General features: G+C 40.4%; 1 protein-coding gene across 1 annotated transcript; it reads right to left on the bottom strand.

Annotated features, from left to right (window-relative positions):
- Positions 1–23,702: 23,702 nt before the first annotated feature.
- Wdr36 (WD repeat domain 36) lies at positions 23,703–53,611 on the bottom strand. The gene is made up of 23 exons (XM_048331226.1): positions 53,421–53,611; positions 51,322–51,349; positions 50,030–50,130; positions 49,146–49,263; positions 47,221–47,353; positions 45,507–45,561; positions 44,013–44,145; positions 43,598–43,773; positions 42,713–42,833; positions 42,389–42,454; positions 41,613–41,699; positions 40,219–40,364; positions 38,059–38,173; positions 37,496–37,661; positions 36,748–36,856; positions 34,750–34,829; positions 33,231–33,338; positions 31,512–31,609; positions 30,721–30,866; positions 29,063–29,182; positions 28,837–28,918; positions 27,029–27,216; positions 23,703–25,615 (listed from the first exon to the last, which is right to left on the bottom strand). Exons 1-23 carry the CDS (start codon positions 53,583–53,585, stop codon positions 25,466–25,468), a joined length of 2,691 nt encoding a protein of 896 aa, XP_048187183.1. The 5' UTR covers positions 53,586–53,611; the 3' UTR covers positions 23,703–25,465.
- Between the last annotated feature and the right edge of the window lie 7,337 nt (positions 53,612–60,948).

The following is a 60,948-nucleotide window of genomic DNA, read 5'->3' as shown; positions in this document are numbered from 1 at the left end:
GAACACTGACACATTCATGCCCAGCAAAAGGACAGACGTGCTTTGGATGAACTATTTTGGGAAGATGATGAGGGAGTGCACGCTTAAAATCATAAATTCCCTTGGTCTCGCAAGTTTTCCTCTAGCAGTACGTGTTCAAGCAACGCATCCGCAAGTGCCCGCTGGTGTGCGTTCAGGGCCGTTTCTAAGTGTGTCATTTGTGTTTCTGTGAAGCTGGCTCGCGGACCTGCCTCTCAGGAGGAAACCTGTGCCAGGGAGGGGATACCAGACGGCTTTGGAAGAGCGACTTCTACCTGTACCCACGACGCAGAAGTTGTTTCTAGTCACATACTTTCGTAAGATCAGGGAGTGGACTATTATTATCCCCTTAGTGCTAAAAATTAAGAAACGTGTCAATGCATGAAGGGCGACAGGAAAATGAACACTCCGGGCTCTTGATAATAATGGAAGGTAGAAAGGCAAACGTCAGGTCATTTCACAGTTACTCCTAGTAATTCTATATGTTTACGGAGAGAATATATTCATGTATTCATAGGTTAACTCACAGACGAAACAAATACAGCCATGAAATAGTCATGAGTCTCCCCCCCCCCCCCCCCGGCTCTCTAGGCCTGGCTTGCCATGGACCAGCGGGGCCTCATGTGGCCACTCCGTTCATCTTACTCATGACTCAGGCTCAAGGTTTGAATAGATCTAGAGGAAAACAAGCAACATATTCTCCAGGTACAGTATTCACTGCTACGATGATTTCAGAAGCCTTGGCTTTAGGTATATATTGACCTACCTCCTGCCCTTTTCCCCCAGTGGAATTGAGAATTTTCCTTCCTGAAACTTCTGGTTGCTAGGCAACATTTCCTGCTTCCTCTCCACCGATCAGGGTTGCCACAGGGCTGGCTGTTCATCAGCGTTAGCTTTCTCCTCTTTTTCTAATTCACACACGCTCACACACACACGCTCACACACACACGCTCTCACACACACACATACGCTCACACAATTTTCCAGAGCTCTTGCTTGACATGAGGTTTCATGTATTTGCTGGGAACTCTTGAACCGAAATATGAAGAGCGACTTCTCTTTCCCTCTTCTAAGAAGATAATAACCTCGACACGGCTTCAGAAGCTCAGGAGAGGATTGTTTTGGAGGCTAGACTTTGAGGAGTGAGCCTAGGGTCTCAAGACCTTCAGGGGATGGCTCTCAGGTTCCAAAAGCCTATGGTAATTGATTCTGTAAGTACTTAGTCAGCTGCTGCCTGCTCTCTCTTTTGTGCTGGGTATGGAGACTGCAGCAGTAAGGAAAACAGTCACAACCATCCAGGCACATGCAGAAGACTGTGCTTCACCGACGTGTCCCTCGCGCCCCCTTCTTCAAATGCTTTCCTCTGACCTGAATGAGAAGGAGGCGGGCAATGTGTGCGTTAGCCTTTGCCCTCCTGAGGCAGATGCAAGACGTCTGCTCCTCTGTCCCACTGAGCTGGATGGGCAATCCATAAAGCTCAGACAAGCATCTCCACTCCGATATTTGGGGTGAGGTCCTCTCTCTTCTCTGGAGAAGCTGCGGTTCTCCTTACCTGTGTGTGCATATTGGATCCTCATAACTGTGGACTGAATAGCATGCTATCTGAGAGCCCTTGCTATAAGAAAAGCTGCTTGTATTTAAATCTTGGTTCCATGATTTCCTAGAGGTAGAAGAATGGTCAACTTCTGTAGATGAAGATAATGGGACCTAAGAAACAAATGGCAGTTGGAACAAACATTTTAAGATGTATGCATTACTTAGAATAGGACCTGAAATACAGTTTGCTCTTCTGAAAAAGCTGACAGCCTATTCCAATTGCCTGCAACTATCCTTGGAATTGACAGCAGAGGAGAGAGTCTTCCCTTGGAGGAAGCCAAGCTGGTCTTTCACCTGCTCTTAAGAGCACAAAATGCCATGCTTCACACTGTGTTTGGGTTACATTGAGTTCAGAGTACCCAACTAAGTCACCTGGAGCTACACAGACAGTGGAGACCAGAGCCCCAAGGGACTCATCCCCAGATAAATTCAGGACAAGCAGGGGCCCCCAACACCCAGGTGACTCCTCATGGTAAGCAGTGCTAGTAGTTACCATCCTCAACAATTAAAACCACAGGTGCACTCAAGGGTCTTCAATATTGAGAGGGACTTCTTGGAAATGAAGGGCAATATTTGATTTTTTTTCTTAATGTAATGAAATAAAGAGCAAAACAAGCACTTCCAAGAGCTCAACTATTGTCAAGAAATTTGTGTAGAAAGGTTTCTAAACTAAAAAACCAAGAAATCTTGAGGAAAGAGAAAAGCAACATGCTGGGGTGTCCCAATTAAAATACTGATGGAAAGTCAAGATGAAGTAAGGAATAATAAGCAAGAAATCATACAGACAAATTCTCTAGCTTCAGTGATCTGAGCGTGCAAATTGAACGTCCTCACTGAATGTTAGCGGGCATGACTTTTCAAAGAAAACACCGGTGTGTGTATCATGGTGAAATGTTTGAGTCTGAAAGAATAAACTAAAATAAGCTTCAAAACAGGAAAAAAAAATAATTGCAAAAGGGGGAAAAAAAAAGAAAGAAGAAAGAAACACTCCTCAGATTTCTAATCTGCACTCCTGGAAACCAGATAGCATTTAAATGACATCTATAAAACTACTTAAAGGGTCTTGCCACCCGATCAGTAAGAATTCACAGGCAATATCAGCATCTATCTTATCTGAGAATAGCCAAAGGATAAAAAAGGAGTGTTGCTAAAGGAAGAAGTGACTCAGAATGGAAAAGTGAGTAAAGAAGAATGAAAACGGTGGTGAGCGATGGCGTTTTCCATGCATACCTGCATCTGTATAAGGGTAGGTAGAGTCACTTGAAGTCATAAGGGCCTTAGAAATTCCTGGTGAGGAAAAGTAGGGAATTAGGGCATCCGTCTGCCTCGTGTCATGGGAGGGAGGGAGCCGCTGGAGATGAAATGTGCCTTGGCTGGGAAATAAATCCATTCGGATTATGTTCAACTGCACACCGGCTCACGTTTCTCGCGTGGGACGCCTCTGAAAGCAGGCAGTCCAGCAAGGGCACAAGACAGGTGCTGCAGCTCCTGGCGTGAGGGACCTGCCAAGGACAGGAAGAATGGGGAGGACAAAGGGCAAGGACCAAGGCCAGCGAGCACCAGCCCTTCTGCTCTAAGCCCACCCGGTGAGTGTCTGCCGGTGCAGGCAGGTGGTGGCTGGGCAGTTCATTCTGCATCATCTCCTGCCTCCAGCAGGAAAAGCAGCCCCTGGCCTGTTGAATGCAGGAGAAGAGAAGCAGGTAGGTAACCGTGGGGAAAATTCATAGCGCTTTCAAGGGGAATAAAATCCCCCAAGCGCAAAGATAAGCTTCAGCAAAGAGGAGTTTTCAAGTTAATAAGAAGAAAAAGAGAACAAAGAGTAGTTTTGAGCTGAGTGGGTGGATTTCGTCTACAGTCTCTACCCTTAGGGGAGGCTGAGGTTGAAGGTTGATCATTTGGGTCCAGCAATTCAAGTCCAGGAGTTTGAGAAGAGTTGGACAAAATGTGAAACCTTATCTAAAAATAACCAAACCAAAAAAAAAAAAAAAAAAAAAAACCAAAACCCAAGACTTTTTTTAATCACAGCAAGTGAAATAAAAAGAAAATAATAAAACAATAAACGATAAAAGTATTAGTGTGTGGGAAAGCATGGAAGTTCTTACTTTAAATATGAGATAAATTACCCCAATTTTGTCTAATAAGCAAAAGCCTGCTCTGCTATTTATAAGAAAGATATCTAGAAGTGACACTGAAATATACCTATCAAGTAGAAATATGCTTATCAATAAAATTAAAAGGATATCAGAAGCAAATAGGAAATATACATATTAAGCAAGGCACATTTTATTTATTGTCCATATACAATCCATCAATATTCAGACAAAAATACATCACTATACAGACAAAGCTATTATAAAATGATAAAATACATAACTTTCAATACTTGAATTCATCAAATAAAACAGTGGATTAAAAACGGTGTTTTAAAAATACTATTATAAAAATAGCTTGAAAAAAATAGACAGGGAGACTTTAATATGCCACACTTCAGTAATGAGTCCAATCTGGCAGACAAGAGTGGATGGACCTGAAGGAGTGGAACTGGCAAGGAAGCAGACAGTAATAGCATAGGGAAGTAATTACTGTGATAAGAGCGAATGCAGGGTATTCCTGGCCTATTTTCTTGTCCGGTAGATGGCTCGGTCACAAAGTGGGTTGACAATTGTTTCTGCCTTGCAAGAGGTCATGATCAGGGAAGAAAGTTTTCTTGTGGAATATACTCTAAGGTTGTGTTGGCTCATTTGAGGAAACGCCTTAACAAATGCCAAATGCCACAATAATCTATAAGAACCCAAAGTGACTTTACTAAATAATGTTTTAAAAAACAAAAAATATGTGATTTCATTTTTAGCTCATTGCTATCATTCATCAGTTTTTTTTAATGAAGCAGATGCCTGGGGAAAACACTCAGCTAATGAACAATTTCTCCTCATTATAAGAGTGTATAAAGCAGGTGTTGAAGTGTCCTTTGAAACGAGCTCAGCTCCAGGAGGAGGGGCTGCTAACCTGTGACTGTAATGTGAGTATCCGGCACTGATCCATGTCCCAAGACAGCTCCACAGTTCCCCGCCTGCTCTCTTCTTCCTCCAAACTGACCCATGCACTTTCTTATGTGAGCTTATCCCCATGTAGTTACTGTTGTCGTTCTCATTTAGGATTTGAGGATTTTGTAATTACTGAAGGCATAGCTCGCACGAAGAGACCTTGCATCTTACTCAAAGAGAGTGTGAATAGAAAAATGCATACGAAAAATGTGCACAAAACTACTCATGCAACATGGTACTGCTACTAGAGAGACACTATTTTTGTTTACAAATAGGATGCCTTAGTTTACAATGACAATATAATTGCATCTCTGATTTTCAGATTGTTCATTTCTTCATTCTTGATTGCTTCACTTCTTCAGCTTGGTGAATGGTGGGCATTAAAACCTATTAAACTGGAGTTGGGGATATGGCCTAGTGGCAAGAGTGCTGGCCTTGTATACATGAGGCCCTGGGTTCGATTCCCCAGCACCATATATGCAGAAAATGGCCAGAAGTGGCTCAAGTGGCAGAGTGCTAGCCTTGAGCAAAAAGAAGCCAGGGACAGTGCTCAGGCCCTGAATCCAAGGCCCAGGACTGGCAAAAAAAATCAATTAAAAAAGTAGAGTTGTGTACAAGTAATCCATCCAATGCCTAACGTATGAAACTGTAACCTCTCTGTACATCAGTTTGATAATAAAAATTTGAAAAAAAAAGTAGAGTTGATAATTTTTATATTGTTAGATTTTATATCATGTTAGATCTTGTTTATAACTGAAAAATAATTTTTATTTCCAAAAAAGCAAAATCATCTGTAATCCAGGCACATCAATAAAAGCATACTTAGCAATATGTTTAATAGTTGCTTATATAATTATATGTACATATATGTATATAAATTGCTACTTTCTTTTGCATTTGAAATTTCATTAAGAAGAATCATATCAAAAAGACAAAAATCTACATTTTAGTGTCTATTTTTTTTTCTTTTTTTTTTTTTTGCCAGTCCTGGGCCTTGGACTCAGGGGCCTGAGCACTGTCCCTGGCTTCTTTTTGCTCAAGGCTAGCACTCTGCCACCTGAGCCACAGCGCCACTTCTGGCCATTTTCTGTATATGTGGTGCTGGGGAATCGAACCCAGGGCCTCATGTATATGAGGCAGGCACTCTTGCCACTAGGCCATATCCCCAGCCCTTTTAGTGTCTATTTTAAGCTAGGTTTATAAGTGTATGAACGAATCTATCTATATATCGCACTATCTGTTTCTACAGGTAACTCGGCAGATTCTAATAATCGTGAGGATTTTAAACTAACTTCTGTAAGTTCTTCTTTTATTATTGCTTTTATTTTTAAACGTTTATGTATGACTGATTCTGCTATCACCTATTCAATATCTTCCTCAATGGGAAAATCCCATCGCTGTTCCAAACATAAAGATGCCTAGTGAAAAAAATATCCAGTCTCCATCCAGGCTTGCAGCTGGGATAAGTGTAAGCCCCTCCTATTACTTATTGATGAAATCAGAGGCTCATCACAGAGACAGTGAATTTCCAGCCCTCAACCTGATTTACTGGGTGGAGACAAGAGTCGCCTGCCCTTACATTCAGCCAGTCTTCAGGGAAAACCAACACTTGCACAAGCTTTCCAGGCAGGAAACATGAAGTATGATCTCAGCCTCATTGGTGTAGGAGAGATTCTCCAATAAACAGAAGCACACACACACACACACACACACACACACACACACACAGAGCCTAAGGGATTCCTTTTCAATTTTTAAAGACCACTTCCCAGTTTGTAAACAAAATCAAGTTTATGGGCTTTATTTATTTATAGTCACCAATTTGCAACTTTCAATCTCCTTCGCACTAGCGAAATGCTCTGGAGGTCTGACTAGCCCAATGCCACTGCCCTCTGGAAGATTCTAATTTAACGTGGAACTCAGATCGAATCACAAAAAGGAACACAAAATGTTATGTATAGTTATTGCTAAGATGTCTAGTATTGGACACCAGTGTCTTACGGCATTTTGGAAGATGGATGCGAATGAAGAATAGTAGAACTGGGAACACTTTTTGTTTTGATTTGGTTTGACTGTTTGTGCACCAAGCCGGGCACGCACTCTGGCTCCCTCATGTCTCTTGGCTCTTTTGCTCGAGGCTGGTGCTCTATCACTTGAGCTACAAGTCCACTTCAGGCTTTTTCAGTGGTTTAGTGGAGATAAGAATCTCACAGACTTTCTTGCCCAGACTGGCTTTAAACCTTGATGTTCAGATCTCAGCGTCCCGAGTATTTAGGATTACAGGCGTGAACCACTAGCACCAAACAGGAACTGGGGATGTTTATGGGCCAGAGGTCCCTTAATGCTGAAGTATGAAGAACTTCATGGAAAACACAAAGGGAAGCTGGAAGCGTTGCGTTACACTGAGAATGAGCCCAGGGTCTGTGCATGCAACTGTAGGGACTGCCAGGAGGAAGAAAACGAACATCTGGAACATTGGTACAATGTATATTGAGTGTGGAGGAGAAGGCAAGAGAAGATTCTGGGAACTAGGATTCCAGACAGGAAGCAATTAAAACTGTAAAGAGAAAACCACAGGGACACTGATCAAAAAGTCATGGCCCAGAAGAAAGAAGCGTCATAACAGGCAAGCCAGAACACTAAGAAGGAAACAGTGGCTCCTTTCCTCAGATAACGTTGCCATTCACTGCTTTCTGTATTCAACAAAGTTTTGAGAAGGACGTATTATATCCTAGGTCTCACCTAGGTCCTAGAGTTACAATCCTAATACATTCAATGGGAATATATATGCATATGATGTATGGATGGATGGATGGATGGATGCATGCATGTATGTGTGTGTATATTGAAGGAGGAGCTGTGGTTCAAGTGATAGAGTGCTAGCCTTGAATACAAACCTCAAGCTGCAGAATTGGTACACAAAGTTAAATGAATCAAAAATAAATAAATTTACTATAAATAGTGAATAGGGCAACTTTTCAAAAAATGTAATTGGGTTCTATAGACTACAGTGTGAGGAGTTTGAGCTATTTCTTCAACTTTTTGTTATTCTTTAGTTGTACAAACGAGTTTTGAATTCAACATGTCAGTGTGTGAGTATAAGGCATCTTTTCCCCCCCTTTATTGTCGACATGAAGTACAGAGGGGTTACAGTTTCGTATGTAAGACAATGAGTACATTTCTTGTTCAATTTGTTACCTCCTCCCTCATTTCCCCCCCATTCCCCACCCTCTTTCCTCCCCCCCCCGACCCGTGAGTTGTACAGTTGGTTACACCAAATGGTTTTGTAAGTATTGTTTTTGGAATTGTCTTTTTATCCTTTGTCTCTCATTTTTGATATTCCCTTTCCCTTCCCTAGTTCTAATACCAGTATATACAGAATCCAGAGTAGTCAGATGAGATACAGTGATAGCGGGGGTAAAATCACAGGAAGGGAATATGAGAGAAACAAACAAACCAACAAGGCACAGTACTTTGAGCCATTTAAATCTCCTTGTCTAAGCACTCTGGAAACAAGCTAAGGTCCTTGCAGTCAGTGCCCAAGCAGAGAACATTGCATGTCGCTTGGAGTGGAGGCATGGTTTCCATGGCACGTGAAGCAGAGACACTCTCGGAGGGCAGTCCTCTGCCCGTCTATCTAAATCTCTTCCTTATTCACTATCACTTGGAATTTTTTCTTCCAAAAAAGCTAGGAACAAGCTCCCTCTCTCTGTCTCTCTGTCTCTCTGCCTGTCTGTCTGTCTGTCGTCTATCTGTCTCTGTTTCTCTTTCATTGCCTACATTTTATCTGAGGATTCTAACCATCCCCTTTTTCTGTGGATGGAATTCTTCTTACATTTATCTGTACCTTCGGGCTTTATATTAACTCGAAGATCCATAACTTCATCAAGCTCACTTCGCATGGGAACAGAGTATGTGCTGCGAAAACTGGAATTTCACAGGAAGTTCAGGATCTCGATGTTATTATCCTGAGGTGGACTCAGAAACCCTGATTTTGATGGTCAAAGATGACTGTTTTGTCTTCCGACTTCTAGTGTTCAAAAGTCTTCAACAGGAACTCTCAGTGGAGAGAATAGCACAGAATAAAGCATCTTTCTAGGTCAATTCGCAAGAAAGAGTGGAGCTGTGGATTGGGAAGTTTACTGCGGTCGGTCGCAGCCACCAGCACTGGGAGGAGAGAAGGAGGAAGATGCAGCATGGCCGCTTTCTGGGGCACCTCGGGAGCCAGGAATCACACTAATTATAAGCAACATTTCAGGTTTTCCTAAGCAAGGCGGGAAGGCTATGTTTCCCACAGGCTATGTTTCCTATGACTTGTGGTCCTCCAGGTCTTTTGCAGTGTAGTGTTTTGGGGGTTATGAGTTTGTTTTTGTTTTGTTTGGGTGCTGGGGATCGAGTCCAGGGTCACACACACATTAGGCCAGTACTCTACCATTGAACGACACCCCCAGCACCTTCAAAGCACCTCTCTGCTCTTTTCCCTGACCTTGAGTCTGCGTAGACCTTGCCACCTGCAGCAGAAGTGATGCTGTCTGTGAGATAGTTGAGGCTGGACCTTAAGCAACTTCTGTTTTCTGACTTTCCTCTAAGAACAAGCTCCACTTCACCGTCTAGGCTGCATTTTCACCCAGCTGAAAAGTTAGCAAAGTTCAGCCTATGCAACGCTGTCTCCAAGCCCCGCCTCATCCCCAGACCACCCTACAGAATCATAATAAGACAGCCATTGCTTGACTGCACTGCATTTTGGCCTACTTTGCTCATCTGCAACAGGAAAGGATGGAGAAGCGAGCACTTCATTTGTTTGTGTGTTTGTTTGCTTGCATGTTTTGAATCCCCAGGACATGATCCAGCTAGTGTTGCACTATGCGAGGCCACGTCCCCTGTGGAGGACATGGGGACGTTTGAGAATGCATGCGTGGAGAGTGCTGGCGCCCGCCCTCTGATCGTCCGAAGACTGGCTGCCTCTTCAGTCACGCAGACCATCACCCCAGCTTTGGCTTTTTCGAGTTCCTTTAAAAAGTTTATTGCAGAGGTGATGTACGGTGGTGTGGGGTTAGTTATGTAAGCCAGGCGGTAAGTACATTTCTTTGTGAACACTGCCACCCCTTCCCTCATTTTCTCCCATATTTTCCCTCATGATCCCTTTCCTCCCAATTGTGTAGCTCATTTCGACAGGGTCTGGTGAGCATCGCTGCTGAATTCGTTCATCCTTGGTCCCACCGTTGCTGTGATTCCCCTTCACCTCCTCAAATCAGATAAACTCACACACAGGTCAGAAGGTACAGAAACAAAAAACAGTGACAAAAGGGGAAAAACAGAAGGGGGAAAAAAACCTGGAATAAAACACTTCTTTGTTCCATTTCTTGGGGTTCATTTCCATAAGCATCATTTCATCTAATCCTATGCACACAGCTATTGAGTGCCTGGGATCCTCTCCTTAGAATAACCTCCTTTGGTCTCACTGTGTGAACGTGTAGACTATTGTTTAGTTTAGCATGCCCAAATATCATTTTTTGTCTTTTACTATCCATTGGGTTTACTTGTAGATTTATAGGCACATTCTCATTATTACAAATGAGGGAAACCATGCGACCTGTGTTTTGGGGTCTGGCTTACTCACTTAATATAATTTTTCCAAGTCTTTACAGTTCTTTGCAAATGTGGCAATGCCATTCTTTCTGATGGAAGCATAGAATTCTAATATATATATATATATATACATATATATATATCTCATTTAAAGAAAGACTTCTCAGAAGAAGTAGTAAAACTTGTCAATAGACATGAAAAGAAGTTCAACATCTCTGGCCAATCAGATGCAAATCAAAACAACATTGAAATTCCATCTCACCACAGGTAGAATGGCCATTATCAAGAAAAATAACAAAAACATGCTGGTGGGGATGTAGCCAAGAGGGAATGCTACTCTACTATTGGTGGAAATAAAAATTTGTTCAACCACTCTGGCAAGCAGTATGGAGGCTCCTCAAAAGACTAAACATAGAGCTTCTCTCCTGGGCATTTACCCAAGTGGCAACAAATGAAGCCACACTAAAGCCACCAGCACAACAATGTTCATCGCAGCACTGTTTACCATAGCTAACATATGGAATCAACCCAGATGCCCCTCAGTGGAAAAATGGATCAAGAAAATGTGTGTGTGTGTGTGTGTGTGTGTGTGTGTGTGTGTATACATGAGCTTTCCCATCACTTCTAGACCTAAATCTCTGCAGCAAAAGAACACTGAAGTTTCTATTAGAGCCACTGCTTTTAAATCAGAACCTTTTCATTTCCTTGAGGACAATTTCCTGAGTACTAAAGCCAGTCCCCAGAAAAACACTTATGGAAAAGACAATTACTGGATCCAAAAGCATTAGGCTTCCTGTCCCAATGACAGCAGAGACTCTGGGCTTTTCATGAAGCAATCACTTCTGGAAAAGTCCCTGTAATTGGAATAAGAGGCAAGAAGAAAATGAAATACAGACTAATTCCTGTGGGTTCTACAGTTTGCTCTTCATCTAATTGTGTCACATGATCAGATGAAGTCAGACTTCTGTGTTCTGTTCTAGGATTTCCTTCCCATTGCCTTTTGTGTGCGTGTTCTCAAGCCCTGGGTTGAGGTCTATTTGATTAGTTCTCTGAAAGGAAGAAATGGGTCCATGACAGCAGGTGTGCAAGTTACTCTTGCGTCCATGGAGTACACACAGTAGGAGGCCAGCTGATCTGCATTTGGGAATGTTGGCCCTTTGAAATGAGCTATTTCAACATGGAGTAAGGGAGCCTTAGACCAAAGGTAGGTGCTCTGAGTCTAGGCTGCACCCTGGAATCACGTGGGAAACTAGTAAAAGGTTTGGTTTTTAGGCCACAACCCAGTCTTTGGGGGAGAAATCTTTGGGTAAGAGTGAGGCCACTGCCTCATACCAGTAGTGCTAGGACTACACTTGTAGTCCTAGCTACTCCAGAGGCTGAGATCTGAGAATCACAGTTTGGAGCCTGCATTGGCAGCAAAGTCCATGAGACTCTTACCTCCAATTAACCACCAAAAAGCCAAAATTAGAGCTGTGGTTCAAGAGATAGAATACCAGGAAAACTAGGACCCCAGTTCAAGCCCTTATATTCACACACACACACACACACACACACACACACACACGAATGAGGCACCAAAATACTTTGTCAACTGCCCAGATGATTCCAATACACACCCAAGATTGAAAAGTCATTCTAAGGCTTTGTGGTCACAACAGTTAAGTCCACCTGATCAGTTTTTTTTCTGGCCCCTTACAAGGTCATTTGTTCACTTCAGATGTTATCTTTGCTGTAGCAAGGCATTGGGTTGGAATTATCACTAATTAGAAGATGAAGATAGGGCTAGGAATGTGGCTTAGCAGTGCAGTGCTTGCCTAGCGTGCATGAAGCCTTGGGTTCAATTCCTCAGTACCACATAAACATAAAAGGCAGGGAGTGGCGCTGTGGCTCAAGCGGTAGAGTGCTAGCTTTGAGCAAAAGGAAGCCAGGGACAGTGCTCAGGCTCTGAGTTCAAGCCCCAGGACTGTCAAAGAAAAAAAAAAAGATGAAGATATAATTGAATTCTGGTGTTTAGTGAAAGTATTTTAACATTTATTTCTCCCACATAAAATCACCTGGTAGAAAGTAAAATTGACATTAAGTGGCAACAACAACAACAAAAGCAATTCTTGGTTAAAGGACTCAAGTTTAAGGTGGTTTGGAGTCTTCAAGTGTTAGATAACTTTGCCATCTAGTGGTCAAATTTGATATTACAGCTCAATTCTTCCTGAGAACCTAGATTTAGTAAGAAGGCCTGTGACCAGAAGAGGCTGACATTTACTCAAAAAGGCACTACTTTCCTACCCAGTGCGTGGACACCGCTGGCCTCTAAGAAATCTCTACTGTCTTAAGTAGAGACTAGTACTGGTGGACACATCTGAGACTGGGCCTCAGTATGAGCGTGGGCATGTCAACACACACAGACACATACCTAATGTGGGTACACCCAACTTTAATGAGCAGCCACGGCTGGATTTACAAACACGGGGAGACAACAACAGAATCCTAGTGGGGTGCTGCAGTACTCGACTCTCACCAAGAGACCTGTTGTCCAAAAAAAGATCATCAAAGAAACCTCAGAATGAAAGACCAGCAAAAGATCCAAGGGACATACAGACATCTATCTGTCTGTTACTCAGTAGCTTTGTAATACGCATTATTCCCAGCAGCCCAAGGAACTTTCTCCCAAAATAGTTCATGGCCTAGGACATAAAGCCAGTCTTAACAAATATAAGAAATATAAGAAGATAGAATATAAGAAGATAGAAATAATTCCCTATAGTCTATCAGATCACAGTGGGATGAAACCAGAAATCAACAACAAAAGAAACCACAGAGAAAATTCAAACACATGGAGACTCAGTAGTACCTTGTGGAACATGGTCATCAACAAAGTAAACAGGAAAATAAAAATGTTTCTAGAATCCAATGAAAATAAAACATAACTTATCAGAACCTTTGCATTACAGCAAAGGCAGCAATAAGCGAAGCTCATAGCTGCCTGTGCTTACATTCAAGAGCGAGAAAAAGGGCTGGGAATGTGGCTCGATGGTAGAGTGCTTGCCTTGCATGAACAAAGTCCTGCGTTCCATTCCTCAGTGCCACATACACAGAAAAAGCTGGAAGTGGCGCCGTGGCTTATGGGGCACAGTGCTAGCCTTAAGCAATAGAAGTTCAGGGACAGTGATCAGGCCCTGAGTTCAAGCCCCAGTGAGAGAGAGAGAGAGAGAGAGAGAGTACTCTGGGGCTTGAACTTTGGGCCTGAGCGCTATTCCTGAGCATTTGGTGCTCAAGGCCAGCACTCCACCACCTGAGCCACAGCTCCGGCTCCACTTCCGGCTTTTGAATGGTTAGTCGGGGTTAAGTGATTCAAGGACTTTCTTGCCCAGGCTAACTTTGAATCACAGTCCTCAGAGCTCAGCATCCTGAGTAGCTGGGATTACAGGCGCGCCTACTGGCACTGGCTTCTACCAGATTTTTAATGAAGAGCTAACACCAAAATATTCCATGGAATAACAATAGAAAGAATGCTAGCAGCAAACTCATTATAAGAGGCAAGTATTGCTTTGATGGCAAAACACAGTGAGCACACACACACACACACACACACACACACACACACACACACACACACAGAGACAGAGGGAGAGAGAGAGAGAGAACTATGGACCAATCTTCTTGTTAAACATAAATGAAAAAGTTGTCCATAAAAAACTTGCAAACCAAATTCAGCAACAAATCACACAGCATAATCAAGCTGGTTTTACTCCAGGTCTGCAAGGAAGAAAATCAATGTTTGATTCAAATAAAACTTGTTTGATCAATTTGATGCAAATCAACATATGCAATACACGTAACATAGCACATAAATAAACTCAAGGTCAAAAATCACATCTCAACTAATACAAAAAAAAAAGGCTTTGATACAATTCAGCATCATTTCATGCTGAGGTATGAAATGAACAGACCTGCACATAAAATAAAGGCTGTATATGAAAACCTACAGCCAACATCATGCTAAATGGGAAAAAAACTAAAATCATCTCCTCTAAAGTGATGAACAGAGCAAGTGTGTCCACTTTTCTCATTTCAGTGTAGTTCAGGATTCCTAGTGAGAGGGGTAAGGCAAAAGAAAGAAAGACAGGGGAATCAGGTAGGAAAGATTACATTATTATAGATTACATAGATTATAGAATGACATAATCCATTCTAATCTTTAAAAATCCTGGAAACCATTAAACATTACTGCGATCTGGTAAGTATCTCTGGCAAAATAGCAGGTTATCAAAGTAGCAATGGGAGCACGAATGGGTTTTCTATATATCGACAGTGAGCACGGGTTTGGAGGTTTTGCTTCCTGTGAACAAAGCATCCCAGAGCTTTTGGTGGGAAATCACAGGTTAGAGGCAGCGGCCAAGGTCAGCAGGCTGAGTCTGGAACCAGGGTGCCAAGGCCGGAGGCGCTCCTCGGGGGTTTCTGTGATATGCAAACAGAAAAACCAAAAAGAATTCTTTCATGAGCTGGATTTTATCTCCTCCAAATTCATGAAGTGAAGCCCTAAGCCGTATGTGACTCCATATGACCACAAGGCCTTAGGAAGTCATGGAAGGTAATAATAGGTCATGAGGACCGGGCCTCACTCTGGTAGATCAGTGGCCTTACTAAGCCAACAAGAGCTTAGAAACCAACCGGCCGTCACCTGGATCTGAACTTCACAACCTTGAGAACCAGGGGAAATGGCTTGAGTTTTCATTTCTCTCCTTCCTTCCTTCCTTCCTTCCTTCCTTCCTTCCTTCCTTCCTTCCTTCCTTCCTTCCTTCCTTCCTCCCTCCCTCCCTCCCTCCCTCCCTCTCTCCCTCCCTCTTTCTTTCTTTCTCTTCTTTCTTTCTTTCTTTCTTCTTTCTTTCTTTCTTTCTTTCTTTCTTTCTTTCTCTCTCTCTCTTTCTTTCTTTCTTTCTTTCTTTCCTTTTCTTTCCTTCTTTCCTTGTTTATTTTTGTGCTGGTCTTGGGGCTTGAATTCAGGGCCTGAGCAATGTCCCTGAGTTTCTTTTTTACTCAAGGCTAACCTTGTACCACTTGAGCCACGGCTCCACTTTCAGCCTTTTCTCTGTAGTTTTTGTATGTTATTGACATTAAGAGTCTCATGTCCTTTCCTGCCCAGGCTGGCTTTGAACTGTGATCCTCAGATCTCAGCCTTCTGAGTAGCTAGGATTGCAGGCATGAGCCACCAGTGCCTGGCAATTTATGTTTTATAACTGACCCATTTGTAACTGTACCATTTAGTTACAGCAGCCTGAGTAGAGTAATGCAAATCCCCTTTAGGTAAGCGAGTAATCAAGTCTTTGTGCTACTCAACATGCATATTTGCAGATGAATGATGATGCGTCATCTAAAAATGAAATGCTACCCATTGGAGACTAAAGTATGAATTTATAGGAAAGAAGGTTGAGAAATGGCAGCTGGTCCATGGATTTCAAACTAGCTACGTTTAGGTGGTGATGAAGTATTTGATTTCATGTGCAGGCAATGTTTCCTGAAGCTGTAATATTAGGGGAAGGGAAAATTCAAGATGTGTAGATTATTTATGGCTGAGTTTTTCAGAGTCCTCTCTGAATGAGACGAGCTCATACTAAAGTGATCATTTTAACATCCGTGACATAGGATTCAAGTTGTCTGAGACACCTATGGAATGGAGTCTTCCAGCTTTGAAAAGATAAATGTATACAGTTTTCCCACCCCACTGACATCTTTCAAAACATAGCATCCTACAGGGGCTGGTGTGAACCAGTAGTTCTGTCTTTGCGCTCTCTGTTAGACAAAGTAGCATCAAAAGGCTGCTTTTCCCATCGAAGTTCACGATTCCGTACCGCCTGTGCCAACTGAGCTAAAGGGAGGGAGGGTGCGTGGAAAATAAAGAGATGAGCCTAGAATCTGTATTTCTAAGACTTTAATTCAGTGAGACCTTCGGTTGTCATGGCAAATTTCACCCCCAAGACATTGACCTGACGATATTGGTAAAGTCTACTGCATGCTAGAGGATGCTGTGCTGGTAAGGTAACATCAAACATCCTACAGTTGACTCACAGGAGAGCCAGAGCTCCCCTTCTCTGGTGCCTGGGAAATCCGCACCCATTTCCAAGCACTCAACACCATGTCTTTCCCGCCTTCCTTGGATGGACGGGGCTGAGGAGAGAGGTAAGAAAGAGGCTCTCCCAGGTTCTGCCAACAGAGGAGGAGGAGGAGCCCACTTGCCCTGCCAATGCTGGGCGTCCTTCCTGCTCCTCCTGTGCACGCTCTGGGCTCTCATTCTGCCCGGTTCCTTTGGAGATCTGCAACCTCTGCGTACCGCTTGCACTTACTGAATCCGCCAGGTACCTCAGGCTCCCAGGGAAGGAAGGTCATGGCCACTGTGGGAATGAAATCACCTGCCCAGATGGGGCAGGACTTCTGGAGGGGGCGGCCGGGGAGACAGCTCTGACGGGAGGAAGTGTGTATAAATGTTACAAAGCCCACGGAGGGGAAGGTGGAAGCGGTGCTAGGTTTTCACACAACAAATGTTCTTTTCTTTCTTCCTTGCAAAATCCCCAGTGTGTTTAAGCAGCACTGAGCCTGGGACGAGGGGGCGAGGGGGCTAGCAGGTCTCCTACTCTACAACGACGACCCGGCCTGGAGTTTTGAGTCATCACAAGGACGCTGTGGCTGCTGTAACAGCCTCGGTCTTTTCTCTCTTCATCTTTCCACCCAAGAGTTTTATTTTTTAAAATCTATTTTTGCAAATCCTATTTTTTTTGCCCTGGCCCAATAAAATCACTTTGAAACAATTAAAATAATAAGCCATGTAGAAGGAACAGTCAGAATGGTCAGGATAAATAAAGGAGAGAGAGAGACAGACAGACAGACAGACAGGCAGACACACAGAGAAAGCACAAAGAAGGAAGGCAAGAGAGCACAGAGCTGCTCCATTAAATGGTAATTCCTTCGTTCAACTACTTAAACATAATTTTTAAACTTAGATAATAATTAAATCAAATGTGAAGAGAGAAAAAGAGGGGAAAGGGAGGGAGGAAGGATGGAGGAGATGGACAAGAAGTATACAATTAGGTAATGGATTATCTTAAAGGTCCAAACCTATGAAATGAAGACAAATATCATCATCGAGGATTCATTGTGAAAAAAAATTAAGCAATTCAATTTGGAGAGAAAGACTGATAAAAAGAGTGGAGACTACAAAGGAATACAGAGATGAAACTAATTCTTGAGGTATGTGATTATAGTTTGAAACATATATGTATACATATACATACGCGTATATGTATATATATGTTTCTACCTATATGTTTATACACATATGTATACATAAACACTCTCAATGCCTGGCGATGTATAGAAAATGCCCAGTGTGTGGTCTCTGAGAAGCGTGCTCTCTGCTAAGGCCCTGCAGCCTGACCACAGTGTAGCTCTCCAGTTAGACTAATGAGCAGCTATGACCTTTAATATGACAGAAAATGGGCGGGACCAGAGTAGGTATTAAAGGTGATTGACTACCTCACCAATAAAATGTTGAGAATCTCTTATATCTGAGCATATTATAAATATTTGGTGTCTACTTAGACCTTTAGTCAATGTTTTGGGGTTCACGTTCATATCCTGTACATCAGCTGTCTAGGTTACCAGCTGTTATGCTTTGAATATTTGTCTCCTTCCAAACTAATGTGAAACCTTAATTATCACTGCGACTGCATCACGAGGTAGGGATTTGAACCCTCATGGGGCTCTAGCACTCACGGAAACTCTACTGGCACGTAGCAGGAAACAGCGGTGCCGGCTGTGATCTCAGCGCTGGGGAGGCTGAGGCAGGAGGATGGTGAGTTTTAGGTCACTCTTCACACAGTGAGAACTTGATTCCTAAGAGAAGGGGAGGAGGACGGAGGGACGGAAGGAGCAAGGAGGAGGAGAACGACAGAAGAAAAGAGAGAGAGATCAGGGAAGAGAGGGGAAGGAAATGAAGGAGGGAGGGATAGGAGGGAAGGCTTCGTGGAGCAGGAAGCACCTGGCCGGTGACCCTAATGACTCACTGATGCTGTAGAGCTTGGAATACCTGGCAGGGTCTCTCAGTGGGCAAAACGGAGGCCACACGCAGGGTTTCTGTGGTCAACTCAAGCTGGATTCCTACGTGGCGGAAGGGCAGGATGAGGACGGACAAGGCTTGCTCGCGTAGCGGGTCTTCAGTGCCACGGCAAAAATGTAGAAAGATAGCATCACAATTTAAAAAAAAAAATTGCCTTTAAGTGATTGTACAAAGGAGTTGCAATTTCACAAAGCAGTTTCCAAGGTCAATATAGCTCGATCAAGGTCACTCCTTTCTACATTCTCACCCAACCCCCCTTGCTCATCCCTTCCCTCACTCTTGTTAGTGTTGTAGGGTATACTCTGGATTCTTGGCTGCGTTCTCCCTCTCTCCTCTTCGCGCCTCTGCTTCCTTCCCCTTGGCCTCATCCCGCCCCTTTCAAGTTCCAGCTTCCGGGTGTTCATTCTGTTAAACTTTAACTTTGTCTTTCTAAAGAATTACACTATTTGAGTTCTCCCCCAATCTACCATATTTTAGTTAAACCACTGTATACACTTACATATCGCCCAATGTATTTTCTTCTAAGTTTATAAGCTGAATCTACCTCCTACATATAAAGGAAAGCATGCATCCTTTGTTTCTCTAGGGCTGACTTACTTCACTTAACAATTTTTTCCATCTTTCCATGTCTTTCCAAATGGCACAGTATCACCTTTCCTAGTGGATGAGTGTATATATTCCACATTTTCTTGATCCACTCACCCATGGAGATATCTTTACAATCATAGATTCGCATTCTTTTAGCTCCTGTTGGGACTTTTATACGTATGAGAGCAGATAGACTATGATGGCCCTAACTCTCTTCCCTTGGCTATCAATCACGAATCCCCAGGGGCAGCATGCGTGCATTGTCCTGCCTGGATGAATTCAACAGCTAAAATAATTCTCAGGGGCTATTGCACCTAAGTCCTGACAAGAATCCTCCTGGGCTTCATAAATGCACAGTGCAGTAATATTTCACCCAGCCTGGGGTAAGAGTATCCATCTGGAAATACTGCTGATAAGAAAATAAAAGACTCGACAAGATTTTAATTTGGTGCAAAGAACAGAACATTGCAATGCGAGGAATGAGAGCATCTGTCCGCGTACCTCCAAGGCATGCAGTGTGCCCGAGCTTACCTTCCTCCTTGACTTGGTGACTTCCTTGTTGGGGTGGAAGACACAGTCATCTACCCAGTGCTACACCGACGACGGGAGCTAACTTTGCTAACTTCTCAAACGTCACCAAACCTGGTGCTTCCACCCCCTAAATATCTTCTGTGAAACCCCAGATATTACAGTGCACTGCGGTTTCCTTACTATTTAGTTTAACTGCTTCCTTGTTGTATGTTCATCTTCGTTTCAACTTACCCAATGGATGTATAACTACAGATATCTTACTTTTCTGTTCCGAGTATAGTTTTGGTTCACTTCAGTGATGTCTATCTTTTCCTGTAGCTATTGTTTTGTTTTTTTTTTCACCTATTTTGTTGGCATTTTCATGAGTGTTTTCCTCAGAGCTTCAGTTTCATCTTGGCGTTGGACAGCTCCTCGCTAAACTCAGCGCCAAGCCCTGAGCTCTTCCTTCTCGCAGGGCCTGGCCATCAGCCCAGGGGGGGCTCCTGCTCTCAGGGGGCTCCTGGCCTCCGCCTTGGTGGGCCACACATCTCCTGGTGGGCAGAGAGAAGGAGCTGTGGTGTAAACCCCTCCAGATCCTAGCTGGTGTCACAGCCTGAAGAGTCCCTGCCAGTGCTCCCGGCCGGGCCTGGCCCGGCGGCTGCCCTGGAGAAGGGGAGCACCCTCCATCCCTCAGGAGCCGGGCTCAGGGTCAGATCTCCCTCACTCTTCTTTCTAGCCAGGTTGCAATGGCTTCTAAAGGATGTGTCATGTGGTAGGCTGTTTTTTCTTTCATTTTTTAAGTGTTCCATTAAAACCGTAAGGCGTTCTTGTTGCACCGGGAGCAGTGGTCTGCTGTGTGATCCCTGAATCTGTCCCTGTCACGTGTCCAGGTTTCCTCGTCAATTCTCTGCCACCTGGTCTAGGCCACTCTCTGCTCAGCTCAATTATCCCTCGGTCGCCTGCTCTCGCTGAACTCTTCCCCCAAAGCAGGCCCGAAGGCGGCACCTTCCACGTAAATCTCAGTGGCTCCTCCTCACTGGAAGGACACAGATCAGGATCTTTAATGTGGGATTTGGAGCAACAATAATGGACAAGCTCGTCAGTTGTAACAAATGTGCCACCCTCGTGAGGAGATATTGCTCACTGGCTGTGTACATTTGGAGGCAGGAGGTATATGGAAATCTCAATAGCTTCATGGATGTAAACCTAAAACGACTATAAAAGTAAGTCTATATACATTATATACACACATATGTATACATGCACACATATAAACAAATGTGTGTGTGTGAGCTCTTTATATCCATGAGTTTCACATCCATGGATTCAACCAAAGGCAGCCTAGAAATGTTTGAAGAAAAATTGTTTGTACTGAATATATATATAGACATATTATCCTTCTGCATGCAATACAGTATAGGAACTATTTATATTGAACTTACAGCTCATTTGGTATATGTAACTAAAGACGATTAAAAACATGAGGGAAGATGTGTAAAAGATGTGACAGATAGTAGATTATGTATGAGCTACAAATTATGCTTAGAGAAGCTCAGGTGATCAGCCTTGGGGTTGGGCTAGCAGAAAACAAGGAAAGGGAAATGACAGACAAGGTGGAAATGGAGGGGTAGTAAAGCTGTAAATGGATGTGAAACTCAAGAAAATATGTGACGAAACTGAGTGTGCAAATATCAGAAACAGAAAATGTGGGGGCTGGGGATATTATATGGCCTAGTGGCAAGAGTGCTTGCCTCATATACATGAAGCCCTGGGTTTGATTCCTCAGCACCACATATGTAGAAAACGGCCAGAGGAGGTGCTGTGGCTCAAGTGGCAGAGTGCTAGCCTTGAGCAAAAAGAAGCCAGGGACAGTGCTCAGGTCCTGAGTCCAAGCCCCAGGACTGGCAAAAAAAAAAGAATACTCATGCTGGGCACTGGTGGCTCATGGCTGTAATCCTAGCTGCTCGGGATGCTGAGATCTGAAGATCACAGTTCAAAGCCAGCCCAGGCAGAAAGGCATGAGACTCTTACTACCAGAAAACCGGAAGTAGAGCCAAAAAAAAAAAAAAAAGAAAATGTTTAGTAGTTAAAGTGGAATAATGGCATTCAAAATTTGAGAAGGAATTCTAGGGGATAATCTAAGACCCAGGGGAAAGTGGAGAAGAAAAATCACTGGCGTTGGACAGATTAAGAAATTAAAATGTTCTTTTTCTTTCTTCTATATCTAAACATCTAGATATCACACACACACACACACACACACCCTTTTCTTTCCCTATAGCAGCTATAAAGAGCAACAACCACAAAATCTTTGCTTCAGTACAGGATAATAATTTTTGCTTATGTATTAAACAAGCATAAATTTGAGCAAAAGGGAAAATTAATTTTCCATAGATTAAAAACAAAGGTTCATGATGGTTTTAATGCTAGGATGTTGTAACTGTACACTATTCTGCCTTTTCTCCTAGCTACTCTCAGAACCACCATTAAGCCCTGGTGCATCATGACTGAAAATCTTCACATTAGGCTTGCATGAAAACTAATTATTTTTAGGAGGCAGTTGGCAAAAGGGATGGATGGGACATAGGATTCCAGACTAACCCCTACCACTCCAGGGCATGGCTTTACTCTTCTGCACCGTGTAAGTTCAGGGCATCATCTAAGACCGGAGAGCAAATGAACCCACAGATCCATAGCGGGAGAGGGGTGTTGAGCACCCACGGTGGGTGAGAGGTCTTTGTCGTGGCTATGGCATCTTCCCTGAGCTCTGATGAGCCTGGCTTTTGCACCTGTGGAGGGTGGGCTAGGGAGCAGAAAGGGCACAGGGAAAGCGTGGAAGTAAAGCTGGCACGATGAGGAGTTTGCACCAGGTGCACTGGCAACGCGGTGACTAGTGAGTAGTCAGATGCATGCTGCCCAGAGGTATACCTCCAGAGGGAAAAGGACCCGTCTGCATGCTGTCTCCATCTCCCCTGACTCCCTAGGAAACCTTAACCGGACCACTGTAGACACATCTTCGAGAGGAGGCGCCACACAGCTCCAAGTCTGGCTTGTGAGCAGAAACAAAGCATCAATGCTGGCAAAATCATCAAACAGAATCTAGTTTTAATGGGATGCTAAGTATAATTAGTAATTCAATTTTCCCCAGCCGCCAAGTATCCAGTCACTGTGTATCATAAGATACAGGTGGTAGCTTAGTTACTGGATTGAGGAAGGAACAGGTATATTTTTACATTGCTATAGCTCATTTAATAAGAAATGTGTGAGCTAGTCTATTAAAACGTTCAAGTATATGCACATTAAAAAGACTTCCCTAGAGCTGGGGATATAGCCTAGTGGCAAGAGTGCCTGCCTCGGATACTCGAGGCCCTAGGTTCGATTCCCCAGCACCACATATACAGAAAATGGCCAGAAGCGGCGCTGTGGCTCAAGTGGCAGAGTGCTAGCCTTGAGCGGGAAGAAGCCAGGGACAGTGCTCAGGCCCTGAGTCCAAGGCCCAGGACTGGCCAAAAAAAAAAAAGACTTCCCTAGATCCTTGTTTAAAAGGGAATACCCAGTAAGTATATGTAGACATAGATAATAGCAAATGGTTTCTGCTCACCTTTCCCTGTATCTAATCACAGACCCCATTTACTTGAGCACCTACTCAATGGTACGGCTGTCCCTGTTTCCAAGGTTTAACATGGGACCTGCTTGGTTAGTAATCAAAACTGCATTCTTCTGGCCATGATTGGCTCAGAAGTTAAATAGATGCACTGGGATTTCCATTTTAGGACTTGTTTAAAAGACAACCACTTCCTGATTATTTAAAAAGGATGAATTCCGAACTACTGGCAACTGGTTTGGGGGCCATAGCACCAACTAGGATCTGGAGAAGTTTTACTGTAAGACATTCAGTATTGCAAGTTCCTCCAAATAAATCTTAAAAGTTTAGTAAACCGAAACTTCAAAATGATATGAAAAGCACTAAAAGGGCTCCACCTAAGAAACCTGAGGACAAACAAAGTACAATCAAAGTAATATATAGTGTATTAGATATGTATTAGCTTGCTCAATGAAAGCATTAAGCACATAATGAACCAGATTTTAAAAAAACAACAACAAAAAATTGACTTTCAAAGAATGATATCCTGCAGAGACATTAGAATAAAGGCCGGTAACTTTATACAAACCAACTAGATAACAGTGTACTCATTAGCCACTTACGTAGATGCGCAACTGACATGTGTTGAAATGAACACGTGGAAATATGCCTTAAGAGAGCAGATGATTTACTTTATATTTTAGAACAAGACATGAAGAATTATCAATTGACATAGGAAATATCTATTAAAAAATCCCAAGAAAAGCTATATACAAGCAGCCAACTAAAAGGAAACATTAGCAACAGATTAAAAAAAGCATGTAAGTTATAAAAAAGGCAACAAACCTGATATTTTTTAAAGATCAAAAAACAAAGAAATGAAGTAACTCAGAAAATATGCATAGCCTGATGAAATATATTGAGATATGCACCTTACAATAATTTCTGAAATAAAATAGTATTTTTACTCAAAACACGATGCTCACTTCAGCACTGTCTGTAATTAGGAGATAAATACTGAACTTTACATTATAAGAAAAATAGGTGAATCCGATTACAAAAGCATAGAGATCAGTCAAGTATGAATGTAGTAAAATAAGAGCAAGTAGAAAAGTCTGAGAGTCATATTCAACCTTTATGTAAAAGCCAACACTGTACATTTTATTTCCTGTAGCTACATACTACTATAAAAAAGACTTGTCTCACTTTTTACAGTAAAATGTTTTTTGTTATGTGTGCATAAAGATACAACAGCATACACATACTGATCAAAAAATACTACACATAATACTGTAGTTCCTATTTCAATCTCTTCCTCCCTTCCTTGTTAGTAAATGTGCAGGAAAGGTTCTGGAAGGTTACCTGAAAAAAATAAAGATCCTCAATAAAAAAAAATACTCAATTCTGGATGCTCATTTCAGAGAGTAGAAAATTCAATTCATCAGTTAAAAAGGAGTGTTTCAGTTTATAGCTCATTATTTTGTATTAGTTATTTACAATCTTTACAAAGTATTTAATTTATTAGAGCTGTAGTACATCTTCATAATATTGCATTTTGCACAGAGGGAAATACAGTTTCCAAAGTCAACACTGGCTTTAATAAACTGATACACACTTCAAAAATACAAACAAGAATGAGTACTAAGTCACACTGGGTTACTTTTATAGTAACTTAGTAGGTCCATCATACCCATTAGATGGAAATATTAATTTCCCATTAGTTAACTACTTTTAAACTGCTCTTATCTAGAGATCAGTCTTCAAAATCCTGTCATCCTAATGCTGAACCAGTGTCATTTGTGTTCAAACCTAGTCAGCTGCACTTAAGGAATGATCATCATTTTAGACACACAAGCTAAAGGTAGCACTCTGGACCATAAAGAAAAAGACGGTGAGAAGTGAAGGAACTGCTGAGGACCTGGGATCACGAGGAAAAGTACAGCCGTGGCTTCTCCTCCCCACACAAGTCCTGCGTTCAGAAGGAAAGCCCACGAGGGCAACCGCTGATGGAATCTTAGGAGTGTGTTCAGACTCCTCCCAGAGCGATTTGAACCAGGCAAGTAACATTCACATTCTGATTCAAGAACAACTTTCTTTAGGAACGTGGTAACAGGGAAAGCAGCAGTGCGTGTTAGGAAGCTGAATCCAAGGAGATCCCAGCAGACCTTATTCCTACTCTCCTGCAATAGAAGGCTGTACATGAAGATGTCAGATATGTCCAGGAGCTCCAAGTCAATACTTCACATTTTCATAAAAGGCTTCCCGAAGGGAAATATTCCTTTTACGATAATGTGATTTTTATAACTATATTATGATCCATTTTAGCTGACATCTTCCATGTAATTCAGCACAACTTTACATCTCCTACATGAGTTAAGTTGAACCCATTTAATTTATATCTTTGATTATTTTAAACTCTTAAGTTTACTTTTACAGCAAGGCACTTTTGATATAGTTTAAAACACACATGCTTTGATTGAAGAGTGACTGTAAATGAATCCAGTTTTCTTCCACTTGTGAAAGCAGTTTTGTCATTTCTTCTAGGAGTACTGGCTCTGAAGGAAGCATTTTGAGGTGTAACTGAAAAGAAAAGATAGCTTACTTTATTAAAACACACACACATGCGCGCGCACACACACACACACACACACACACACTTTCCTTACTTTGGAATGAATTTTTTCCTACTAAGGAATCTAAGAAAATAGTATCTAGTTGTTTTTTTCTTAAATGATAATTTATTATTGTCTCTGACTTCCTCCATCCAACTTTTTATTATTGTTTTAAAATCATGGTCTTTTCTATGGTATTGCCACTCCCTTAGAAAAAGAAGTACTCTTCCCTCTTCCACCAAACCTAAGTCATGAAGCCAGATGCTGGTTTGAACACTAATGCACAATTCTGTGCTTCCACAAGTCTCTCAGTATAATCCATCAGTAACAAACAACAGACTGGTCTTTTACTTTATTTTCTAAATATATAGGTAAATTTGTTTTGGGAGACTAAAACTTGTTCAGTATGGGAAAATAAATGAGCTAACTTATTGCGCTTGTATTTTTAATCCTATACTACTACCTAAATATCTAGCATTCAAATACCTTTAGAGTAATTAAATGAAGAACTCATTTTAGATTAACAGGCCAAATGAAATATCACATATTGCCAAAAATCAGCATATGTATCTCCTTTATTTCTACTTTATTTCTACTATGTTACTCAAAAGAGCAAGTTGTGCCAAATCATGTAAAGAGATGAATGCTTTGATTTCAATAAGACTCAACTCTCTTCACAATCACAGAAAAACTTAGAAAATATGACAACTTTAGAAAAAAGATTAAAAAGTTCAACATACTGGATCAAAAACTATGGCAGAAAAATCTAGATACAGTTAAAATAGTGCTACTTAATCAATCAAAAGACAACAAAGCATCTTAACTGAGTACATTGGAAACCATGTATACTGGTATTAGAACTAGGAAATTGAAAGGGAATACCAAAATTGAGAGACACAGGGTAAAAAAAGAAAAACTACAAAAGCAATACTTGCAAAACTGTTTGGTGTAAGTGAACTGAACACCGCATGGGGGGAAAGGGAAAGGGGGAGGACAGAGGCGGGGTATGAAGGACGAGGTAACAAACAGTACAAGTAATGTATCCAATGCCTAATGTATGAAACTGTAACCTCTCTGTACATCAGTTTGATAATAAAAATTTGGAAAAAAAAAAAAAAAGACTACAAAGCTGTGGCCTAGTGCTCCAAATGTGTAGTTGTAAACCACATGCAGCTATCCAAACTTTATTAAAAGTACATAAAATTAAAAACTAAGCCTCTTAGTTCTGTCGCTTATATTTTGAGTTTTCAATAGTTACATAAAAGAAGTGTGGTTGTTTGTACTGGAGAGGGTGGACACAGACCATTCCATCCTGGCAGAAAGTTCTGTCACATACACTACTAGAAAAGGAAAGTAAACCACTAAGCTTACAATAACTTACCTTCAGAAACAATGCAAGGTAAGCCTGGGCTAACTCAAAATCCCGCTTTCTGTCCAACATCATTCCAATCATTCTCAGAAAGCTCTGCATGACCTCTAGAGACCCACCACCATCCGGAGACAAATTTCGCAGCTCTGTCTCAATTCCTGAGGGGCCTAATTCTTTCAGAAGGTTCAGAGCAGCTTCATCTGCATTATGATTTAAAAAGAATACAGTTACTTACCAGTACTTTAAGGGGCTTTGTTCTCAAGTGCCTGACTAGCAAACCCCAGTATCACACTCACAGAAAAAGGAGTTTTCCTTTTATGTCTGAATAAGATATATTTAAAAGAGACAAGAAATTTTTTCTGTGCATTAATTTACTTCAAGTCAAATAGCTATACAACCTTACAATGTCAACCCGCAAAAATCATTAAGACTAACACAATAAAAAGTATTAAAAGCACTGCACTTTTTGCATGATTAGTGAAGTTTTTTCCTGCTGTTAAAGAAAATCTAATGCTTCACACTTTCAAAATACTCATAAATTAAAAAAAAAACCTTAATGTAAATTGGAGACCATACGTACATACCACACACTATCCAGTGATGAATACTGGAAATAGGATAAGGTAGGGATTTTTTTTCTTCAGATTATTATAAAAGTACCACATGATCATCAAGAAATGCTATCCCAGAAGTATACAAAATAAAAGGGATTAAAAACTCCAGTCCAGCCTTTAACTACCCCCAAATCTATTTTTTCTCTCTAGAAATAAGCACTATTCTTTCCCATGAATCCTATGAATGCATACTCAATACACAACCCATTTTATGGTTTATTTGATATCACAATGGCAATGGTTATTATGCTTTTCACTGTCTGAGCAGGATACCACCATGAAAAAGTCTCACCACTTTACTTTCTGTTCTCTAGCATGTTTTCAATGACAGGGTTTTTTTTTCTTTCTTTCTTGCCCCCAATAAACACAACAAGTACTCATTACTACTATGCTTTGAATTTGTCCAATGGACTGTAGTGATATTGGTATAAAAAACAAAAACACATGTATCATAAAAAGAGTAAGTGAAATTTCTTGGTTAAGTGCCTATGTAAATCACTTACAATTCCAATTACTCCTTACTATTAGCTACAGCTATCATTTCATCTTTAATACATTAATATGTTCAAATGTGTTTCTTCAATTTTTTTGGTGGTACTAGGGTTTGATCTCAGCCTCAAGCTTGCTAGGCAAGCAGTCTACTGCTTGAACCATGCTCCCAGCCCTTTCTGCTTTTTCTGATAGGGTTTCAAACTTACCCCAGCGCAGACTGGGACCCTTCTTCTTCTACCTCCCAAGTAGCTAAGATTAGAGGCTATATCATGCGCAGACCAAATTTCTCTTCTATACAGTAGCTTGGGAATACAGAAATTTGCTCAAAGTAACACTCTGGTTTATTGAAAATAATTCTAGAAATCTAAGTAAAAACAAAGGCTTGCAAATTGCCTACTACAAAAATCTTTGTATTTTTGGGTGGTACTGAAATTTCAACTCCAAACGCCTAAGGCCACCAGGCTTGTCAGGAAGAGATGCTCTCCCCTACAGAGTGTACGAAAGGCTTCCAATAAAGATTTTCACAATATCGGTATCATCTGATTTTACTGCAATTATACAGCTAGCATTACTGAAGATTAGAACCAAAATGTCATGCCCTTTAAATTTTCCTGTTTTCTTTTAACTACTAAGATAACGTCTTTCATTCCATTTTTCCTCAAAAAGAAAAACAAACAAAAGGTACTTGTTAATATATTCGGGAATTTAACTTACATTTATTATTGAACAGTCCTTCTTCAAGTTTCAGGCAGAAATCTGATTTTTGAGCCAAAATCCCAAGATTTACTACTTTCGACTTAAAAAAAAAATACATTAGTCAAAGAACAACAGTGTCACCAAAAACATAATCGAAAGCCATCATCAATTAACAGTCTTGGCACAGACTACATGAAATGCATTCAAACATAAACTACAAAGACTGCCCCAAATAGGATTTTACCTGCTGGGGATCGCTGCTTTGCTCAGGGACAGCAAATCTGGGTACAAGTCCAGGGACAGTTGGAATAAAAAATGGTGCTGATTTGGGTATCTTGGGTGGCTCCTTTGGTTTATTTTTTTTCTGGTGAAAAGAAAGTAAGACTAGTAAATAATTATCATGCCAATCGTTTCTAAATCAATTTTGAAACAGATACCAAAAAGCAAAACAGAACAAAAGCCTTTCAGATTAGATTGCTGAAAAATTCAATGTATTTGACCAATACCAAAGTTGCCAACACAGACCTCCCAACCCTTGCTGTTGAGGCAGAAGCAAAAGGACTGGGTGCAAAAGCAACGCTAAGACAAAGCTCATCTACATCACATGAACTCTACTAAGTTCTATTACACAAAATGGGCTAGAGAAATTATGCATTATGAGCTGGTGATGGTGGCTCACGCTATAATCCTAGCTACTCAGGAGGCTGAGATCCGAGGATCTTGGTTCAAAGCCAGCCCAGGCAGAAAAGTCTGTGAGACTCTTATTACCAATAAACTACTCAAGAAAAGCCAAGAAGTGATGCTGTGGCTCAAGTGCTGGAGTACTTGCCTTGAGAACAAAGACAGTGCCCAGGACAAGAAGAAAAAAAAACCAAAAAACGACATAATATATATAATGCATGGTTTGGTTTCTCAAACTGCTCATCTCCAAAAGAAAATGTGAAACCCTAAGCACAGTCCTCTATGATATTAATTTCTTTTATTTTACTGGAGTTTTAGTCTTTCCTTAGTATTCTGTAGTTTTGCAAAGCGGAAAAAACACTATTGTTGGTTTATAAAATGTATGAAATGTTATTCTACTGGAACCCCTCTGGATGACTTGAGTGAATGCCTATTTACATTCTCTATCTCAGAAACACTGGTGAAAAAAATCATTCCATGGCAATTTCCCAATAATTAATTTCACCATATACCTTAGAGTAGTCAATTCCTGAAAATCTGTATAATGTCGAAGACATTCTATGTGGGGAAAAAGCCTGGGATATTTGTAACCTGTGGAGCCATGGTATAAAGGGAAACTAGTCCAGGAAGCAGGACAAAGCACTGCCAATTAGTGTTGAGCACAGCCCTTGGGGATGGGAGAGACTGTAACAAATGCCAAGGTTACTCTTCCTGATTGGTAAAAAACAAGTCATCAGAGGAGTTACACAAGAAACAGAGAAGGGGAAAATCTATAGGACAAATATAAACATGCCTTATAGTGCAGTATTGTATCTTAGTAAGAAACACAGCAGTCTGAACCTTTGGTCTACCAGTTGAATGCTATTCTGATCACTCCTCTCATGTTCACCTACTTGGCAAGTGACAGATTGGATAACATGATAGAGAGAGAGATCATGGCTATGCTTCCACTGAGCACACATTTATGCTGGCAGCCAATCTCTTAGGAAGTCGGCAATTAAACAGAAGTCCTTTAATTTCTGTGAGGAAATTTAAAAATATGAATGTGGCTTCCTTTACATAAGGCATGCTTATCTTCTCTAGTGCTAAAATTTAAGGATAAACTTTCAACTAAATAGGGACTCCACCAAATGCCCTCAAAATAGAGGAAGCTATCGCTCTGCTTAAAAATCACCAACAGCACAGTGCGTGTACTGCGCACTATCAAGTGTACTTCATTACCTTAATAACATCAAGATTCAGCAGGTTTTTCCACCGTGATTCAGGGAGAAGGGACAGAGTTACCAACTTCTCATTTAACTGTTCCGGTGAGTCATACTCTATCATTTCATCACTTGGTTCTACTTCTTCTTCTTCTACTTCCATATCTTAAAATATATTTTCAAGTAAGACAAATGAAAAACAATATTTATATCACATAGAAGCAACTCAATTCATTCCAAATCCATTATTATTTTGGAACAAGTTTACTCAATATGCCTATCTAGTCTTTGCATGTCTTTATCCTCGTTCCTCGATTTTGGAATATTAAATGCAGTTTTCATTATCAGACTCTCTCAAAATACTTTTACCCTACTCTATTACTTATATTACTTGATGCCTGTTTTTTCTTTCCGGCAGTAATGGGTTTTAAGTCATATTTCTATCCATTTTGCCTTGTTATTTTTGACATGGGGTTCTATGTTTTGCCTGGGCTTAATGACAACCTTTCACTTCTGCTTCCCACTACAGCTAGGATAAAAAGCATGGAATACCATGCAAAGCTGTTAAGATGGGATCTCCTGAACTTTGTTTCCAGACTCGCCTCAAACTGCTCTCCTCCCAATAGCACAAGCCACCAGTGTGGAGGCTATTATATCTTGAAAGTATCACATCAATTACAATTTCCCAGTTGCTCAAAATATTTGATATCTGCTAAGAAATACTTTGACTGCATTTGTCTTATGTAGCAATAGTCCTTTAAAGTAGATTTATACTACATCTCACAAATTACTTTGTTATTCTATAATTACCTTGAGCTTGACAAGTACCAGGAAGCATCACCGTTGAAGGTACATAATCTGTAGGAAGTGGTCGTAGTGAAACAACTGAATACAGGGAAATATTAGACCTGCGAAATCAAAACAAAGTCAGATTTTAAAGGGTTCTTCAGAAAAACCTCAATATCTGATGATTAATCTTTATATTCTTAAATCTGGGAGAGACTATAGTAGATAACTAGTTAAGACCTCAAAAATGTACACTGTATTACTTTGAATGTCATGACAAGAAAGTTATATTAAAAAGTTAATAAATAGTTACTCAGGAAGCTAAGATCTAAGGATCAAGGTCCAAGGCTACTCCAGATAGGTAAATCCTAACCAGCAAAAATCCAGAAGTCAAAGTATAGCTTGAGTGGTAGAACACCAACCATGATGGAAAAAGTCTAGTAAGACCTTGAGGTTGAGTTCAAGCCCCAGTGTCAGCACAAAAACAAAGCAATAAATGACAACAACAACAAAATTAATTGAGTCTATTTTTAATGTAGTATAGAAACATATTTCAAAGTGACACTAGTAGAAGATACGATTTTCCTAAAAAAAAATAACGTCCACATCTTGTTTTAATAAATATGAACCTGCATTTAAGGAAATTATAACAAAAGGAATGGTAGTGACAAAATGAGTCATCCAATGGCTATGCTGACTATATTCGAGGGGATGTTGAACAGCTATGGATTTTCCTCTTCTTGAGTGACCTATTGAGTGGCCATGTTTCTGATACTGGCCATGGATGAGTAATCAAGATATAAACATTTGGTCCCAGAGTAGGGACAGATATTTCCCATACATCCATCTCAAGTGGAAAATAAAAAGAGAGAACTTCAGGTTTTGAGTTATCAGTGCTACACAGAGAAGCCCCCTACTCTTAGCTACAGAGACCCAATAACTATTATGATTTTAATTGCTGAAGGATGATTCAGAAGGTAGCCAAAGTCTATTTCACTGTGTTATTTACTTTTTAATTAAAAAAATGTATCTTAAAATCTGAATTAGGAAATCCTAATGCCAGCAATTGAGAAGCTGAGATAGGGGGTCTGAGAGTTCAAGGCCAACTTGGGCTACCTAGTGACATACTGTGTGTAAATGCTAAAATTAAAAAGGAGGTTATTTCCTTTAAAATAAAATTCTTTAAAGGTGTGACACTGTCCAAGGGAAATATACTAGTTGCCTGACTTACATTTTCAAAGTAAAAAAGAAAGAATAAGAAAATAATTTTACTGTTCTCACTGGTAAGTATAGTTCAATGAATTAAACATATAAACTCAGGACATAAAAACTTTTCTAGGTCTAGGTGGTTATCATTTATTTCCTGTCATATATTTCAACACAGATTTGGGTATCACAAGAAGTACCTTTATATTGTTATGAAGACTCAAGAGCTAGCAAAAACTTTAGCATTTTGCTCTCATCTTTGCTACATTCTATAAACAAAAGTCAAATATGACAACATAAGTGTCGTGTACTTTAGAAGACACACTTGAACAAAGCTATCTAAATTATCAAGCAGATGCTGAATGAGCCATGAACTGCTTTATAGTCACTTAGCTATCTTAAGTTAACCATGGGACATTTCTAGTATATAAGACCAAAAACTAAATGCTACTGTAAGAACTATGATTCCTGACCATTATCACTGTCGTCGTGATCACCCTCCGACCCACACAAGAGACGCATATGAAAAAAACTCACCAGAGATAAATTCCAAGGTGGTCCACATGAGAAGTTGCCAAGAAGTCTCCAGTAGGGGACATAGTTACATTGAGAGGAGCTGAGTCCAACAAAAAGCAGTCTATGAGGCTATAAAAATAACCAGTAACCAAAACGTTAAAGTACTTAAGCTCTACTAAAAATGATACAATTCACAAAAGCTAATGTTGAAAGCTTTTCTGCTTTCATGCTGCTTCAGATACAAGCTCTCCTATTCCAAGGACTACTTCACAGTCTTTTTTTGGTGAGGGGAGAGCTGTACGTGGTGGTGAGGCCTAGAATCCTAGCACTTGGGACACTGAGGTAGGAGGATCCTGAATTCCATGCCTGCTATCTCAAAAAAAGCTAAACAAAACATCTTGCCAGTTCAGTATTTTTCGGATTTTTAGCCTCTTTCTTCTCCCTTATTTCAGTAAAAAGCATTAAGAAGAAAAGGCACATAGACCACTATATTACCTTCCACAATTTTGTTACTTTGAGTAAAATCATTTTTAGAAAATAGCAAAAAGGCTAACAAGCAACAAACTACAATATTTCTAATACTTTCTTTTTTTGGCCAGTCCTGGGCTTGGACTCAGGACCTGAGCACTGTCCCTGGCTTCTTTTTGCTCAAGGCTAGCACCCTGCCACTTAAGCCACAGTGCCCCTTCTGGCCATTTTCCATATATGTGGTGCTGGGGAATCAAACCCAGGGCTTCATGCATAAGAAGCAAGTACTCTTGCCACTAGGCCATACTCCCAGCCCCCCAATACTATCTTATAAACGAGTTTATTATTATTTTTTAATTTAGGAAATAGCAAATTCAGGTGAACTTTCGAAGCTAGTTGATTCAACTTTGCCTAGTGTTTCCAACAGGACAAAGAGGCATGGCAGTAGATAAAAGTCCCCAGTTCTCAGAGTTGGACCCACCAACGGCACACTCATTTACCTAAATCAAGTACCCATGCAGGCTAGGTATGCCCCGTGACTACAGCACAGTTGAAGGAAATGAGAACATCAGGGTTTTCCCTTTCTAAAGGTCAGACTGCTTCCACAGAGGTTATCCAATTCCTGAGAAAGTGTTGGATTAGTAGCAAGTTTCACTCCATGGAGCCACTTTCTCACTGCTAAGTTATAGATAAAGAAGATATGAAAATATAAAGGAAAACTAGGGGTTTGGGCCCTTTAAGTTCAAGAACAACAAAACTTAAATCTTCAGAATGAAAAGCTTGTCTGCACCCTATCTTAGAGTAAGTAGCAGGAAGGGGAAAAAAGCTTTCCATTTGAAGATTTACTCTATCCTGGTCTCTACTTTACAGAAATGTTTTAAGGAACTCTTTTTTCATTACTGCTTTTTGAGAGGTTAGTCCCTGCTGCTTACAGGGCCCAAACAATCCATGTACAGAGTCATAGTAGAAAAATCCCCAGTACCTTCATATTAAAAACTATTCAACCCATTCACCGCGGTAAGCCACAGGTTATGGCAGTGACTGAGAAACAGCCTGAGGGATGTGAACTCACCGCCCAGATGGAAGGTCCCAGGTCCTGATGGAGCAATCCATGGCAGCGCTGATTAACCAACGGCCATCAGGACTGAAAGTCTTTGAAATAAAGTAGCACAACAACAAAAGGTCATCTATAAATTTAGACATATGGGCGTGTATTTATGGGTATACATACACACCTTAAAGAATACAAGCCAAAAAGATTTGATTGAGACTCAGCCTACCTTATTTTATATAAAAACTAGTATTACTTCCTGAATACTACTGGTCTTAACAAGTAAGAATTAGGTCTTATTCCATAATTTCCTATATATTTAAAGAAAACCTAAATGACTGTGAATACCAATCATCTCTAACATTAATATGTCCTTAGGAAAATAGAGAAATTTTATTAATGAGGCATAAGAAAGTTTTTTGCTACTTTGAGTTCTATTTGTAGAAGCAACAATATCTCTATTTCCTTGAAAGAACGTATGCTTCCTAAGAATCCAAACCCCATAACTTTGAGGACAGAGTCAAAATTACCTTAAAATAGTGACTTTACTGAGGAAGTCCTTTGAATTATAGCTTCACTAAAATTCTTTATTACTGAGCATGCACAAGTGAGAAAGTTTGAGAAGAAGCTGGTGGAGGATTTTCACACTGACAGATGTTTTTAAAAATAACATTTCACGGGCTGGGAATATGGCCTACTGGTAGCGTGCTCCCCTCGTATACATGAGTCCCTGGGTTCGATTCCTCAGCACCAAATATATAGAAAAAGCCAGAAGTGGCACTGTGTGGCTCAACTGGTAGAGTGCTAGCATTGAGCAAAACGAGGCTAGGGGCAGTGCTCAGGCCGAGTCCAAGCCCCAGGACTGGCAAAAAAACAATAAAACAAATAAAAAAGAAAAGAAAAAAATGTCATTTCATCATTCCCATTCATGTTTCTATAGATGCTGTCAAAACGAAACGGCTAATTTTGCCTGCCTCTTAGGTGCAAAGCAGAATTTCCTGACCAATTTCTTTCTTCTACTTTGAAGGAAGGAAACGTGCCTTCAAATTCTCCCTTCTGGTGTCAGAGTTGACAAGTAAATTTAGCTACTGGCTTGTCCCCCAGTCCTTAGGGCTTTAATATAGTCCTCAACTGACAACTTTAAGTTACTGGGTTTGTGTGTGTATTTCCACCCCATACCAGATCTAGAACTAAGGACCTTGTGCTCACTTGGGCAGTGATGTAGCACTTCTGTATCTTCTGTTTAAATAAAGAAATGCTTAAAAACATTCCTAATGGGTTGGAAGCATAGCTCAAGTTGTGAAGCACCAGCCAATGAGTAAAAGTGTCACACACCAAGTTTGAGTCACAGTCTCAGAGACGACAACAACAACAAAACCCCTAACAAGGGCTGACATGGCCTAGTGGTAGAGTGCTTGCCTCATATACCTGAAGCCCTGGGTTCAATTCCTCAGCACCACATATACAGAAAAAGCCAGAAGTGGCGCTGTGGCTCAAGTGGTAGAGTGCTAGCCTTGAGCAAAAAGAAGCCAGGGACAGTGCTCAGGCCCAGAGTTCAAGCCCCAGGACTGGCAAAAACAAACAAACAGAAAAATCCCTAACAACATTTCTTATTATCACGTGTTCCACTGAGAGAACACAATGGTGAATGTTAACAAAAGACTTTAGGAGATATACATGTAAACTCTAGAAATACTAGATTAGAATAAACCACATATTTCAGGCTACTACTATTTTCCTATACATAAAAAAAGAGGAATGAGTTCTCTCAGCCTAATTTAATATTTTAGCCTTATTTAAAATTAAAGATAAACCTTGGGTTTTGTAATTCAATCTGATAGCATCAATTCCCTGAAAAATATTAAGCTTTTTCAATTTTTTCTCAAAAAATTTATCTCAAAATTAGCTGCAATTTGTTGTTTTATTCTAAAAACCTCTTCATGATGGGTTTAATGCTATTAAAATATAACAAGTTCAGTGACTTGAACACTTTTGAAGAAATGGGATATTTTGTCTTACCATGTCATTGATTTGGCCTTGGTGTCCTGAGAACTCTCTGACGACCTTCCTCGTTTCTATGTCCACAACAGTAATGGAGAAGTCATCCAAGGCAAGTCCCAGGATGCCACTAGTAAGACAAACGTGCCAGACTCAAAAAGCAAAGAAAAACACTCTGACTATTCACTTTTGTCAGCCAAACTGGCCTTTCAGGAAATTAAACTAAAACAGTTTTATTTTCCCATTTGGTAATTTATATTTTTTAAAACCTGTCATCAAAAACAATAACAGAAAGTAGTTACAACTGTGATATAACAATTATTTCCATAACATGGAAACTTTCAACGACCCATGTGTATCTGTAGCTTCTATTATTGATGATGTTCTTGTATCACCTTCCTGTGGTTGTACCTACACTATCTCTGTAATCTTATCTGAGTATATTGGAAACCGTGTATACTCGTATTAGAACTAGGAAATTGAAAGGGAATACCAAAATTGAGAGACACAGGGTAAAAAAAAAGACAAACAACTACAAAAGCAATACTTGCAAAACTGTTTAGTGTAAGTGAACTGAACACCTCAGGGGGGGAAGGAAAGGGGGAGGAGGAAGGGGGGTATGAGGGACAAGGTATCAAACAATACAAGAAATGTATCCTATGCCTAACATATGAAACTGTAACCTCTCTGTACATCAGTTTGATAATAAAAAAATTTAAAAAAAATAACAGAAATAAGAAAGTCTGTTATTACTGAAAGCGAGGTTTACCTGTCCCGATGTAGTAGCATTATGTTTGGAGATGAATCAAGACTCATGGAATGGATCAAGATTTTGTTTTTAAAGTTCCAGAATTTGAGTAACCCTTCACTGCCAGTTGTAACTGTCAGCTGGTTTAATCCATCCACAGCAACACCTCTCACAGATCCCTTATGAGCTTTTAGAACATGTTCAAAAAGAAGAGAAATCACAATTGCTAGGGTCTATCAAAAGAATAAATGTACGATTCTTATATCTAAACTCCCACTACTGAGAGCCCCTGATCTTGCAAGTAATATGGATTATGAGGCAGGGAGAGCTTTATTTTACTGTTCAGGTAAAAAACAGAAATCACATTGATGCCACCACAGATTTCAAAAATTGTTGTGATTTTTGTCTAAAGCGGAGAAGAAAAAGCAAAATCATATAATACCCACTTTCCTCTAATGTGTCTGTCTTTACTTTCTTTTAATAGCTCAACGTTATTTATAATAAATATAGTAGTATCTGCCATATGAGGTACAATAACCTATCTAAAATTTGTTTTTAAAACAAGAAAAAGATAAATTCAGTACCTTGATCAGTGCCAAAACTTCCTCGATGTATACCAGACTGCATGTTATATACATCTACAGTACCTGATGAGAGGCCGATTACAGCAAAGTTTCCACAAGAAGTTATATCTACTGCCTTTAAGGGGGAAAAAAAAAAGACACAGAACTATTATTTCTGTGGCACTTTTTGGTTTCTAAAGTACTTTTTATCTACCAACTCTTTCTTTTTTAAAATAAAAAAAGCAGTATAAATGAACTGGCTTACTAGTTTTCTGTTCTTTTCCCTTTTTGTTTTGATGGTACTGAGGTTTTGAACTCAGGCCCTCAAAGCTTTACTATTTGAACCAGCCCTGTTTTTTGCTAGTTATTTTAAGATGGCACCGAATGAACTTTTATGCCCATGCTGACCTCAAATCATAATCCACTAGATTCCAGTCTTCTGAGTAGCTGGGATTATAGGCATGAGCTATCAGTGCCAGTAGTCTTCTTAAATAATTCTATTTGAGTATATTAAGAAATATACTAATTCTGTTTCCATTTTTTTAAAATATGAAGAAATAATCTATAACAATAAAATACAACTCAACTGAAATTTAGTCAAGAGAACTGTTGAGCAGACTGATCTTTAATTTTTAATTTACTTGTAGCAGTGCTGATACAAAAGCATTCTACTATTTTAATTTCACCTTTACTTATTTAATAGTCTCCATAGTTGCTATAAAACCGAAAACATACTCCAGTTAGCATGCCCAATGAAAGGACCCACTATACTAGACCAACAAAAAATACATGGCAGCACATCAGAATACTGATTTATAAGTAGCTTCTATAGTGTACTTTAATACTCACAGTGTCAATGTGATATCAACAAAACACCCGTTTATCTATGTTGAAAATTTAAGAATGAGCCGGGTGCAGTGGCTCGCACCAGTAATCCTAGCTACTCAGGAGGCTGAGATCTGAGGGTTGCAGTTCAAAGCCAGCCCTGGCAGGAAAGTCTGTGAGACTCTTGTCTCCAATTAACCACTAGAAGACCAGAAGTGGTGCTGTGGCTCAAAGTGGTAGAGCACTAACTTTGAGTGAAAAAGCTCAAGGGCAGTGCCCAGGCTCTGAGTTCAAGCTCCATAATGGGAGGAGAAAAAAAAAAAACAGAAAGAAAAGAAAGAATGGTGTGATGGATCATGCCATAGAAATCACTGTCAATGTGTGTGTCACTCAGATGCAGCTGACCCAAGAGATAGTTCAAAAACTGCTGAATTTTACACCTCAACAATTGACCTTTGAAATTTAAACAGAAAATATTAAATTGAAGTTTATCTAATAATGCAGGCAACTGATACACCTCTATGCAAATCAAGGTATTTCCACAGCATTATGCAAGAATTTTATGCATATATACATTTTCTAAATAATTAAAGCTTAGTCTTTAGCAGAAGGATTTTAGATAAGAAGTAACATTCTAACTTTCTAAAAGGAACACAAATATAATCTTGCCTATTCTGAATAACTCATTTTCATGCCATGCTGTGGAACCTGAGGAACTAACGGAGATACAAGGTATTACCTACAAGTAATAAGGGCCCTGTTTGTCCTGCTACGCTTTACAGAACTTGTATTTATCTTAATGGGCTTTAGTGTTGTTAGAATGCTTGGAGCAATCGCCTTTTCTAATTTACTCATTTTAGTAATGTATTACTAACACAAAATCAACAGACCAAGAATAAACTGTAAGAGTCACCTTTGAAGAGCAAACTGCCTTTTCTAGTTTACTCATTTTAGTAATATATTACTAAGACAAAATAAGCAAACCTAGAATAAACTGTGAGAGTGAGTTCCCTTTGAGGAACAAACTGTCTAAGTGCATGGCTTACTTTTTTGGCATTAGCTCCGTGTTACTGGCTTTGCTTCAAATAGTTGAGGTTACCAGGCAAATGACTCATCTTCAGTTAAGAACACGTACACTAAATGTTTTGAGTGAGTTATAGAGTGGCTGTTAAGAACGTTTTAGAATGAGCTGTCTGAGTTTTAAGCCTAGCTGTCATTTACTCGCTTTACTGAACTTAAGTGTGTTACTTGTGTTCTTAAGTGTGTTAATAATAAGCCTCAGTTGTCTGCTGAAATAGGACTGTCACAGAAGGCAGTTTGAAAGGAGAAAATATTGTAAGAAACAAGTTTACTTACTGTTGCAGTAATGTTATCTTTTGTCAGTTCCTTTGGCTTGAGAAAGTAAGATCCTATGGTAGACCTCTGATAGTTCCAGGTTGAGCAAGATAGCTTACCTTGATGGCAAGCAATGATACCATCCCAGTCACTCTCACGAGCTTCCTCTAAACATAATTAAAATCAAATCACTTTCATTCTTACTCATTCATCTGTTATTAATTGAGCATTTAATATTCCACTAGGAACACAATAATTGGGTTACAATAGTAAAAAAAACAAGTTGTCTCCAATAACAATAAGCTTCCAACCTAACAGATTACTAATCAACAGAAAGTGCATGTGTTTGTGGGGTTCAATGTGTTTTGGTATTTGTATTCATTGTGGAATTGTAAGTTAATTAACACATCTAACAACAGATTTTGCTTAAAAGAAATTACAATTTAGTTTGACAGTGCAAGAGTGTACAAACAAGAGCACTCAGGACAAATTAATTAAGAGATCGGAGAAGAGTAATAGTGGCTCCTTGGTTAAAGTAGTAAAACAAGTATAAATGAGCAGTGGCAGGGGAGAATTTGCCCTACAGATAGTAGGCCGAAGAGAAGCAAACAAAATTGAGGACAGTAAGTAAGCGAAGTTCTTGTCTGGAAGAGGTGGAACTGGACAAAGAAAGTGACCAAATTACAAAGGGTCTTAAAAAATCCATTAAGGAGGTGAAACAAAGGTATCCTAAAGGTAAGAAGGAACCACTAACACATTTTAAGTAGGTGTATGACATCATTCAGATATACGTTTTATTCATGCTCTAAGAAAACAGCTAAGAAGGCAGTAAAATAAAACAAAAAAAAATGATCAGGTTGTATAATAACCATGACCTAATAACTCTGAAATAGAAATGGTGTCTACCTAATAGTTTTCACTCTATGATTCTATTACTTGTGTACATTTGTCTTAAACTCACTTCTCTGAAAGAAGTTCAGCTAAAATGTCATATAGTATAGTTAGGTTTCAGTGTCCTACCATCTTGATTAGTCAGTGCCCTGTCCTTACATTTTGCTGTCTCAGTTCTTACCTTCCTTACTTTAGTAACTTTCATTATACAAAGGGCTATAAAATCAATATATTAATAGCTGTTTCAGAGGAGACCAAAGTCCAAATTTAATAAGTAGCAAGTTTAGCATTTATAAGCAATGTACAACTATGAAGACATAAAACATCAAACAAGTTATTACACTATCAGGAAGTTCATGTCAAAAATAAATCATCTTTTAGTCCAAACAAGATCAGCAGCCACTTCAAGTTATTTTCTGAATACTAACATTTGCAAATACAATTGCTAAAATGGAAAAAATAAAGTAGAAGAACTAAAGAAGTATAAACCAAAGAATGTCATAAAACAGCATTAAGTTACTTACGGGCTGCAAACTTTGTGACAGGAGGAAGTCTTACTGACAAGGTATTCTGAAGTCCTTTACGTTTCACTCTGTTTTTATTTATTAATCCTGGGATTAGGGGAGAGAGGATAATAGCTATGATAAAAATTAAAGCTGATAATTGCCATGTAACTATAAAGTTCAAGGTATTTCCATCTAAATCACGTGCAAAATAAAGATGTTATTTACCAGTATTAATAATCATTTCTGAAGTTTAGTAATTAAAGATATAAAAACACATTGGCTAAGTTGGTTTCTACATAAAAAATTCTACAATTTATAGATAGCTGGTTTGGTGACAGCAATATATTTGCATTACTCAATGTACTTGCATTTCAAATGAGCTTTCTGAAGCATCTTATTATGAGAGAAACTGATTCTAGGGTTTAACAGTACCTACTCCATACACTTAAAAAAAAAGTACTGATGAAAATTCCTCCAGTTCTTGCACAGAATCCTGAAATAGTTCTTATTTGGCCAACAACAGCTTATTTTCTGTCTTGATCATGGCATATGAGCTGGGTGGTGGTGGCTAGTTACTCGGGAGGCTGAGATCTATGGACCTTGGCTCAAAGCCAGTCTGAGTAGGCAAATTCTTGAGACTCTTATCTCTAATTAACCAGCAAAAAGCCAGAACTGGAGATGTGGCTCAGTGCTACAGCTATGAGCAGAAAAAGTAGAGTGAGAATGTAAGGCTCTATATACAAGTCCTAGTAAAAAAAATAACTAAACAAATGGCAAATGAACAAATAACTTACCATGTCCCAAGCTCTTGTTAAATTTTTCATGTACTGTGGAAAATGACTGGAGAGTTCCATCTTGACCTATTGATACAGACAGTTCCTAGTGAAGCTTTATCAAAACAATGGATCAGATTTTACACAAGTAAAATCAATGGGTTAATCAGATTTTACGAAAGTAATATTCCATGAAAAGCTAAATGTTCCAGTTTTACACACTTCCAAACACTTTTAAGGATATATTTCAATGTAGAAATGCTTGTAAATACCAAGCTTAGTGAACACTGAAGTTCAAATTTTTAATACTACCTAAAGTAATAATGACAGAAAGCAGAAACTCACTTGCACTGAGAATATGTTGTCCACTCTGTCCATAATATCTGATACTGGTAAGAGGAGCACTATGTCCCATTCTGACTTTCAGTAGCCGTCCTTCACCCGAAGGACCATCAAATATCCATATCTGCCAAGAAATAAAATGCTCTGTGTGCTTCTGGTTTGCAAGTTACTTTCTATATAAATCAACATTAGGTACCTTGTCAGGACTGACACGCAGTGGGGGATAAGGGAGAGATAAACCGACACCTGGGCACTTCACTTCAACTATGTCACCTCCTTGGTTTTTTGCTTCATTAATCAATCGCTTCCCATATTACTTTTGTCTTCTAGGCTGGTACATTAAAGTAGATTTAGAAAGACACAAAGGGTAGGCCAGATGAACTACAAGATAATAATGAATCACTGACATAGTGGTACATATCTGTAATAACTAGTAAGGAGGTACGGACAGATTGTAGTTCAAGGCCAGTCTGAGCAAAAATGTTGGAGACTTTATCTCAAAACACAAGCTGGGGGGCTGGGAATATGGCCTAGTGGCAAGGGTGCTCGCTTCATATACCTGAAGCCCTGGGTTCAGTTCCCCAGCACCAGAAGTGGCGCTGTGGCTCAAGTGGCAGAGTGCTAGCCTGGAGCAAAAAGAAGCCAGGGACAGTGCTCAGTCCCAAGGCCCAGGACTGGCAACATACCCCCCACCCCACCAAAAAAGCTGGGCACAGTGGGGCACACATGCGATGCCAGCTATGCAGGAGGTGAAGGTAGGAAGACATGATCCAAGTCCAGCCTCAAGTAAAACTGCTTGCATCCTATCTGGAAGAACGCCTGCTTAGCAGGGCTTCTGAGGCCCTGGGCTCAACGCCCACCACGACCAAGCAAAAACAAGCATAATACCCTGAGAGCATTGTCAGCGCCATTTGTAACAAGAAGCGGCTCTCTATGAAGAAACGTGAGTCCTGCAATTGCTGTCGAGTGTGCATTTCTCATCTGATTGATTAATTTTCTGTCTTCCAGATCCCAGAGTCCAATATGGCCACATGGGCTTCCAGCGGCCATTACTGGATGACCATCTGTTATTAAAAAATATATATTTTAAAAAAGGCACACACCTTGAACAGATAAACAATTCTCTTTCAATTTTTAAATATAAAGCTAGAAATCACTACACAATAGCTGTTTTTCCCTATTTCTCTGCCTCATTCTACTTTCGTATTTCATTAATTTCTACCAGATCAATGTAAGAGAAAACATCTTTTAGAAAAATTTCCATGAACTATATATAAAGTAGTATGATTAAGTTAAAAGTTACCTGTGCGAAATGAAATTGAAGTAATGGGTCCCCAGTCTTGACGAAACTTCATTAATGTTTCATCAAACTTAATGTTGTGAATGATTACCTGACCAGACATAAGACCAACAGCAACAACATCCACCGCTGGTGCCTGAAAATTAAAGTACCCAACCTTTTATTTTCCAGAACAAGTTAACTTTAAGAATCGTGATGATGGAAGGGGCACTGTGGCTCAAGTGGTACGGTGCTAGCCTTGAGCACAGAGAGGCTCAGGGACAGAGCATAGGCCCTGAGTTCAAGCCCCAGAACCGGCAAAAAAAAAAAAAAAAAAAAAAAGAATCGTGATGACATGCACTCCTACTCGTCTGCTGTGAAAATCAATAATGCAATGTGGCAAAACTCCTTGGGATGACTACCATTCTAGCATACTTTAACTGCTATTTAATGTGGAAATATTTAAGAATAACTTTTGTAAGTTACTTCCCGGCTTCTATTCTGGTCACCGTCTCCCAAACCCAAAAGCAAAGCTGACTTGGTAGGAAACAACCACATAGACAAAGAAGTTTATGTGTACAATCACTGTAGATCACTGACCAAAGAAACAGAAAAAAGACAACTCCAGGAAAACAGAAAGGCTTGATATAAGCATGTCAGTGTACGCATAGGGTATTACTACAAAAGAGGTGGAGAATTGTTCACTAAGAAAAAATATGACCAAAAACAAACAAACAAAAAAAACCCTGTAAAACATGCTAACAGACAAAGTAACTTTTCTCATTCATCTATTCTAGCACTAACACTCTACAATGGTCTTACTAATTACAATAAGGTAACATATAGGCTTCATTATGAGCTTCTCTACTTTAGATAGAGGAATGTCCAAATAGAATCAAGCTAAATCTTTCATTAATAAATAGGCTATGCTGCCAACTATACAAGAGACCTTACACAGAAGGTAAAAATGCTAGGACAAATAGAGATTAGACTGCTGTAGTGAAAGGGGATGAGGAACTATGAACTCGGCAGTTATAGTAATGGATATCTAGCTATATAAACCAATAGACACAGCAGTTATTTGCAGAAATACATGGCTGACTCGTAAAAACAAAAAGTTATTAGATATTTCTGAAAGAGTCCACCACTGAGTAAGTATTAGGATTGGGACATGTATTATCCAATTTCAGTATCTTAACAAATTTCTCCATTTGATCTACAATCTTGCACTGTTGACCCAGTTTCTCATCGACATAAAACCCTGAGTAGCAATCAAGGTTCCACAGCACGCCTAAATTTATTTCCCAGCAAACTTTACAAGTTCCACAAACTCTACAGGTAAAGTCATTATTATTACCATCATGTATACTTCTAAAACATTATTTTTCCTTGGGATAACAGTAACAAGGATAAATTAAACTAAATATTCTTTTTCTTAGCTCTAAAAATGTGGTCGATCGCAAAAACTGAAAGATTCTACTACTAACCATGCTTGATCTTCAACACAAAAAGACAAACCTGCTCAAGAGCTGTCACTCCAACTTTCCATCCTGGAAATGTATACAGAAGCTTACTACAAGAAAAATAGTTGATAGGTATTATTTTAGGAGGAAAACAAAATTAACTATGTTAAAAAGTGAAATAACAAGTGCTTACTTCACCACTCACTACTATAAGAACACACTAATTTATTTAATATTCAAAATAATCACACATTATTCAAATAGTAAATACTATCCCCATTTTCAGAAAAACAGACTGAGGAAACTGTGAAGTAATTAAGCTACAGTCACAATGTAGTATTAGTTCAGACAGATTCTAGACACAAAGCTACTAAGTGCTATGTCATGCATCTTTAAAAAATAAAACATTCAAGTAAAATAAAAAATACATGAGTAGAAACCATTTCATTTACACTACAACAACAAAATCTCAGAATACAGGTATATTTCAACTTTCACAGAAATGTATTTCTAGAGACAACATTATAGTTTAACAAACAGTATGTGCAAGCCACATGAACAATTTTATGAGAATAATGATGTTGCCTTCAGTTCCAGAATCAAACAAAGAATGATAAGTAAGTCCAGGGTAGAGATATGAAATCACTACATCCTACAAATGGCCATAGATTACTCAGGAAATTTTTAATGGATACATACAGCATAGCAAAGAACATAAATTCTAAATAAAAAGTGCTGAACCCAGGTGGCTTATGCCAAGTAATCCTAGCTACTGGGAGGCTAAGAATGGGAGGATCATGGTTCTAGGCCACCCCAAGAACAAAAGTTCAAAAGATCCCTTCTCAACCCACAGCTAAAGATACAGTGATGTGTCACTGTCAAACCATGTGGGAGGCTAAGACTGGAGGGTAGTAGTTCTAGGTCAGCCATGTAAAAAAGTCCATGACTGTTTCCATGGAGGAAATATGGGACTCAAGTGCTAGTGATGCCATCAACAATGGGAAACGTAGAGAACTTGAAGCTCAGGAATGAATGCACTGCTTAGCAGTATCTCCCTAGTCTAGTAAGCTCAAGGCCCTGGAATTCAAATCCACATACTAACCAAAACAAACAAAACCAATGGAAACAACCTTAAGGGTAGAGATAGTATTCGGAGTAAGCCTAACATCAAGTACATAGCCACTGGTGCTATTTAACTGAACTCAACTTCTGAGTCAAACCTAAGCATTAGAATGAGCATGAATCCCTTCTAAGTGTTTCAGTTGTTTGCTTTTTAAAATAAATGCTATCCAAAAGAACTTGAGTTGCCCAACTTCTCTCCTGAAGTTCAAACAATGATAGAGGAATTCAAAATTATTTACATAGCCTTCCAACTATTTCAGCAATATTACAATAGATATTCATTATGTTGGGTACAATTACATTTTTCTTTTGTTTAAAAAGAAAGCTAGTACAAATCAACAGTGATTTACTTTACCCTCTTTTCCTTGTTGGTTTAACAAAAACTAGAAACTGCCCAATCACAATCTCTTAGTATTACTTTATTATTGTCTTCTCTATAGCTATGTTTTCTTTGTAGTAACTAGAACATTGGTATATACTTTTCACTGAGTATTTATGGAGTTGCCTATCATGTACCAGATCAGCATGTGAGCTTTCATATTTGTGATGATCTATGCAGCAACTTCAAAAGCAATCACCTTTATGAACAGCCCTCCAAATAAGCATCTAAGAGCAGGCAGAACTGTTATTTTAAATGAAGTACTTACTTGGATTTTACATTCCATAACTGCAGGCTTCCTTGTTCACTGCCCAGAAGTACTTTATTCAAGTAGGTACTTGGATGCAAAATTGTAGAAATTTTAAAAACCGATTTATCGAAAGTTAGTTGCAGGTATTCTTCTACAAATGTAAAAAGTTATAAATAAAAATTATTTTCTTTAAACATTGTTTCATATACCCATACTTAAAAGTAAGTCTATCACATCGAAGATTTACATTCAAATATAAATCAAACTTACACACTAACCTACTAATATCCCATAAAAGTAAAATGAGTATAATGGTTAACTTCTAAATATCATTTGGATTGTCAAAAGTGATCTACGAGTTCGAATATAAATACTAATGCAAATTTTACTGCCAATTTGGTTTTTAGAAAAGGTAACGATTAAAAAATGATCCTAAGGGATATTAGTATTTTTATAATTTGATCAAGAGAGAGTGAATACTCCACACGAGGAACATCTGGAAAGTACTATGTACCACTGAGAAGATATGAAAGCCAAGAACAGTGCTTCTAATACATTTTAGCAAAAGACCTTCCCCAAATAAGAGGAAAGAAATTCATAAACCTGTGACTTGTGGGATACACAGAAAGTGAGCTGCAAGATCACAAAATTCTTTGCACTCATCTGTTCATTACATTTAAAATTCCTATGCTCGATTTTTAAAAATTCAATTTGCCCAGGATTAAAATTTTTTCCTCTAAATTCACCAATATTTGGTATCAAGGCACAATGGATAATCACAGATACAGGTAAACAATGTACCAACTTTACTTTGAATGCTAACGGATCCTTGCTCTGTGACCAGCAGTTTTACTTAGTTACCATAAAGACCTGGTTTACCAAGACCTGGTTCAATATATTGCTACTAAGAAGCCATGTATCAGCATCAAGAGAGTTTGGTGATCTGTCAGAGCCAGACCCTGTAATCCTATAGAGACAATTAACACGTACCCTCATAGGGAAAATGCTTAAAATACTGTTCTCCCACTTGAACAAGACATAACAAAGAATATGGGTACTAATTTGAACTAAGATGGAGAAGAAATGCCTAGAAAGGCAATCTCTATTATAATATTTACTAAAAACAGACCTACTAGATTGATCAATAGAGAATTGAGGTACTTTGAGCTAGAAATGTAAACAGATTTAAAAATGTAATAAGCACATTAAAGAACTTAAAGAGATTTAATTCATGATGGACTTACTGTCTATTATCAAGTAAAGCCAGGGATAATCTGGTACTAAATTTCCCCACTTGGACTCTAGTTTCTCAAAGACACTCAACACTGTTGCATAATAGTATCAGTTAAAAGACACTGACTCAAAACCTTCCCCAAGAAAGGATGCTACAGATTACAAGATCTTATAGTTTGACTTCATAAATAGTAGCTAAGAATTACCCAGATGTGAAATATATAAATTCATTCCACAGAGAAAACAATGGACTATGTCCCTACTACTGAGAAACCTACAATGGAAATTTATTCACTGTGGTAAATACATTAAAGAAGTCTGATGTAGGGGCTGGGAATGTGACCTAGTGGTAGAGTGCTACACATGAAACCCTGGGTTCCATTCCCCAGAACCACATATACAGAAAAGGCTTGAAGTGGCGCTGTGGCTCAGGTGGTAGAGTGCTAGCCTTGAGCAAAAAGAAGCCAGGGACAGTGCTCAGGCCCTAAATTCAAGCCCCAGTTCTGGCAAAAATAAGGAAGTCTGATGTAGTTAACAAAAGAATTAAACTTGCTGATCTGCTACTTATTGAGAACTTTTTTTATATATGCTAAATATTCTCAATTTCTTTGACTATTTAAATGTGAAACCTCTAAAACAGAACAAGTGTTTAGATTGCTCATTTTAACCATACATTAATTATCCCAAGATAATAAATGGCTAATTCTTACCTTCTGAATATATGTGCCAAATAATAAGAACACTGTCGGTATCAACAGAGATGATGTGGTCACCAAAGGGCTGCAAAAGCTGGATTTCTGCCCTATGACCCTTAAAGGTATGTACTATCTACAAAGTCAAAGTGTAAAAGAATTTCATTAGTACTCATTCATCACAAAACAGGATCCATATTATCCAAAAAGCTTGCTAGTTTTGAAAATGCTCATGTTAAGAATTGTGGTCCAACTTTGGACTGAGATTAAAAAGATACAGCAAGAAACCAGCCTTGTGAATCTGCTCCTTCAGTCCATTCAACAGGAAACTGAAGCAGAGTAAAAGCATGGCAAGGAATTCTCTAGGGCTCAAACTCCACTGAGGTAAGAAGCATGCAAACACCCCTAGATAGTCAACCAGTGCAACTTCCTACATTGAAAAGAAATGGTATGCTCTATGGGGTTTCAAATTCCACCATCAGCTGAAGGGAAGGGAGTTCACACAGGGTACTTCTTCCTAATACCTCTCTGCCTGGACATGGAGACATACATCCTTACAGTAGTCAGTCCGTCCACAACTACATCCCCTTCTCTATGGCTCAACTCCTATCCATTCTAATAACACTATTTTTCATCTTTAGGTCTTTCATACCAGGAAGGTATCTCAGTTTCTCACATTTGGTAGCATCTTGGCTGTCCTTTCTCAACTCAGTTCTCCTGGCCCTGATCACACCTGTGTATATACAGTTCCTTCATACAGTCTCTTCATCAGGACCACATATGGTATGTGTAAGTGTAAGTGTGTGTGTGTGTGTGTGTGCACATGAAATTAGGCATGTGTATATACAGGTGAGATCAATTTTCTCCTTCTTTAGAAAACTATACACATTAGCGATACGAACCTCTTTGTTACGGGCAAATGCAGAGAAAACATTCCCATATGCAGCAAAGACTAGCTTCCCATCAGCTGCCATACAGCAGATCTCCTGTGGAACAGAGTTACCTGAGAGAAAATACAAAGTAAGGGTGTTTCAAGACGTTGAGGCAAATAAAAACTTTAAGTATTAAATTTTCATGGCTATAATTAAAAAGATATTTATACAACAAAAAGGTGAGAATCAGAATATTAAATCTTGACTTCAATGTTATAAATGTCTAGGATTTATAATCCTAAAAAAAAAAAAAAACAGGGCTGGGGATATAGACTAGTGGCAAGAGTGCCTGCCTCGGATACACGAGGCCCTAGGTTCGATTACCCAGCACCACATATACAGAAAACGGCCAGAAGCGGCGCTGTGGCTCAAGTGGCAGAGTGTTAGCCTTGAGCGGGAAGAAGCCAGGGACAGTGCTCAGGCCCTGAGTCCAAGGCCCAGGACTGGCCAAAAAAAAAAAAAAAAAAAAAAAAAACAAAGAAAAAGAAAAGTTGGGCATGGTAATGCATACCTATAATCCTAGCTACTCAGGAAGCAGAGGTAGGATTGCAGTCTGAAGCCTAGGCAGTTATCAAGACTCTATCTGACAAATGTTGAAATGCCAAAGGGCTGGGGTAGTAAACTGTGGGTTTAAGTGGTAGAACACTTTCCTAGCGAGAGTGAAGCCCTAGCTATGCACCAGCGGCCCCTATTTGTAACCCTAGCTACTCAGGAGGCTGAGATCTCAGGGTCTCTAATTGAAACCAGTGGGATGAGACAGGAGTCAGAGAGACTTTTATGTCCATTTAGCCAGCAAAAAGCCGAAAGGAAAGGTGTGGCTCAAGTGCAATAACACCAGTTTTGAGAAAATTAAAGACAATGCCCAGACCCTGAGTTGATTCAAGCCCAGTATTAGTACAAAAAAATAAATTCTGAGTTCAATCTTTAGTATCAGAGATGGAAAAGAAGAGAGGAGAGAGAGAAAGAGAGAAAGAGAGAGAGAGAGAGGGAGATATGAGAACATGAACATAATCCTGTCTTGAATTTTTTTTTGCTTTGCTTTTTGATATAGCATAATACATGTGTACATACATATATACAAATGGAATTCTTTGTATTGTCTGTCTTATGTCAAAATAACTAAGTGCAAGTATGTATCATTTTGGTGGTAACAGGGTTTGAATTCAGGGCTCTTATCACTTGGGTTATGTCTCTAGCTCTCCCAACCTCAAAACTTTAAAGATACTAAACAAACACAAGTTTATAATAAAGTCCACACTTACTTACTGCAACAAGACTAAGCTTCTGCACCTGTTGGAAAAAAAACAAACAGTAAATTTTCATTAGCAAAAACAATAGCTTAAGATCTAAAGATTGGTAGTTTCCATAAATTTGCCATATTGTTCTTCCTAAAAATGATACTCATGAATGCAATTTACATATTAGAAAAGGCTTCTATCTTTAACTACTTTACAGGCATGATAATGAAAGGTTTGGGCAACTTCTGTAATGGGCCAGAATTAATTATTTTAGGCTGTGCAGGTCATGTGGTCTCCATCGCAACCATTAATCTTTGTCACTGCTGCAATGGAAGACATAAAATAAACAAATGTGCAGAGGTATATTTGAATAAAACTATCTGTTGATATTTAAATTTGATTTTCACATAGATTTCATGACATAAAACTATTGATTTCTTCCCCACTTTTATAAAAATAGCAAAACTAAAAAGTGGTAGAGTTGTAGCTCAATGGTAGAGCACCAAACATGAGCGAGAAAACCCAAGTACCAGGTACTAATTTCAAGCCCCAGTACTGGCACACACACAAAAAAGCAAAAGTATTCATAACTCCTGCCTCCCCACACATACCAAAAAAAAAGAAAAGAAAAGAAAAAGAAAGAAAATAAAGCCAGTGGGCTGGAGCAGACTTCTAGTCTAATATTTGCTTATCCCAATATGTGCTAACTAACCCAAGGAAATGTTACTTAGCTTCTGTGTGCTTCAATTTCATCATCTGTAAAAACAAGGATTAAAATAGGTACCTATTTTACATAGCTATGAATTTGTATAAAACAGAATGGGGCCTGTAACCCTAGCTACTTAGGAGGTTGAAATCTGATGACTGTGGTTCAAAATTGGCCCAAATAGGAAAGCCGTAAGACTCTTACCACCAATTAACCACAACCCTTACCCCCCCCCCCACCCCGCCAAAAAAAACCCCAAAACAGAAGTGGGGCTGTGACTCAAGGCAGAGTACCAGCTTTGAGTGGAGAAAGCTAAGAAACAAGCTCTGAGTTTAAGCCTTAGTCCTGGCACAGAGAAACAAAAGAAAAAAAAAGTGGAGGCAGTTAGTGCTCAATAAATGCTAGCAGCTATTACCAACCCGCATGCTCTCTACAATGTGTTTAATATCTGTATACAAAAACCAAATCTGCTGAATGTCTGGCTGCAAGCACCAATAGAACTCTTGCAGTAACTCGATCTCAATTCCCAGCTCTTGTTGTTAACAAGCAATTTGATTTTCACAACAACCCATGCTTTTCGGGGGGTGGGGGGATGCTTAGTTAACACTGGCTAATTCCTTCCTCCTCATATTCCTGCTATAACGGAATTCTGGATAAGACTTAAGTAACGATTCTTCCGGTGATCCGTAAGATGCATGGAGGAAAAATCCATCAAACGCAGCAAGATGGGGTTAAGTGGCTCCATCTTTCTACAATTCACTTCCTTAGTTTATACACGAGTGCTACAGAACAAACGAAGCCGGCTTGGCTTGAAGTCGCTGCAAGGCATTCGGACGACGGCAGCGGGGTCTGACAAGGAAGGGAACTAACTCATCAGTGACAACGAGCAGATGCTGTCGGGACTCAGGTCATCCCCACACGGGACGAGTGGCCCGCACTATTATCTGTCTCACTAGCTCTCCGCAGTCCTCCTGGCGTGTGAGGTCCTGGCCCACGTTTGTGTCGTGTACGCACCACAAAAGGACTTGCGAGCCTTCCGGCAGAATAAATAAATAAGTGAACTTACGATGGGTGGAAAAAGAGAGACGAGGAAAGGGAAGGAGGGAGGAGGGAAAGAGAGAGTGTGGGGGGGGGGGGCGGGCATGTGCATGTGGACGGGGAGCGCTCCCCGAGGCTGGGGAAGGCGGGCCGGGGGACCCGGGGCCTGGGGAGGACGGGAGGGGGTGGGGAGGGCGGGAGGGGATGGGGAAGGGGGTCCGGGGAGGGTGGGGAAGAGGATCCGGGGGACCCGGGGAGGGTGGGGAAGGGGGTGGGGAAGGCGGGCCGGGGGGCCCCGGGCGGGCGGGGGAAGGTGGGCAGGGCGGCCCGGGCGCGCGGGCGGCCCGGCGCGGGGCCGAGGCGGCCCTCACTCACTCACGTCGTACGTGTGGAAGCTCGTGCCCACGCAGGTCGTCACGTAGAAGCGGCGCTTGAGCGCGCTGAACCGCACCACGTGCGGGACGTCGTTGCTGAACAGTCCCAGGGCCCGGAAGCCCGCGAACAGCGCGCTGCCCGCGCGGCCCGGGGCCCCGCCGCCTTCCATGCCGCCTTCCGTGCCGCCGCGCTCCGGCTGCCGGCGCGGCTCCGACTCTCGGCGCGGCCGGAGACGCGCACGAGGGCGCTTCCGGCGGCCGCGGGGCGGGCGACGCGCGAGCGCTTCCGGCGGCCGCGGCCAATGGCGTGGGAGCGCGCCGCCCTGCGTGCGTCGCCGGAAGCGGTCCCCGCGGAGCGCGCCGCGGGGGCGGCACATCGGTTCCGGGGCCGCAGCCTTACCCGGGCTCGCCCGGCGGCCGCTCTCCCGGGCTCGGCGGGGCGGCCGAGGGCGGGAGGAGCCGCGGGACGGGGCGCCGGCCCGGGGAGGCCGAGGTGTGGTGAGTGCGCGGAGATGAAACCGGACGGGCAATTGTCGACGCTGGGGAATGGCACAAAACCATAGGCACTGGGTTAAGATTGGAAATTTCCACCATAAAAAGCTTTTTGTTTGCATTTGCTGAGTTCACTTACATTCCCACCCCTCCCCCCATAAAAAAACAACCTCCTGGAATGCTAATGGAATTTCTTTTACTTCTGAGCTGACTATATTATTTTAATTACTACATGCATTAAAATCTTTCCCAAGTTGCTTATAAAGCAGACACTACTTTTACTGTAACCAACTCTTCTTAATACAGTATCAGTCGTTTGGGTGAGGGAGTTGGAAACATTTCCCGACCATGCGTTACGATTAGGCCAAGCCCTTGACACTCATTCTTCCATTATCCTGGAGATAGATAGGTCCTGAGGTATTGAGAGCAAAAAAAATGTGTGTCTGTTTTATAAGTAGGAAAAGGGGTTCGGATTTCCAATCATGTTCATTGCCACAATCCAGACCAACATAGCGCTTAGAAAAGGGGATGAAGAGAGGAAGGTCACTGAAGGACAACTGGAGTCCCAAAGACCTGCCAGGGCTGCCCAGTGAACGGAAACCTGCAGAATCTGCTCCCGGGGTGGTTCGCTCTCGTGTCTGACAAGGCCCTGCTGATGGATGCTTTTTGAGACAGGTTCTTACTATGTCGGATAAGATTTCCCCCAAACTGAAGATCTTTCTGTTTCTTTCTCCCAAGTGGTGGAATTGCAGGCATGCATCCTGACACCGGGCTCAGTTCTTTTTATGGATCTGTCTGTTCCAGTGAAGAGTGTAAGTGGCACTGCTTCACAGTTTCACTTGAGGCCACAAGTAGATTGACTCCTCTAAGCACATGTTACTAGTATTGCAGTAGCTGTGGGTCTAGTGCTAAAAATGGTTAATGTTGCTGCCTTTGTGTAAGTTTAAAATGGAAGATGCCTTCTCCAAATCAGAAAAAAATACTGTTATATAGGTGTAAATTATCCAAGAAGCCATATATTGAAGGATCGAATCTTGGGAGTGTTTATCAGAGCACTAGCAGTCTGCAGGCAGCCAGCTGTTACAAAGGCCTGCAGCCCACACATATCTTTAACACTATCAATAAACAGGTCAGAAAGGGAAGAAAGAACAAAAACCATACCAAAGAAGCCAGTCCAGCTCCAATGGAGAGCTGATTTTGGACGCCATGGTGACCAGAGATGAGCCAGGAGACAGGACACAGGACAGGAACACAAAGACATGTGGCATAGCCTCATGACACCTGAGCTGGTCTGATCCTAAATAGGCTCAGGACAGAGGGCTGGGTCACAGGAAGCTCCCAGACCCAGGTACTTGATTGACAGGTTCAGTAACCTATAGGCCATGTGCCCACCCCTATCTCTTGGGATTCGGGAACACCCATCACCTGGGGATGGGACTTCCCTTCCTCTAGGAATCCAGGCACCCCCAGCAAGACAAGATGCCAGATAGTACAGCTCGCCATGGGGCTAATAATGGCGCTGGCCAGATCTGACCTCCATATTACAATACTTTATTTTAGGAAATAACAACAAACAAAATCAGTCCTCAACTGCACCTATGCTAGTACTTGGTCTGGAAGAAGAATCAGCTGCTTGTAAAGAGCATGTCTTTAAGACAGGACACATCCGTGTAACATTGGTTTATCCTTTAGTCATTCTGGAACTTCTCCTAAAGACATTTTTACTTTCTACAACCATGCTGGAATCTCACAGCTGAATAGCCTGAAGTCATGAGCTGAGACACTAGGACAAGTGGGATTACAGTGTCAGATGATAAAACCGTCAAAATGACCCCAAATGTTCCATTCTCTTGAGGACCTTTCTAATTTAAGCACTAAGAAACCTGCAACCGGTTAGTTTCCCAAAGGACATTGCCTTTCAAGTAATGGATTTTATTAAGGATTCCACACATTCTTTTTCTTTAGTGGGAATATCAAGAATGAGACTAGTGCCATATAAGCCCATTGACACAAAGGGCTCTCAACTTTGCATTAGATCTTCATAATAGGATGCTATACAGAGCAGATATTGGCATGTTTTGTTACCAATTACATGGCAGGCAACTTGAAATACTTAATCAATACAATACCAGAGCATTATTATTAGAAGTGTTTAAAAACAAGTGAAAGGCAGTAGAAAACCTAAGATGGCTCCCGGTCCAGAGAACAGCCTGTACTGTCCACTGCCCCCCCACCCCCCGTACAAACAAGTCCAGGGAACAGAAACCACAAAGCGTTCCTGGAAACCACGGAATGTCCCACCCAAGTCCAGAATGTTCCACCCAACAAGTGACCTTCCGAGATAGCCTGTCAACAACAATCCCCCAAGAGTGATGGGTAACCGCTTACCACTTTTATGCCCGCCAAATGTAGCCAGCCAATTACGTCTGCCCAATTTAGCTTGACTCAAATGTTAACCAATCCTGTAACACTTCCTTAAAGCTGTCTGTTCAATGCTACAAAAACTGTGCAGAATCTAGGCTCGGGGCCTCTTAGTGTCACCGGTTGCCGAGTGCGTGGAGGACCAAGCTCGAGCTTGCAATAAAGAGACTCCTTTTGCTTTTGCATTGGTGTGGGTCTCCGGTGGTCCTGGCGGGGGTCTGGTGCTTGAGCATAACAGCAGTATTGACGGCCATTTCTTATTTTTCTGTTTTCAACATATATTTACAGGTTTGGCTCAATTAATCCAACAATAAAAAAAAAGACAACTATCATTTGAGTGGTCCATTCTCCAAACAACCCTACTGCATGACCAGAAAGCGAGGACAACTTAATACAATGCATGGAATTGGCAAGAAAATATTGTTGGCAACTTCTGCCTCAAAGTATTTTCAAACATAAAGGAAAGGAATAAATATGATAGTATTTTCTTTTTTTGTTCAGAACGTTCACATCACTACTCTATTTTACTTCAAGAAATTTTAAAAGGAAAGATTTAAAAGATACAAGCAGCATGACAGCAAAAGTTAAAAGTCAAGTTCGAGTAAAGAAAGACCAAAAGAAAAAAAAACCCCAACAACTCCAAAACCCAAGATGTTGGGAGGACTAAGAAAATATTTTGAGCATTGAATTTTTAATCAAGTTTTTGTTCATAGGCCTTTTTATTCAAACTGGCTATCTTTTTGAGAAATAAAATTTGATGTGTAGGTAAGTCTACATGTTTTTAAAAATTAGTTTATTTACTTGTTTATGTAGTACCAAGGAATTGAACCCAGGGGCTTATGGATGATAAGCAAGCACTCTACCACTAAGCAACATTCCTAGCTCAAGTCTACTTGTTTGATCGTGTCTGGAGATTGATTTCTCAGGAAAAGCAAGAGAGGGAAAAAAAATACACAAACATTGCCGACAATATAACTCCAGGTCATGAAATTCTTGGTTACTTCAGTTGTATAGAGGAAAAGTTAATAAATTTCCATAAATTCTTTTGGATGTATCTAAAAATTCACAGTTGACTCCATTGTAGTATATCAACAAGTTCATGAATCCCTAGTTCTGTCTGAAACTATTTTTTCTCAGTAAAAAATGTGTACATTAAAGGCACGAGATTATTAGTTTCATTTTATGTTATTGCATAAGGTATCATCTTGCTTTGTGAATTACATTTCTGAATTATGAAAATGGATGTTGTAGCTGGGTGTTGGTGGCTCACACCTGTAATCCTAGCTACTCAGGAGGCTGAGATCTGAGGATTGTGGTTCAAAGACAGCCGGGGCAGGAAAACTGGAAGTGGCACTGTGGATCAAATAATAGAGCGCTAGTCTTGAGCTGAAGAGCTCAGGGACAGTGCCCAGGCCCAGAGTTCAAGCTTCACGACTGACAAAAAGAAAAAAGAAAATGGATGCTGTGGTATCACAACCACTTAAGTAGCTTTCTGCTTGGGCCTAGACTACGTGATGAAGGCTCACAGTTCTCAGAGTGTGGGTGTAAATTGTCATGTGAAGACAGGAAACAATTAGAACCAAACTTTCAAGAGTTCCAGAAGTTCCGTATTCAACAGCAAAGAGAACATGTGAGAAGTGCAAATAGTCTGTTTTATGCTTTCAATCACTGATACATTAATCCATTGGTAGACAGCTCTCTCGTGATTCTTATGAATCATTTTGAATGAGAATGTGTGTAGACCATAGCGTATGTTGAGTAAAGATCCTTCCATTCCCCTGTAGGCCTCGCAGAGGGCAGAGGATCAGGAGAGTAGTGATCTTCCTATGGACACCATGCCAGGCTCAGAACAAAGGAAGCACATGGCGGCGTGACCACTTACATTGTGTGTTGCACGAGGGTGTTAATGCGCCCCGTGTGTGTGCCCTGGGGACTGATGTGGTGGTGCTTGTCCATGAGGGCAGCTAAGGAGAACTTTACAGACTGGCTTCTGCCCCGTCCCCAGTTATATGGGAGATCTTCATACACACAGCTGCGTTTATGAGACGGACAGATGAATCCAGTGGAAGCGGCAGTGCGATGTGGAACGCAGTAATGGTCTTTCATATACAGTACTACTTACCCAGGACACTAGGGAGTTTCACTGGGCCTCAACGTCCTTCGACACTGGTGCTCACAGCTTGGCTGTCTTGTACAAGAAGATGGCTGGTGTCCTTGGGGCTGGATTTTTTTTTTTTTAACACAGTGGGAAGGCTAGTATGTTTGATTGTCCAGACTGAAAGCTGCAAGGAGACATTTACAGGTGACCAAGTAGGAGAGGCACTGGTTGACTGGGAGACTGAGGAAGAGAACTGATTATCTGGATAACCTTGATGAGTACAGATCACTTGTCACCTGGTAATAAGAACAATGAGACAAGTGTTCTTAGCATCCCTAAACTGAATGAGGTCTGTTTTCAAAAACAACAGAAGCTATAAAGAAGAGCTTATCAGAATGGAAAGAAAAGAATGGGCAGATAATTAGAGCTAAGTGCCTTAGAGGGCTCAAGAAGATTGATTCTGCTTTGCTGAGTATGGAGAATCCACCTCTGAGGAGCCATTTGCCCCCAAAAGAAGGTTTCAAGAGTTATCACTGGGCATGTAAACATGAACTAAAACCCATATGCCTTCTATTTACGAAAACTACATTGGCACCTTCATAAGATGTGGGCTGAATGACTCATGTATGTAATCATATTTGTATTTGACCATGCTGATGAGAGTATTATCAGTTGCATCTAGTGAACAGGAGCTTTTGTAAATAATCTCCTTTTATCGAGTTACTTTTTATGAAATAAAATCAACTTGTCAGCCATTATGAACACTTGACTTGTATATTCTTCTTTGCATTAATTTTTATTAGTGTATATTAATTTTATAAAATATTAGGTTTTGCTAAGGTATTTCCTTACATGTATATTATGTATTTCATATTGACATCTATGTTTCTCTCTCCTATCCCTTCTCACTGGTCTTTCTCTTCTCAATACTAACTCACATTGTCTCTCTCTTTCTCTTTCTCCATCTTCTCTCTCCCTCCTCTCTCTCTCTCTCTCTCTCTCTCTCTCTCTCTCTCACACACACACACACACACACACACACACACACACGGCTTGAACTCAAGCCTTCATGCTCTCATTTAGCTTTTTTGTTCAGGGCTGGTGCTCTAGCCACAGTGCTATTTCCAGCTTGTTTTTTGATTTGCCTGTATAGGCTGGCTTTGCCCCAGGATCTCAGATCTCAGACCTCAGCCACCTGAGTAGCTAGGAATACAGGTGTGAGCTACCTGTGCCTAGGTGACTCAAAGATTCTTGAACAATAACATCTTGATTTATTTTATAGCATTTGGCACCAAAGGATCTTGAAGCTTTTGATGTTCAGATAATTAAGGAGCAGATACTAACAGATGATACCTTGTGGTTTGGTCCTTAAACTCTTCAATTTAATTGTACTTTCACTTTTTTACCCTGAATTTCTGAATAGCAGGCACATTGTTAGCCATGTTTGAGATATTTGTTCATATTTGAAAAGAGAGAAGAAATGAATAGTATCACATTACTTACATTTTAGGTTTATTCTATTTTAATATTTTCATGGCTAAGCTCCATGCTTGCTTTCTATTCTGCTCACTGACACATAGCAACCAACCAGAACATAAAGAGGGTCAATAAATATTTAACGAAAGGTTACATTTCAGTAATAAAATGTAAAAAGTAGGGGCTGTTTTGCAATTCTTGTTAGTCATACTTCCTCCCAGAGTACTAACTTGTGCTCTGGCACTCCTAATGTTATAAATCTTGTCATATAACAAGATTCAACCCCCAGTATTATGAATCTTGTAAGATTTATGTCCTTGCCCTTTGCACAATACCAGCAGTAAGTCATAGTCTCCTGTGATTTTTCTCTGGTCAGTGCTCATGCATGCTGTGTCTGTCTAGCAGAAGCTTGCAGACATTTTGTGTCTCTGCCAGTGTCTTCGTGGTTCTCTTCCTCTGCCACAAGAGAAAGGCATAACCCAGGCAGGAGCTGCTTTGCCAGTCTGGCTTGTGGAACATATAAGGCATAGAGCTGGGCTGCAGTTCCCACTTTGTGCCACGAATGAGAAGTAACTGTTGTTGCATGCCTATGGGTTATGGTGGTTGCTGGTCACGCAACAAGAACATAGCCGCAGCCTATGTGAAAGATAGAAGTATTCAACTGTATAATGAACTGAGCGCTCAGCTGCGAAAAGGTTCCCAAAGGATAAATAGCCTCTTGCAGGATTTTAGAACTTTCAAATTATTCCTATTTTCAGCCGTGTGCTCAGACATGGCACAGAATACAGGCTCGGTGAATGTTTGATGCTTTGATTAAATGTAAGTTTAATTTTTTTGCCTGTTCTGGGCCTTGGACTCAGGACCTGAGCACTGTCCCTGATTTCTTTTTGCTCAAGGCTAGCACTCTGCCACTTGAGCCACAGCGCCACTTCTGGCTTTTTCTATATATGTGGTGCTGAGGAATCGAACCCAGGGCTTCATGCATGGAGGCAAGCACTCTACCACTAGGCCATATTCCCAGCCCATAAGTTTAATTTTTATTTTGT

This window comes from Perognathus longimembris, chromosome 22 (genome assembly GCF_023159225.1).
Source record: "Perognathus longimembris pacificus isolate PPM17 chromosome 22, ASM2315922v1, whole genome shotgun sequence".
Classification (NCBI taxonomy): domain Eukaryota; kingdom Metazoa; phylum Chordata; class Mammalia; order Rodentia; family Heteromyidae; genus Perognathus; species Perognathus longimembris.
Note: the sequence above shows the minus strand (reverse complement) of the source record. Positions and strands in the feature narration are given on the sequence as shown.

Excerpts from the sequence above, each read along its gene's own strand:
- Wdr36 (XM_048331226.1), bottom strand. The coding sequence starts at position 53,585 with ATGGAAGGCGGCGGGGCCCCGGGCCGCGCGGGCAGCGCGCTGTTCGCG. Across the intron at positions 43,774-44,012 it reads TTCAATTTCATTTCGCACAG|ATGGTCATCCAGTAATGGCC; the intron begins GTAACTTTTAAC and ends TTTTAATAACAG. Across the intron at positions 31,610-33,230 it reads CACCTTGGAATTTATCTCTG|GTCTAATATTTCCCTGTATT; the intron begins GTGAGTTTTTTT and ends TTGATTTCGCAG.